Raw genomic sequence first — 70,600 nt, 5'->3', positions numbered from 1 at the left:
GGCTTTTCTCATAGAATCAGAAGATGTGATGATGCATTCAGCTGCACTGTGAAGCTGTAGCACAAACCAACCAGGTGCATGGAGAGGTAACGGTGTGGCAGGGCTGATAAAGTGCTGTGTGTGTGTCGGGGGTTAGCGAAGGGCGCCGAGCAAAGGTGTGTGAGGCGGTGGTGAGAAGCAGCGGGCAGTAATTGACAGTAGAACAGCTCTGTTTCCGAAAGGTCGTACTTACTCTCCGTTTCCTGTTTGAGTGCGCTCTCTTTCCGCGGAAGCGTGGCTGCAGCCAGTTAGAAAGGCGGGGCATCAGAGACAGACACAGGTTAGAGCTCAACACATGCAGCATGGGGGGGGGGCTGGATGTTAAGACGTACACAGTTACATATATGCTGACGTGCACTGCGGTGGCTTAGCTATGCTTAGCAGCTCGGACAAAACCTTTTTGGAAAACAATCTTCTTTTACGTTTGTTTTCAGCAGGAAAAGCTGATACAGAATGCAGGAAGCAGAGTTTCTAGAAGTCTCGACATAGAGTCCTCTCTTCAGACTTTAAATATTCAAAAGAGCAGAGAATTCAGAGCATGTGAGGTCCTTCAAAAGTAAAACAAGAGGCAGGACTCAAGCACCTTACAAGGCACACATTAAGTTGGTCAAAATATGCTTTTGGTAACAGATGTGATGCAGAAAAGAACGTAGAAGATTGAGGTCTCGTTTCCTTCTTTACACACTAATTACTTGACAATAAACAATACTGGACAAAATAATCTGGAGGTGCAAGTGACATCCTCATTGCTGTTGAGTAAACTACATGGTACCGAACAAAAAGAAGCAAGGAGACAAAAACAGTTGTTACTTGAAAATCCTGAAACGCACAATAAGACGGACGTGCTTCGCGTCTTCGCTGCGGCTCTTACCGAACTTGCCCTTGGCCTCCTTGGTGGTACCCGACATCTTTATCTTGGCGACCTCAAAGAAGTCTTTGATTTCTCGTTCGTATAATCTGCTCATATAGTCAACGTAGGTCTAAAAGGAAAAGGGGAGATGACATTTGTTTAGATCTAAAAGTTTTTATAGAAAGCGACTTGTAGAAATGGAGGTTTCTTTTGTTAAGGAAACACAATGCTTCACTTTGCATGGTTGGATCAACCTCATCGCACCACAGACACCGCTGGTGAAGGAGGGAATTCCACGAGCACACGAGCACAACACTAGTGAGGAGATGCAACAGTGACGAACATGGCGACATCCTTCACCCGACCATTGCTTTGTAGGTTATGATGCACGAAAGCTAGAACCTCTTCCACATCAGTATTTATCTTTTCTTCTTCCAGATTCTTTAAAGTTTGGATGCTTATGATAACATGATGATTCTGGGCTAAAACTAGGAGTATGTTTTTGTAGCTAAATCCGAAGTATAATTTGATTGTGTCATCAACTGAAGGCGTAGTGAGCGGCGGCGTCTGTGGTGTGATGAGGCGGATCAAAGTGTAGCAGGGAAAAAAATTAGAAACATTTTTGAAAAAGTATTTTTCTGGCGAATTTATGACTATATATTCTCAGAGAATATTTGTGTTTTACTCGTATAGTTACCACTTTAATCTCGGAAATTCTCTGTTTTTTTCCCTCTGTAATTATTTCACATTTCTATTCCGTCGTGCAGGTGTTTCTCTACCACTCCTTTAACTACGTGGCCAGATAAACAGCACTGACCCTCGACAGGCCCTCGTATTTCTCCCGGTGGGTGTTCTTCAGCCACTCCATGAGCTTGGAGTAGCGCAGCAGGTCCCGGTGGAGGGGGCTGTGTTTGGGGAGGCTCAGCTCGGCCGTGTGCTGCGACAGCGTGGAGCTCTGGTCGTGGCCCTGGACGACAGAGCGACAGCAGACGGTTAGCAATACAATACAATGAAGGCGTTAAGTGTGTAGACTAAACCTAATATTAGTGTCCCATTCCATCCACAAACACACTCAGCACACCAGGAATATTTACTCATCACAAACATCTGGGGGATGTTGCCTCAAACTACCACAAAATAACACTTCAACTCAAACTCTCTTTCTGCCGCACTGACGTTCTCCTCTCTTCCCCCTCATCGTCATGTTCATCGGTATCCACTGACATGCACTCAGAGCAGACAGGCACAGGACTTTATGACATGAGACGGCACCAAAACACAAAGAAGAGCCCTCGGCTGAGAGGAGTGCAGACTGTTGATGGAGGAGGAGGAGGAGGAGGAGGAGGAAGATGAGCGGTGCCCCGTCAGCTTCGACATCAAATGAGAGATGTTAAGTAGTTAGAAAACGTACCCCGTGCAATAAAGAATGGGCTGCGTTAGGCAGATGGAGGGCGGGAGGTCTGGTGTAAGTTGGAGTGAAGGTGTGAGAGGTCAAACACTATGCGGGGGAGGTGGGGGGGGGGGGGGGGGGGGGGGGGGGGGGGGGGGGGGGGGGGGTGGTGCTGTGAGGGTACTCACTGGAAGCGACAGACAGGAGGACCTATAGAACTGAGGGATGGTCATTTGGAAGTGACTGAAGTGGTTGAACTGACACACAGAGACAGAGAGAGATCAGAGTGGGATGATTCAAAGTGAGCACAACACGGAGAGTCAAGGGTAGGAGGGGAGGACACAACCAGGAAGGAAACGACACAAGGAGAGGAAGAGAGTCACAGATAAACGGGAAGTCCGTGACGGGGGTGAGGGAGGGAACAGAGAGAACAGGAGAGAGAGAACAGGAGAGAGAGAACAGGAGGGAGAGAACAGGAGGGAGAGAAAAGGAGAGAGAGAACAGGAGAGAGAGAGAACAGGAGGGAGAGAAAAGGAGAGAGAGAGAACAGGAGGGAGAGAACAGGAGAGAGAGAACAGGAGGGAGAGAACAGGAGAGAGAGAACAGGAGGGAGAGAACAGGAGAGAGAGAGAACAGGAGGGAGAGAAAAGGAGAGAGAGAGAACAGGAGGGAGAGAACAGGAGGGAGAGAAAAGGAGAGAGAGAACAGGAGAGAGAGAGAACAGGAGAGAGAGAACAGGAGAGAGAGAGAGAAAACAGGAGAGAGAGAAAAGGAGAGAGAGAACAGGAGAGAGAGAACAGGAGAGAGACTCTTGAATCTGCTGAAAGTGAAAGAGCTGCTCCCTCTGCTTTGTTGGACAGATTATTGAGTAAAATGTCACCAAATATCTGCTGCTCATTAGCTGATTTAAATCCGCGGGTGCTTTAAGGATCACACGTCTCTTTTTGTCTTATTCGTGCAGGTTTAACGGCCTTGAAAGACACGCAAACCGTTTGTGAATCGAGCAACTAAATGAATCATTTCAACCAAAAACAAACCAGAACAGTTCACAAACAGCCTGTTTGACAGCAAAGCTCAATGCAAGTATTATCACAAAATGTACTTTAAATACCAAAAAGTTAAAAATACTCATTCTGCAGTAAAAGGTCCCTTGTAACCGATATATTATTACATATGACATTCCTATTAATATTAATACTGATGCAACCGTGTGTAAGCAGCATTTTACTGTTGGAGCTGGTCGGGATGGAGCAAAGTTTAACTAATTTAATACTTAACTCGTAAAATATGTAAATGTTTCTCTTGCAGCGGAGTAGAGAAATGTAACCTCCTCATACTCGTTTATTGATGCTCATGTAGATATTTAATGATCCAGGGACATTAAATCAGTCAAATACAGCCTTAAAGGATATCTTCTATGTCGCTGCAAACTTAGAAATCAGAGTAATGCTACACTAAATGCTCTTTAACACGTTATATATAATTAGTAAGCCTGGCGTTGCTGTTACCTGGTGAACAAACACGTTGTTGAGGTGATTGGTGAGGCGGCGGGCGAAGGTGTCCCTCAGCTCGGCGAACAGGAGCTGCTGCTGCGTCACAGCCATCAGCTTCTCGTGGCCTCGGGAAGGAAAAAAAGACATCACTTAATAATCTCACCAAAACGTATCCGCATCTGTAAGAATTTAACGTTCAAATAAACTGTATAAATCTGCTTGTATCCACGCCAGAAGATTTAGTTGATGGACAAGTGCGATGTGTAAACTAACCGGGTCGCAGCGCCACGTTCATGCACTGGGAGAGCGCCTCGGAGGCGTTGATGCAGGCCTCGATGCCTTTAGGGGAGGTCAGGTCTCCCTCCTGTAAGGCTCGGATGTGTCCCTTTGACAGGTCCATGTAGTTCTACAGGAAGACGGACACGACGCAGGCAGCGAGAGAAAGAAAAACAACCCAGCAATTAAATGAGTGTATTGTTAAGGCTTCATATCTGTTATTGTGTCTCACAACAACACAGACACAGTCACAGACGGAGGCAGCAGCAGAACTCGAATGTGCTCCTAACCACGAGGAACTGGATCTCGTCCAGCAGTTTGACGTTGTTGGTGTTGCTGATCTGGATGAGGCGGTTGCTCTGTGAGATCTGGTCCATCTGCTCCTTGACGCTCTGCAGCATCTCCTCGTAGCTGCTCAGCTTCCCCTCGATGGTGTCCACCTCGCCCAGCGCCTCGTCCAGCAGCTGCATCAGGATGTTGACCTGCTTCTCCGACGCCATGATGGACTGGATGTTGGCCTTGAAAAGTGGTCAAAAAAGGGAAAGAGGGTATTAATATGAAATCATTTCTGTCCGTCAGATCGCGACGCCTTTCACTTCACTCACCCCGTCGAGGACCTGCAGCTCCCTGGAGAGCTGCTCGGCGAAACCCTCGGCGTTGGAGACGGCGTACTCGCACATCTCCATCATGCTCTCGATGTCCTGCTCCTCGCGGGTGCTCAGTTCCTGGTAGTCGTCCAGGGCGTCCTCGTCGCCTCCGGCCACGCTCTGACTCTCGCCACTCGGCACGGACTCTAACGCCACAGACAGAGAAGGAAACGCAACGCTGAAGACAGGAAGCCAAGTCAAAGACACATTCTGGTATCTTCCAACACACCGGGGTTTATAAAACACCTCGACTAACAACAACTACAGACCAAAAAAACCATTCGGTGATGGGGAAGAACAACACGTTTTAAAGCAGCTACTCATTTTATGCGAGAGGTGGAAGAAGTATACCTGCAATCTGGAATAACTACCATCAGCTAAATGCACTTCTTATGTTTGTTCTTGATTAAAAAAAGACTGTAAATTAAAGTACAAAAACTTAAAACATCTGCACTTAACTGTACTAAAAATAAGAAATAATATGAGCTCCAAGTTTCGGTCAAAATATACAGAGTACATTAATGCACACGTCAGTGAATAATCATATGAACTGAAGGTGGAATGGACACGTAAAGTGAGGTAAACATGACCTAAATGTGTGTTATGATTATAGAAAAACATGAATCATGCCGTCAGATAATTCACACAGCTGGAGCTTTAAGGAGGTGAGAGTCTCTAATGAGAATGGGGGGGGGGGGGGGGGGGGGGGGTTGAGGTCATGAGATAGATAACAATGGAGAGGAGTGAGGAGGAGGGGGGGAAGTTAAGTCCTACCAACCTTCCGCTTTAGGAAGTTCTGGCCAGAGAAAGTTTCAGAGAGAAAAGCGAGAATAAAGAAGAATTTAACACAGAGAGCCAAACCAACAAGCCAAGATACAGAGAAGAGCTCCAATACTTTTTAAAAAACGTGCGATTAACAAATAAATAAAACAAAAATCCAGCAGAGATTCTCACTCATTAGAACACCTCAAACACGACCGACACACACCATTGGTTTAAGAGGAAGATCATAATCAAATCATGCGCTCACACAGGTGTGGGGGGGGGGGGGGGGGGGGGGTACAGTAAAGACGGAGCGTTTCCACACCTTCCAGCAGCTGAGAACTGACATTCACAAACTCCACCTTCTTCCTCAGGTACCGCTGGTTCAGCTTCCAAATGCAGGAGATGAAGGAGTTCTTCTCGGCCGTGCTGCTGGCCACCCAGCGGTACACCTTCTCGAAGTGGAGGTCGAATTCAGGGTTTTCCTGAACAGTGAGAGTCAGAAGAGGAGAGCATGAGCGGGGGAACGAGGTTCTGAGTGGGGGGCAAGAAAAAGAAGCAGCGAGAGATTTCTCCCGACCTTGCTCGCATCTTTGGCATCTACTTCTGTCAGATCTCGGAGCTCCCACGTCTGCTGTCGTTTGTAAAAGTCCCCTTTGTCGGACTTCTTCACCTTCACCACTTTGACCTGCACAGGCCTCTCTGTGGTAACTGGAGGAAGAAACACAAAGAAAAACACAATATTTCAGAATATATTTCCCTTGTTATCATTACCAGTTCTTCACACTTGTTTTTTCCTCTTACCCGTCGCACACAGGAAGCAGTTCTTCTTTTTCTTTCCCGCCTTGCAGACGTTAACGATGCCGAGGAGACGCTCGTCGTTGGGCGTGAAGATGTCCCTCTGGAGAGCATGCTTGATGGCCGTCATGGCGGATGCTGCCGTACAGAAGGTAGCAGGTGTTTAATATTGTGAAGGTAAGAGACGCACATCCATCAAGCGAGCACAAACACTGGCTTTAGGTTTGATTTACACAGCGTTTAGCCTCAATAGCATGTCCTTCCTCAGTATCAGGACCAAACTGAAGTTAGCGTCTGATTCGTAAGCGATATGTGATATTTTGAACCCTTAACGCTGTCGGAAACTCACTTTAAGAAAGATGAAAGTGAAACATGCAAACAATTGGAGATTTCACAGTTTTTTTTCCCACATCTAGACCACATTAGACCAGGTCCAGATCAAAACCCACGATACCTAGACTGGTGAAATCTGAACCAGATTATCCCAGAGAGGCCAGAGATTCTTTAAAACAAAGTTTTAGATTTGTGAAAACTTAACTCTATTTATGAAAATAAAAGACTTAGACTTAATCTGGACTACATAGGACACGGTCTACATTTGGGAGATCTCATGTTTTTTGAATTTCACAAATAGACTTTAGTTAATAAATCTTTCACAAACTGAGTCTCTGACTTCTCTGGGATACAATTGTACATGGACCAGTCTAGGTCTGGTGGTGTTTGATCTGGACCTGGTCCAATGTGGTCTGGATGTGAAAACAGCGTGAAATCTCTTTGTTTTTGCATTTTAACAAATAGAATACAGTGATTTAAAGAATATTTAGCCTCTCTGGGATAATGTTGTCATCTGTGTCTGTTAGCTAGCTGTATGCTAACGCTCCTGCTAGCTTCGAGAGAGCTACGCTAGCTTCCTGTTAGCATCCATGACGCAGAACAGGCGAAGGTTTGACCACATAATACAATAATCTACTGTGATTTTTAATCGAAATGCACACCGTCAGTATTATAACAGACAGATGTAACGTTATGAATTCATAAGTGTTGCCTACCTTGTTTTATCAGCCCCACAGCCCTCTGCGAAGCACCGCCCTCTCGTTTCCGGGTTCGGACGTCACGTGACAGCGACAGTGTCAACATCCGCCCTGATCCACCCACAGAGGCAGTAATAACCATAGACTGTGGTAATAACACATGTATCAGTGCTGTTCTCAAACACTTCATGATTATAGTGATACAGGTTTGTACTGTAAAAGTCCCTGATATGTAAACGTTGACTCTTATGGATAAAACACATTCTGAATTTAATAAATGACATATTTCCCTAAAGTTCAGATAAAATAACTTCAAAATAATCCATAAGGTTTACCCGGCTACAGAATTTATATTTAAAAGGTAATTGAAGTGTACCTTTTGTCATGTTTTCTCATGCCGTGTTGATTAGATATAAAAATACACTTTAAGGTAAATGACATTTCTGATATTTGAATTTAAACTCATCTATTTCTGACATGTTTGATATGATCATTGTTACGGGTGAATATCATACTCGTTGTGGATACACATTAAGCCCTCCTGTGTTTGTTTTATGAATGATTTTAAGCTATTTTTCTTATCATTTGTAGCAAATGACTCTAATCAAATAGCAACAAAGATTTGTGGGGAAACATCTCGTCTCTCTGTTCTTGTCTATGCGTCACGATGAAGAAATGACTGTTTATTTCTATATTTCTATGAATAATTTCACATAAATCCCCCTTATTTTTTTAATTATATTTTCATTTATTTTGATAACGTTTATATTGTATTAAGTATTCTCTTTGAGATCTTATATGTTCTTTACTGTGTGTTCAATACATTTAATTTAATTTAAAAAACACACAGAGGCAGTACAATGTTGCTGCGCCCAGTTTCCTGAGGTATCTTGATAATTGTATACAAACATATAAAAAGTGTATATATTAGTTATTATTTACATGGATTAAAATGAATGACTGCTTATTTTTCTCGATCTTTAGGCCCTGAGCCCTTGTGTCAAAATCTAGTTTAAGGTGTAGATTTGTGCTTATACTTTTTACATATTCAGTAATTAATTTGTGTTTAATCAAATTACCAGACAGCCAATCTGTAGTCAGGAAGTATTCTAACGCATTAAAACTACATAATACAAGGCATTGGTGTTCACAAAAACCTCATACACACATACACACACACACATACACACATACACACATACACACTTACTGTTATTATTTCAGATTTGATCAAGGCCTCAAATTATGACTTCCATTTTTCATACATTTATCGGTTTATATATATACAGACTGTAGATGGACAGAAGTTATTAGTATATATTATATATGTATTAGTATATAATGTGCAGGTACCTGGTACATAATGATATTTAACACCTTCAAAGTATAACATTAACCATATTTTTCATTGAATAAGGTTACAGATAAACCTTTCAAACAACATTTTAGAGTTTGAATATCTAAGCTATTTGTTTTGTACGCATTTATTTACCTCCTCAATTAATCAATATTGGACTTGGACTTCTGGAGGAATTGATTCAAACAGATGCAAATGTGCAGTGTAAGTAAGGCCGACTTAAATGCAGGCAGACTGTGTCGTCTATTGTCTTTCAGAGTTTTGGAGTTTTTAAATGTATGAGGTTATGCCTGAAAAAGCCATGTTGCATTCATACATGATCTTTTTAGGCCACCAGGTGGCATCGTTAATCCATATTACAGTTATAATTCCACTAATAACTTCCACTTATTGTCAGTTGTTTCAGTGTGTTCATGTTTTCCTGAAACATTAAAAGTGATTAACCAGCTGTGGTTAAAGCCCACAGAGGCTTCTGGAGACGGAACATCAACACAGCGAGGCGGGAAAAAGAAAGTCACGAGTAATCCTCAGGCGACGACTTCGCCTCCAGGTTCTCACTGTCTGCTTGTTGAAGTCATTCTGCAGAGACAGCGCTTGATTTCCCAGCTGGTGGATGAGGCGTTCACTGTCATCCACGGTTACCTTCACGGTTTATTGCTGCCTGTGACGTGTGCGCTCGTGAACTCATGCACAAACAGAGACATCATCCTCTTTAGATGATTAACATCGAGTCCACATCCATGCTGAAGGTCTCTGCGGTGTCTTCTAACGGGGCGCGAAATGACATGAACGTCCCTGAGCATCACTGTCTTTGCTCCAGTAGCGGGAACAGATGTGATTGAAGCTCATTGATCTGTGTCCTCTAAAGTTATCGCTTTAATATGGAAATAAACACACAACGTTATATTTTACGGACAGAGAAAACAGCGGATGAGTGTACAGTGACTCCAGCCGACAGGTTTTATTTTTATGGACATTTTGACAGATTTTAACAGATTTTCACAGACTTTTTTAAAATGGATGTTCACAACAACATGAAGTTACATATTTTTACAAGATTCTGACATGAAAATCATGAATATTTAATGTTTAATCAGCAAGCGTACATTTATTTTTGTTGGATGGATGCACTTTTTTTGCATTTAAAAAAATAATGATTTGGTCTGAAATAATTATTTTCAAGAAACGTATGAGCTCATTTCTGGTCAACACGAGATTTAAAGTGATGCTTTTGTGTGATTCTTTGTGGAGAAACTCAGTTTTACAGATCTGTCGAATAAATCGATTAGTCGGTAAAGTGTTAGTCTTAGTCGACTAAGAACTTCTTTGGTTGAGGACAGCCCTAATAAATAAATATGAATATGAATTAATAAGATATATGTGAACGATAACTGATAAATTCAAGTCATTATAGCAATAAAGAAGAAACTACACATTTGTCTCATTTGTCATCCAACCGGAGGATCATTAGAAATGTTTTTTTCTATATTTATTCAAAGTTATGAACTTGATTTCTGCTTCTCTTGGTTATTTTTTCCATTCCATATATTTCATTTACAAGATTTGGAGTGAATTAAGTTATCATCTTTTAAACAAAATCCCTCGTAATTTGTTTAATTATCACGACATTAGAATCCTGATCTGTGCTGGTATTTTAATAGGATTTGTGATTTTTCTCTCAAGATAAATACCCAAAATATTAGATTTTTGTATTCTTTCCAATAGTTTGAGTCAGGTGTTTCTTGTTCGACGCTCGTGAGTGAAATCTTCATCCATTTCCTGTTCAATGTAATTATTTTACCACTTTTTTCCTTCATTCAAGAAACTAATATTTCTCATGTTCGGGTCATCATGTCCATGAAATGTTTTTGAGCCCGACATGTGTAACATGTAAACACTGCACACATCCCATGCACACACACATCACAAAACAAACACCACCATTATCTTTCCTGTAGTCATGATTCTCCCATTCTGGCACTTACTGTCTACGTATCCTGTGAATGTCAAAGGTCTGCAGTCAGCGCTGACGTTCATCCTCCTCCAACAGACTGATGTCAGCACAAAGACATATAGAACTAAAGGAAACCTGTTTCATGAAACATTAGGATGCAGAGTGTGTGTTGAGGTGAGAATTCATTTTCACCTTCATTTTAAGCATCATGTGCAATTTAACCTCTGCTTTTACTGTTTTTATCAATCGTTAACACACTAAAACGACACATAAAGCAAAACTCAAAGAGCAAAACTCTAAACACGTTTTCATGCTTTAAACCTAATCAGCAATTCAACATGACGCCGTCTGTATCACACTGCACACAGTTCTCTGCAGAAGACACAGGAATCTGACATGAAGTCAAAACACTGCATTCAAAATGCCACACACACACGAGCCAAACACCTGACTGCTCCATGTGTAGACTCACTCATCAGGTTGTGCAACTGAGCAACTGTTGACAACAACAATGGAAGTCAACAGAGCAGCAAGAGGCATGAGGATGAGCAAAAGAAAATAAAACATCGTTCTTGCTTCCTTTTTTGTTTCCACAAATGTTCTTTGCTTCCTTTGTGTCATACATGTTCTATTTAGAACATGTTCTGTCTTGAAGTTTGGTGCAAAATGAAACCTTTTGAAATGCATTGATGTATTGATTGATTTGAATGTGGACAGAAGTAAATATTCTCATCAGTCTGCAGTAAGTTCTGGTCTTGTGTTATATTGTGTTTGTTCAATATATTCATGTTCTTTCCTCGAACAATGTCTCTGAAAAGTGGAAATGTTAAAGTGTTTTATTGAGCGTTGTTTTCACCGTATGGCACACACGGTTCATCAGATCTGATTCTCTATGAACCAGCTCATTAAAACACGTGTAATACTTTTACTTGTCTAATGATGTATAGTCTGGGGTTGGTTTTTCAGAAACATTGTTACTACAAGAATATATTGACCAAAAACACCAGTACTTACTGCACACTGATAAGAATATGTATTCATTTCCACATTGTAAAATGATTCAATACATCAATGCATTTCCAAATGTTGCATTTTGCATCAAAAATCAGGAGACGAAGAAATCTAAATAGAATATAAACAAAGCAAAATCATGACAGGTTCTTTTTCAATCGCCAAAACATTGGTTTGACTTACATTGTTGTTGTAAACAGCTGCTCATCTTTGGTCTTTTTAAAGTGCTTTCATCATTGGCCAAATAATCGATGGGTGTGGCATTATGAATGGCAGCGTTTCAAAATGGCAAACGAGTGACGTCATGGCAGATTCCCTGAAGAGAAGCATGTGCAGCGCGTTACAAAAAACGTGCCCATGTTGAAATTGCAAATTGGAATGCCGAGCAGAAAACGTGTTTAGATCTCCGCAGGCTCGGGCTGAGGTTTTGCTCTCTGAGTCTCAATAATAGCGCTTCACATTTCATTTCAGTGTGTTTGCAAATGAAAGAAAAACTGTAATCAATCGTAAAAAAACAAAAAAACTGTAAAAGGACAAACCAGCTTTTCCCGCTAAGCCGCCCCACATGAACCTGCTGCGCCAGGAGGCCACGGCGGGCGCGAGGAAGCCCTCGGCGGACGACACACAGATGTCACCGGCAAACAAAAGGGGCTTTTGGTGGCGGGTGGGGCGGCGTCGGGGGACGTCGATTACATCTGTGTGATCTACGTTTGACATTAACACAGGTGATTAAAGGCTGATAGCATTTTCTATTTGTGTTTGGAATCAGAAGCGCTTGGGTTGCTATCTGGATGGCATTTAGCGCAGCCCTTTAAGGAGGCATCACCAGTGCTGCTTTAGATTCATGTTTGTTTTACGGTCAGCGTGGCAAAAATAAACAAAGGATTAAGAGCTTCATATGTTCAGACTTATGATATACTGTAACTAATCTTACGATGTGGCTTCCATTATTAGTTCATTACGTATTTTATGCAGGATGATGGTATTTTAGATGCCTGAAATAAGGTCTCGGGTAAAAAGAGCTTAAGAGATCCTGTAATCGCTATAATGACAAACTTTCTAAAAGAATGAGTTAGTATCTCAACATACTTTTAAATCATTGTTTTGAGATATGAAGTCCCTGCTTTTGAGTCATTATTTTAAGAAATTAGTAATTAGTAGCTACTTTGAAAAAATAAGTCATCATTTTGAGATAGTCATTATTTTGAGATACTAACTCATCATTTTGAGATACTAAGTCATTATTTTGAGATACTAAGTCATTATTTTGAGATACTAAGTCATTATTTTGTGATATTAACTCATCATTTTGAGATACTAACTCATCATTTTGAGATACTAATTCATCATTTTGAGATACTAAGTCATTATTTTGTGATACTAACTCATCATTTTGAGATACTAATTCATCATTTTTAGATACTAAGTCATTATTTTGAGATACTAACTCATCATTTTGAGATACTAAGTCATTATTTTGAGATACTAATTCATCATTTTGAGATACTAACATCATTTTGAGATACTAATTCATTATTTCATGATACTGATGGTTTTATCAGAGATCATTTTCCGACATAATCCAAAAGCCGATGGCAGAATTCCATTCGATTTTTGCTCGAGGGAACCAGGGTGCCGTTAACTTCCTGGTTGGCTCATAGACGACCACCTCCCCCCTGCAGCTCTCTATTATTGAGGTAATATCTTTTGCAGTTTGGAGCCCTTTGTGACTTAGAACATAAAACTCTAATAAACCAAAAAAAGACCTCTTCACCTGAACACTGACTCAAGTGTCCTCCTGCCACCGTCGTGGTATTTCCTCTCAACACATGACGGAAATTAGCTGAGAATAAAATCAGATCTGAAGGCGCGGAAGTATAATTGTTGTTGCTGCTGGTGAATTTGGTGATTAGAGGAACTGTTAATCATATTAATCTGCCCTCAACAATATGAGGGAAATGGCTCTTTCATCAGCTGCATCACATTTCTCTTTAAACTGATCTTCATCAGAGAATGTTTACATCTCCTTTAGGTACTTTTACATTTATTTATCGGTCTTTTAACTTCACCAAAAGTCCCTTTTTTCTCTGGTGGGAAACTGATTTCTAAACACCGCTTGTTGACACACACACACTCAAGATGCATTAACAATGTTCCTCTTAAAAGATGTACTTTATGAATAAGCAAACAGTGACTTAATGTACATTTCTGAATGGTTAACCAGGAATGTGATGCACTATATGAGCATATTACACCAGGACTATACATATAACATATACGTTTTATATATATATACATATATCATATTTATCATATACACTTAATTTTGGCTGAGAGTTAGAAAAGAAGATACTCAATATGAAGCGACCATTAGCAACCGGTTAGCTTAGCACAAAGACGGGAAAACCGAGGAAAACTGCTAGCCTCTGTCCACATGTAACAAAACGATCAGTCTACCTCTAAAGCTCACAATTAACACAATATTTATTATTATATATTACAATATCATGTGAAAATGACAATTTACCATTTTACAGGCATTAGATTAGATTAGATGCATTATTCTGTTATGTTCGTTTCTTAGGTACAGCCATGATGTTCACGGGTCAATATGACCCGGTGCATGTTTAATCATCCAAAAGTTGTCAGAAACCAAAAAATCCTAATAAATATAGTTTGTACCTCATCACCAACACCATTACTAACAATTCAATCAGTATTTAGTGGAATGAAGTTATTCACCCCTCCATAGATCAGAGTTCAATGAGGGTAACTCACTCATTTACAAAAATTAACAAGATATGAACACAATGAACGAGGTGTGTGTGTGTGTCTGTGTGTGTGTGTGTGTCTACACAGCACACGAGTGACATATCGTCACGGTGTGCTTTGTGCTGATACATGTTGCCACGGTCTTTATAATATTTTCGGTATACGTGTGTTGGGTGAGGATGAACACTGTATTTCACAATTTTTTGACACAAATGTCTCGCTTGGAGGAACAGGTATATCAGTTTCCTCATCTGATGGTTCATAATCAGTAACATTGTAATCTGAATTGACCTCAAGATGGTCTTCATGTTCAGACACATCCTCCTCTATTTCACTGTTGTGATCAAGGATGTGCTCCAGAGCCTCCAGGCCTGTCATCCTTTTGTTTCTGTTGCTCATGTTGTCCTCCAGTAAGCTACTGTGTTGCATGTATCTGCAGAGTGTAATGTTGGTAGGACTCCCAAGCAACCCTTTCGTATGTTTCTCCCCTCTCCTGCTAAGTGTGGGCGGAGTTTTCCCGCGAGAAAAAAAAAGTTTCCCGCCAAAATAGTATCTTTCTCGCACAAGTGCGGTAGTGAGACCGCACGTGTGTGTGTGTGTGTGTGTGTGTGTGTGTGTGTGTGTGTATGTGTGTGTGTGAAATGCGGTGAAACATGTTGGGAGGAGTAAGAGATACTTTGTCTCACATTTTCAAAGAAAGAAATGGTCTAAACTTGACCCTTCTGACCCCTTATAGCCTCCACTTTCACTGCCGGGTCAAATTGACCCGAACATCATCTCTGTTATATAAACCTGCAGGGGGGGGGTTGCACATACATGATATTTTTTATTTAATTTTTTTCACGTTGATTACCCTAATTAAGGCAAGCAGAAGAAGTTTCATACAGAAAAAGTACTTTAAAATATTTTTCTATTTTCAAACTTTGAAACGGATCAATTTGAGCCGCAACATAACAGGAGGGTTAAGTAAAACGACTCCATGCATTCATCCAGCTCGGCATCGCCTGCACATGAAATTATGAATGTGCCGAGACAGAATGTGATACTCGGTCTAATGATGAAACACAACGATACTTACAGTAAAATATAATACGTCCAAATTGCACAGCTCATGTAATATAAATCTAAGTGGCGTTTAAAGCAGATTGTAAAGTGAAAATGATCCGATTTATAACAACGATCTGCTTTACATTCAGGATACTCAATAGTTCTATGATTGAAGATAATAATCTCTTATTGTTAACATATTAAACCATTCTTGTCTGGTTTAGTTTCCAACCAAATCTAAACGGAGATAATGTAAAGAGAATATTTTCCTATTTTGTATTTCCAGCATATTGAGATTCATGAAGCCACATTTGCAATGAGATTATTTGGGTTTGAACCACATTTAATGAACTCAGAGTCACTGAACATTACGCCAAGGGAGCAACTTCCATTTCATGCACATGATGGAAACTAAATTAAGAAATAAAACGTTTCACTGCAGGATGCTGCCACACGAGCCGAATGCAACGATGATTTCTCTTGATTCCAACAGTTTGGAAATACAATAAAACCAGAGGCTTGTCGTGTTTTACGAGGTTAACTAATTGTCTTTGTAGGAGGATGTGACCTTCTCTGGGCTCATTCTCCTCTTGCTTCCAATCATGAACATCAGTCAAAGTTTACAAATAAACATATTCTACGTAAGAGATGATTCTGTGCTTTAATTCATGATGCATGGGCCCAGTGCTTAAAGCAAAAGTTTGACCTTTTTGGGACATTTTCTAGTAAAAACGTTTGATGAAATAGCTTCGCACAATGACTGTAAACAGGAGGAACACGTTGCTCGGCGTGAACGACTAATTTAGGCCTTTAGAATAAATTAAACAAACAAAATATGTGTTGTTGTGGACATAACAACCCTTTTTCCATCTTTAGATGAAGATATTAAAGCTTCTACAAGAAACATTCAGTTAGTGTTGATTCTGTTGGTCCCTGTGGACAGAAGTGAAAGTGTCTCTGAGCACCAGACTCTCTTTAGAAAACCTCTCATGTTGCTGCAGCCGGTCTGACAGTCTGACCCTCTCAGTCCTGGTTCTGGTTCTCCCGTGCCTCCCTTGCCTCCAGCGGGTCCAGCAATACGTCCTGGGTCTCCAGCAGCGTGGTGTCGGTGCTGGCTCCCAGAGAGGAGAAGCTCTGCTCCTGGAGGAGGAGGAGGAGGAGGAGGAGGAGGAGGAGGAGGGGGAGGAGGAGGAGGAGGAGGAGGAGGAGGAGACGCCGCTGCTGCCGGGAGCCGAGCTCTCCTCCTCCCTCCAGAGCTCCGACTGCAGGTCCAAGGCTGCAGGTTAAGCCGGATCTGGGTCTGTCCACGGTGGACCGGTCTCTGCTGGAGGATCTGGGTCTGTCCACGGTGGACCGGTCTCTGCTGGAGGATCTGGGTCTGTCCACGGTGGACCGGTCTCTGCTGGAGTCTGAGCTGAAGGAGTTTCTGGTGAACCTGCATGACTTCATCTGATTTCACCAGAATCCGAGATTGAAGTGTAACTCATATAAATACCGGAGAGAGTTCCACTTCAGATTTCTTGTATTTATTTCTGACGGTCCTTGAACGTTGCTCAGATTTACAGAGAACAATAAAGACTATAATCTGGCTTCAAGGTGCATCATACACAATAACCTTCCCTCAATACCTTTGGGTTTTTGACTCAAACAAACCAATTAGACCAGCGCATGCAAATGCCAATCACTTGCCAGAAAACTTTTTAAAGGGCACGACATTTCAGGCCTTTTCCAGAACGGTGGACCATTGGGGAGCTTTCTCCAGAGAAAACACATCCGGTCCCGTTAATGAAACGCTACGTCGAATGAACGCTGCTGCAAAACACATCTCTCCGTCCTGTTTCATGTGCTTGCCCGCTGACCTCCACTGTTGAGTCTTAATTCATTATAATATGGAAAAGTGAGGAGATTAAAGAGGACAGAGAGATTAGTGTAGGAGGAGGACAAGGGTGGGGATGAGTGTGATGACTCCCTGGAATTGCTGTAATTATCAATCCACTCGAATTGTTGCTGCCCTCAAACAAAGTTGCATCCGGTTTCAAAAGTCAGACTGTTGTTTTTGGTGAAGTTTCCACAGCAATCCGCCCCAAAGATGATCTTTCATTTGTACAGTGATAGTATGTATTTAATGGCAGGCAATGAAGGAGAAGGAGCAAGTTGTTAAACAAAATGTGTTTGTGCATGGAAGCCAAAAAAATAAGTAAATCCAGGGTCACAAGGCAAACGCGGCGCGTCAGTATTCTGTGTACAAAATCCTAAATGTTACATCTACGTGAATCCAGTTGATCATGTGTCCGTGAGTGATTGTACACCTCTGTGTCTGTCTCCTGCAAATCTCGCATTCTGTTGCCGTAAACTGCGTCATATTTTGGGTGCTCAGTTATGGCGGCATGCTCCAGAGGACATCTGGTGGTTGAGGTGAGTCACACTCCCTCAAAACACCTTTCATTGCCTGTTTTATACTGCCATCGGCTTCCTTCTGACTCCTCACTCTCTACTCTTAAACGGCCCTCGGCCAGTAGGGGTCGCTAGTGATAACAAAGGGTGTGTTCGGCCAACAGCTAACAGCTAACGGGAGTACCAGTAAACACACTGCTGAGTGCATTGCAGCCTCTCAGTCACTGCTCTGCGACCAGAGACACAGTGGCGGAAACAGTTTGCTCACTTTTAGTGTTTCGGTGGGTGTGTTTAGCTAACAGCTAACGGAACGCACACTGCTGAGAGTACCTCACATGTGCTCTGCGGTCAGAGACACAGTGGCGGAAACAGTTTGCTCACTTTTAGTGTTTTGGACTTTGTGTTTGGCTAACAGCTAACGAAACTACCAGCACACACACACTGCTGAGTACCTCTCGGTTGCTACTCTTTGGCCAAAGACACAGTGGAAAGAAGCAGTTTGCCAATTTTTTGTGTTTTGGACTTTGTGTTTGGCTAACAGCTAATGGAACCACTATTACACAAACTGCAGAGTACTTCTCGGTTGCTACTCTGCGGCCGGAGACACAGCGGGGAAAAACAATTTGTCCACTTTTAGTGTTTTGGCCGATGTGTTTAGCTAACAGCTAACAGAACAATACACACACTGCTGTACCTCACCACCACTCAGTGAGTTTAATTTTGTTTTTGGAAAGATTGTATAAATTATCTTACATGAGGACTTCAACCGGATTGCGCGCATGTATCGCTGTTTTTTTTATTTTAGTTTGAATAAAGTGTGTTTCACGACGTCTTACAGCCCTTTGGTGTCTAGATAGTGGGAATGCTAATTGTAGTTTTGTATTCATTCATTCCCACAACACAGCAGTGGTCGTTGCAGACACACCTGGTGGAGAGCTGCACTCCACTGAGAGCAGCTTCCTATAGCTGTATTATGTCTTCTGGTTTATTGTAACAGATCAAAATAAATGATAGCACTGGAGAGAATGTATACTCTCACACAAGCTGCTTCACACGTAGACCAGCGCATTACCTTAAAGGAGAAAAGATCATTCAGTAATGATCCATAATGAGTCATTAGTCAGTAATAGTGTGAATGCATGAAATATGAGACAAAGGTTTACAATGAAGTCATATTTCATACAATCATCCTCATTACATGAACATAATTTGATATACTTTTGATGTGGACTGACCTGTAGTGTCCAAAGCCTTGAGTTGAACACATTTACATAACAATTATGCTTTTTCTTTCTGAAATAAGAGCACCATTTCTTCTTAAAAAATACATTTTCAGCTCCACTGATGTAAAAGTAAATTATTCTTTTATTAATAACACAATTATTGTGTCTCAAAAAAATATGCCACCGTGGCTGAAGACAGTGTAAGAAGTGATAATGATATCATTTAAAAAAATAAGTAATCAATCTGATAATCAGTATTACAGCTTACTGATCATTACAATGTGGCTCAAGCGTGAAATAACATTTTCCATCACAGATATTATGCAGAAATGTTTTCCTGATGACCACCAGGAAAAACAATTCAAGCCTTGTATTTAAAAAAAAAGAAGTATCGTCCTTACAAAGAACAAGAAAGTGTTTCACATCAGTCCGGTTTATAAAGCATTGCTGCTATTATTATTATTATTATTATCATTATTGTTATGAACCGTCCTCAACCATCAGCCATGTTGCATTGACTACAGAACAAACCGTTTAAAAGGTTTGAAAGTGAATCCCCTCCAATCTCTTTGTAATAAATCTCTGACATTCAATAATGTGTGACTTTGTTCTGTCATACAGAAAAAGTGCAGCCTTGTGCATCTTCGATCAGAGAGCTGCAGGGACGACGTGTTTGTGTAGTCAAACTGTTACCTCGACAATGAGACGTTGGGATTCTTTCATTGGGTTTTGGATTATTGCAGAAAATAATCTTTGTGGCAAACAAATGTTTATGATTCTTACAGGTTTTGTTCATCAAGATAATCTTCACAAATAAACTCCACTTTTATGATTTCTGAAGCTTGAATGCGATCAGTAGGAGTAAAAAGCTAACGCTCCACCACGGTCACATGACTCCACCACTCCAACACTGAGCTGAAAGCTACTTTGACTAAAATGATTCTTTTGCCACATTTTTCATTCATGAACAGAAAGTCCTTAAGTTTTGATCTTTTCTCTGTTTTCACTCTCTTCTCAGCTCACTCAGTCTACTGAACAATAACAAGTCAACAATGGCCTCTTCTTCCCTCATACCCCTGATTGACTTTGTTTAATTAAAACTGTGTTTATACTCAATTGTTTGGTTGTTTTCTGCAATGCAATTGTCCTTTAATCGTATTATTTATTATTTTAGTGTGTATGTGTATTATTCTACCTACATCTGTATGTGCTACTAATGTTTTTCTAAATAATTTCTACATGATATTTTGTCAATAAAAAGATAAAGAAAGATAAATAGTGTTCTAGTGATGACACTTAGTCTCATTTAGAAACAAAGACCTATTATATAGAGACAAATTCATTTGAAATATGTATTATTTAAGAGATAAACTGAGGATTTTGAGCATGTTGTAATGTGATCCATTGTGTTTATGTTGTTTTTGTTTTGACTGGAGAAACGTACCAAAGCGACGGAGAAAGAAGTTGTGATGCACAGCAGGATTGACAAAGAAACGTTGGTTCAGGGTTTATGTGGGTTATGTGGAAGGTTGCTGCGCACTTTTGCACTTATGTCATTACAGCACCAACAGAAACATACGGCAGCAGAAAACCTTTCAAAACAACATGCAGCTGCTTTTCTGACATGAAGTTGCTGAAATAGCCTCAAATTACATCCATGCGTTACAATGTAATGAAATCCAGGCAAACAAACTACAGCCACAAAACAATGTTGTAACAATGTAACCATCACGAAGGACGAACGTATCAAAGTACACTTAAATATAAGAAGAGTCATTAGAAACAGATGTTTGAGGTGAACTACTTTCTGAGGTCTTCAGGTGAACAAACCATGTTCATTGCTGACATTCAGACAATTATTCTTTTGTGTTACATGTTTGCTGGAAATGTTATGTTTAAGTATGCAAATGATGCGTTATCTTGTTAAATATGAGCACATTTTCATACGTCTCCTGAACATAAATTGTGAACACTGGATAAAGCTGCAGGTTCAAAATTCTTGTTTCATGTTGTTGACATAAAGGTTTTTACATCACTCCATAAATCAGAAATACTGTCAACAGACATAAAAAACATCTATTTTCTCCATGTTTTATTAATAAATGTCATATAATTGAGTGTGTGAGTGATGTGTGAACCTTCAGCACATAGAGAGGAATGAACGTGTAGAGTTTGGTGTGTGTAAGAGCTGCTGAAGTGGAGATTTATCATCAGAGTCTGAGAACAAACTCATTTAAAACATCCTTTAAAGAGACGTTTAGTTCATTACAGACATTTAGAGACTCTACAGGTGAAGAGGGTCAAACATGAACTCAGAGAGATCACCATGAACCTTCACCACTTCATCACTCACATTAAGAGGATTTATTGTATTACAAGTTTTCTGAAATGTGATGTTTAAATATGCAAAATGAGGCATTATCTAATGCTTTGGTGAATTTAGGAGAAATCTACAGACACAAACAAACAAGTATAAAATAAATATTTTCTTTAATAAAATAGATCAGTTCATGAAAAACAATGTTTTTGCTTGTAGTGTCTCGCCTTAAAAATGTAAATCTCCATCACAGACCCTTTGATGCTGCAGTGTTTATGTTTTATTCGCCATCTTGTTTTGTCTCTTAAATGTTCATTCTGTCTATTTCCTCTTCATTGTAAGCACTCTGTGCTTCATCTCTTGCATTCTATACAAATAAAGCAACTTTTTTTAACATTAAAGCTTCATGTTCTGCTGCTGTTGATCAAATCGAATAACTTTTTTTTTTTTTTCTTGCGCGCGCGGAGCTCCAATGACGCAGCCCCGGTGCGCGCGAGAGAGGGTGTGTGTGCCACGAGCCTTCATATCTCTCTGACGTGAGATGAAAACTCTCAGAAGAGCAAGAAGTCAAGCGGACACTATACCAGCAACAACAACAACAACAACAACAAGCAGATACAACAGAGGTCAGCGCGAGAGAAGGTAAAGAGATAGAGAGAGTAAGAGAAGGAGAGAGAGAAAGAGAGAGAGAGAGAAAGAGAGAAAGAGAGAGAGAGAGAGGGAGATGAGGACCTTCCAGACCCAGAGCCAGGCAGCGCAGCGCGGAGCCTCCAACAGCACCGTGAGTCCCCTCAGCGCGGCCAGCGTCACCCTCACAGCCCTGCTCATCCTCTGCATCCCGGTCTGCAGAGGTAAGTCTCACTCTATTCTACTCTATTCTATGATACCTAACTCATCCTCTCCATCCTGCAGAGGTAAGTCTCACTCTATTCTGTTCTATTCTATTCTATTTGACCCTCAGCGAGCTGAGGAGATGAAACTCTTTACAAAAGTGTTCATAAGAACGTCTGATCTTCTTCAGAGGAACAGAAAGTGTAACTTTTTTATCTTACATTGTTGCTCATGTAAATCTATCTGTCTGTCTGTCTGTTTATCTGTCTGTCTGTCTGTCTGTCTGTCTGTCTGTCCATCTATCTCTCTGTCTGTCTTTCTATCTGTCTGTCTGTGTCTGTCTGTCCATCTATATGTCTGTCTGAATATATATAGTATATATATATATATATATATATATACATACTATATATATATAAACTATATAAACTATTTGAACATATATTGTGTATCAAATATATGTTCAAAATATAGTTTATCTTAAAGCTTACCGTTGAGTAATTGTTTGTATGTGAATAGTTAGACAGACAGATACGTTTTGTAATGATTCGTGTTAAAGGTTTTACATCCGGCCGTCTTCGTCGCTGTAACTGATGCGACTCGTTCCCGTCTTGACCTCTGACCCGATGACGCGTCTCTGACGTGAGGTCACAAATGATTGAGGAGTGACAGTCAGAGTGGTTTCAGAAGCTTCTGAGATTCTACATGTTTGGTGCATAACTCTGTCACTCTGCACACAGGAGGTATGATTACTATGTTATGATGTTAATCCTGTGTTTCTGTGAAACTAAAGGAGCTCCAGCAGAACTTCAGCAGGCCACCGCAGACCAGGGGCAGCTCCTCAGCCAGGTTCGCCTTTTGTCTTCCGTATTTATTCATAATTTCCCCCCGCCCCCCGTGTTAACGTCTCCTCTGTGATGCTCCACAGATAGCCTGCTCGTCCTACCTCTCTGCAGACCGGAAGACTCGGGTGATTTTATTTGGCTTGTTTGTTGTTGTTTTTTTTATAATTTCATCATTTATTATGTTTTTTAACAGCCGCTCTTCTTTCTGGTATCAGGCCTCTGACGTCTTAGGAGAACTCTGTGCCTCGATGCTGGTTCAGAAGTTCAAGGTGTGCTTCACATTTCTACCTCACACTAACAAAAATAGGATTTAGTCAACACTATATTTATTATAAAATATCACAGTGATATTGATCGTCCATCATATTAGAGCAGAGGTAAACAGTGCAACGATTCTCAGAGTGAAATCAACTAAAAGTCTCATTTTTGTTTCATTCTCAGGAGCAGAAAGTGCAAGAAAATAGTAAAAGGGTAAGTGTACCACCCACGTCAGTTCTTTTCTCACTTTTGTTTTTGTTTTTTTTGCTTTACAAAATAAGCCACTGATTAATAAAACAAAACATTCTTTTTAGCATTCAGAAATCAACAACTGAATGAAATCCTATTGTGTGTGACACATCTAGCTTTAAATAAAAATACAGAAAGAGCAGATAAAACTACAGCATTCACAATGGAGGTAGCGTGTTGTACTCTTGTACGTCTGCAGCAAATGTTGCTATTAAATTGTGTGTGTTACACATTTATCCCCCCCCCCCCCCCGTCCTCCCTTCAACTCACATGTCAATAAAGCCGTTTCACCCCGGAGCATCTCTCCTCGCTCTCTGCGCTACATTAGTTGTTCTTTCCCAAGCTGCGAGTAATTATGGTCTGAAATGAGTGCGGCCAAACTTATGTTTCTATAAATCCACAAAGTGGACTCAGGGGAATATTGCGAGTGAGTAACGTGGAGAGAGTTGTTGTTGCTTATGGATGCTGAGTGTTTGAGTTTGTGCTGTTTGATGGCGTTTGCTGTTGGAGGAGAGTTGTAGTAGCAACACGGAGCAAAACACAATGAATGCAAGGTGGTTTTGTTTGTAGAAAGTACATAAAATCTGCCAATGGAGCAAAAACTTCCTTCAGGATTAACTAAATTCCATCTCCTCTTGAAATAACACGTTATATTTAGGCCTTATAAGATGAAATGAGATCTTGAAATAAGCTGAAAACACACTTTGAGCTGCATTTCACTAGTATTAGGAAGTAGTCATAAGATGCATTGTCTGAAAACAACCTGTCAGGGGATTATGTCTTATATAAAGAGATGTTTTGAGGTATTTTGACTTGTAATTAGACGAATAAACTTGTATTTTTTGCAGTAAAATGAGACCTGGTGGGCAAAGGTAAAGTGAAATCCTGTGTTTTGTGTCTGTACAGGCTGAACTCCAGGGACCTGGAGGAATCGAGAGCAGAGGTTACTTCCTCTATCGGGTACGAACACGTTCATGTCAGGAAATAAAAATAAAAGCAATGAATTGCCCTGAATAATGTGATGAACATTCAATCACATTTTTTTTGCACTTTCAGCCACGAAATGGAAGATCCCTAGAATATGAGTAAAATAAAGGTAAAGCTTGTTTTGTTCTTCATCCACAGACACAGTCTGTAAATGACCAGCAGGTTAATTGTTCTTTTGGCTAAATGAAGCTAGTTTGATTTATTTGGGACGATATTATCAAAAAGATCACTTTTATGTGCGCATGGATCATAAATGTGTGATGTTTCATTTAAGGTAAGAGACAAGTTAACTCATAGGTATCACCATGAAACTTCACCACTTCATCACTCACATTAAGATGATTATTTGTTGCATTACAAGTTTTCTGAAATGTTATGTTTAAATATGCAAATGAGGCATTATCTAATGGTAGCTTTTGGGGAATTTAGTAGAAATCTACCGACGTAAACGGACAAAGTAATACAATACATGTTTTATTTCCTCTCATCTGAAAGAAGATATCTCAAAATGGACCAGTGCTTGAATAACAATGTGTCTGCCTGCATTATCTTTTCTAACTGTGCCTGCACATTATTTTTATTTTTCCGATAATTATCAACTTGTAGCCGATGGCTTAAAAGGTCCCTAACTGCCATTATCCCTCATTGTAATTATAAGCAACTAGAAGCATTTATGTGTGGCTACAAAATCACAGAAGAGTGTTTTTCCCACATTATTGTGTATTGATGTGATGTAGAGTCGCCACCTCTGAAGCTGAGTGAGACGACCCCGAGACCCCGAGACCCCGAGACCCCGAGACCCGAGCCGCTGCAGCACCAGCGATCCAGACTTCAGCCCTCACAGCCCTCTGCCGCTGCTGTACAGTGATGTCTGAATGTACCCAAAGAATAAGATCCAAACACTATTCCTTTGTGCAGATTTTATTTTGTGTCATGTGTGTGTGTGTCATTTGCATTAAAACTGCTACAATGTGGTCGTGCGTACGTTTGACTTTGCTGCACGTTATGAATGAGAATCTTTCACTGCGTTTGGATATTTGGAGGAAACTGTATGAATGCAGATAATCGATACAGATACATGCGTATTATACAATGCAGTCAAACACACATCAGGAATATTTCAACCACAACTAAAGCATTTATTTGACATTTACAACATTACACATACTCCTAAACATAAACAGTTTCTATATTTTCAGCTTTAGATCATAATTAATATAAAATAAAAATTCATCTTTTTGCTTTTTTATGTGTACTCAATGTGTCCTTCATAAGAATGCAAATAGGAATCAATACTGAAGGCATAAACTCATGAATATATAAAAGAATATCCGGCATATTTGGGGGTTTTAAAACACATGAGAGATAATTATGATTTGAAAATGACAAACCTAACTACGATAATACCTTATTATTTAAGTAAAAAATGAAAACAGTTGAACGTTCCTGTTAATTAAACTCTAACCAACCTCTTAGATTCATAATAAAACAAAACTCCCAGGAGAAGAAATTAATTAAAAAAGACTACATGATGTGATGAGGAGTCACAATGTGCTAGTTTTAATTTTCAAAATGTTTTAATGTAGAAATTCATTTTCTTTTGGCTTTCTTCTTCTTGTTAAATTAATATTTTCAGGATTAAATTGTTAGTTTCCTGAATATGTACACTGGTAATCACCAGTAGATGTCACCATCTCTACACCAATAGAAAAATAAAAGGCGGTTTCAGTGCTGTTGATGTTTAAAAGAAGATTTGTGCAAACATTTAAACAGAAGAGGTGCTTGAAGCAAAGCAAACCTACAATGATGAGTAACCATCATCTCTAACTGTTACATACTCTAACTGTTTTTACATATCTGCTACTTTTCTAACGTATTTACTTATTTTATTGTTGTATGATAGTGTTTGCTGAAGTATTGTATTGATAATATCATAGGCCACGAGACAGATGAAAATTAGCTCCTGAGCTTCAACTCTGGTTCATTTACAACGAGGAGGAAACTGAAATAAGGTAAATAGATAAATAAATGATCACTTATACCGGTTGTGAAGCACTCTCGCCTAAAAAAACAGGGAAACAGCGCCACTCGCGGGTTGACTCCCTCTGTGTGGTCAAAAGTGGAATTGCAGCTTTCGCTGCTTTTGGCTGCTTTTGGCTGTTGCCATGGTGACGAGATGGGGAGAATGCTAAAATAATGGGATGGCCAATTAATCCAGGAGACACTCTCGTTCAAATAGCAGAGAGACAGACTCTTAATCAGTATTTCACTGTTCTCTTATTCCATTTGTGTTCCCATTGAAAATAAATAACAATAAATTAATTAAAAAATAACAATAAGTTAACACACGTCATAGTTTAGACTAATAAAAGGATAACCATAAAAAGAAGTAGCATAATAAACATATAATGCTTTGAAATATCTTCTGAAGAGATTAAAATAGAAGATGGGATATTTTTCCCCTGTAAAACTGGACGATTTCAAATGAATTCAATAAAATGTAAAACGTGTCATATATGTATATTTAGGCTTTTTGTATTTTATCGTCTTTGACTTGCTGCAAAAAATCCATTACCCTTTGTTGACAAATACAAGTTGAAAGTTGATCTAAAGACATATTTAATAGGCTAAATATTCGAATACATTTCTCATGTGTTATTCTTTGACATAATTACAGAAGTGCAAAAAAAAAAAAAGCTCCGTCAAATTATTCGAAAGGACACACATGAGAGGGTCTATTCATATATTCTCTATCCTGTAAGACAAAACAATATATTTGGGATACATCTTTTATTCGAGGATCATTTATTGTCATCATGCAACACAGGGATGCTCAACGAAATTCAGTTGTAGCCAATTAGTGACACAACAAACACACAACAAACAAAACTAAAACAATAGAGCATTCATGTAGTGTATGTTTTTTATTTGCATCATAAGGAATGTAAACAACAACAACAACAATTCTCTGGGCAGATGATATGATTTTCACGTTGAAAACATCAACATGAGGATAAAAACATTGTTCATCAACTTTGACTGTTTGAGCTGATGGACAATATTTTCCTTAATTTTGAATTTTGAATTCAGACCACAGTAGCCCTCTGCAATGTTTTTCTTTGTTTTGTTTTTATGTAAATAACATGTCTAAAAAAGAGAGAGGGAAGCTAATATTGACTTTTTTTTGTCTTTCCACAAGTGGTTTAGTATAATGTCAACAACAACAACAACAACCAGTACATAACATAGTTACCTGCGCGTGACTATCCAATACAGGTAATCTGACAAAATCTGAATGTCGATCACCTTTCCTTCTAACCAGGCGTGTCTATGTCTTTGTGTGTGTGTGTGTGAGTGTATGTATGTACGTGCGTGTACGCGTGTTTAAGTGTGTGAGTGTGTGTGTGTGTGTATGTATGTGAGTGTGTTTAATCTGGAGCATGGAGCGGTAGGTAGACCGTTTTTGGCTCCAATTCTAACTCCAGTCAGCCCTGCGCAGTCAACCCGTCAGCGGCAGCGGCAGCAGCGCCACTGGGTGCAGGGATATCCCGTTCGGGGGTAAGTGTGTGTTCATCGCTACCGGTTCAACTCTTTAACATCGCTTGATGTCCGCAGCCTGCGTCTGTGTTGCTGTTGACACCACGTAAAAAAGCTGCAAAACGGAGCAGTTGTTGTTGTTTTTTACGTGTGCTTGTTCTGGTGACAAGACTCTGGCCAAAGGCCCGGTGACCCACATTCTTATCTAATGCTTCACGTAGCTTAGCTAACTAGCTAAGCTAACTAGCTTAGCCGCAGCTAGGTTTGACATACATACAGTATGTTGTTGAATTATCGCTACATTTACAGTAAAAAAAAAGTACAACCAGCAGTTAAAATAAACAACAACAACGTCTATCTAATTTGTCCCGGATAACGTAACCGTGACAGTGTGTGTCACACGTCGCAGTTAAGTGTGTCAAACTATATAAAGCTGTTGTTGTTGTTTTGTAGGGGGCTGTAATAACTGACGTTAGCACGCAATGCTAGGTAGCCGTTAGCATGCTAGGCTAGGTAGCTGCTAGCATGCTAGCAATCACTGCCCCGGTTTTTGCCGGCCGGTACCACCGGCAGCAGCAGCAGAGAGACAGGCGGATACACGGATAGGTTTGGTTTTTTTTTAGTTCAGGTGTGATTTCACATACGTGACAACCGGACACGTCTCACCGGCACCGTGTTATCCACGACTACTGCCTCTTTTTTAACGGTATGTCTGGTTTCTCCTTTTCTTTCCACGGTGTGTGAATTATTAGATTTGTAGCAGCTGCGTTTCTCTCGAATCTCCTGTCGTGTTTATCGCTGTTGTGCTGCAGATATGAGATTAATCACATCAATCCGCGGGTCTACCTGTCATCCAGCAGTGACCTAGATTGAGCTGCAATGATTATTATTATTAAATTAAACGGTAAATATTTTAATCTCTTTTTGAGTCATTTTTTATGATTTTAAAAAGTCACAATTCTCTGATTTCGGCTTCTTGAATGTGAATGTTTTTTGGTTCTTTACTCCTCCTGAGAGAGTAATATGAATACATTTGAGTTATGGAAAATAAAAATATATATGAGGACTTCATCTTGGACTTCATTTTGATAATTGATTAATTGGTTTTTCCAAAAATTACTCAAAATGTTCAGATTTTTGCTTCTTAAATGTGAATATTTGTCTGGTTTCTCTTCTCCTCTGAGACAGTAAACTGAATTTATTTGACTTATGGACAAAAGAAAAAGACATATGAGGACTTAATCGTGGGCTTTGGGACCACACAACTAATCGAGAAAATGATCGACAGGTTATTCAACAATAAAAATAATGCAGCATTGTTAATAAGATGTTTTTACCATTTTACAAATTTGAGAGGAGAAGAAATGTGTCCTTTTATTGATGTGACGATTAATGTCTTACTGTGCCATTTAATATGTAATATAGCGCGGGAATAAAACTTGATTAATCGGTTTGGGTAATTTTGTATGGAAAATGTTCTGTTTTAAGCTTCTTAAATGTGTTTTTTTCTGGTTTCTTTACTCCTCTGAGACCGTAAACTAAAATATCTTTGAGCTGTGGACAAAAAAAGATATATAAGGACTTATCCTTAGTAATCAATAAATCATGAAAATAATCAACAAATTAATCAACATTGAAAATAATCATTAATTGCAGCCCTGGATTATATCTGCTCAACATGAACTAGATTTAGAATTAATTGTATTTGAGTATTCGTCGCAGTAATGTTTTGAGAGAAATTAGATTAGTTATTGAATCTCTGAATCAGGTTCATGTTGAATGAAAGCTTAGATGAAAACTATGTATACATAGTTTTTCTCCAGACATGAACTTCATCCTCTCTGAGGAGATTAAAGCAACGACAGCGTGGAACACATTCAGATAAAGCTTCAACTGTCCTCAAAGCACACGTTATGGCGCATTGTGGCAAACTGCATAATGCAATGATGGAATGAAATGAAGTTGTGATGTTAAATTAAACTATTTGACGTCTACTATAGTTGGATGGTTGTTGTATTTCACATTTTAAAGACGGTGGTAACATCCTTTTAGATGATAGTAAAGCTGAACATCAGAATTTATCGAGATCTCTTTCAAAAATTATTTCCCAAGTAATCCGGTCTAGACCCGTGTCTCAAGATAACTTCTTACTCTACATAAATATATTTAAATCGACTTCCTGTTTTAATTCCCGTCTGATTTTGTGAAGAAAAACTAGACAATTTTCAATGTTTATGATTGTGATTGATTGTTAAATATTAATAACTCACCTTACAGGCACTTATAGACCAGGAGGCAGCCTCCGGTTCTGAAGAGTGAAGCTAAAGCTTCGTGTTAAAGCTGCATTCTCTCTAATGTCCACCAGGGGGCGACTCCTCTGGTTGTATAGAAGTCTATGAGAAAATGACTCTACTTCTCTCTTGATTTATTACCTCAGTAAACATTGTAAACATGAGTTTATGGTCTCAATCTCTAGTTTCAAGTCTTCTTCAATACAGCATGCGTTCAACACACACATCGTAGCTTCAGAGAGTGACGACACTTTAGGGTGTGTCGTCTTTCTGACTTCGTATTTTCACACATCTTGTATGTCAACAGTTTTACGACAACAAGTGACTTTCTTGACGTTCAAAATGATCTTTAAAAATGACAAAGTTATTTTTATCTCGCCATTGACTTCCGTACTTTTCCAAATATCACATGTTACAACAACCAAAAGTGGTACGCAATTCAAGTATCAGAGTACCCTTGAAATAGTGTTTTCTAATATGTTTACTACAGTGTGTGTGAGCGCTGCTATCATGAGTGAAACTGTTGTGTTTGGACGCGGGCCTTTTTCTCGGAAGTGACCCTGACTTTGACGTCTTTAGCGGTTGCGTCTTCACTCATCACGCTGAAAGGTGATGATGGGGTTGTCGCACACGTGCGGTTGTTATTGGAAGCAGGGGTTTGATAAGTTGTCTCTCTCTCTCTCTCAGCAGTGACGGTCTTTACTTTAGCCTTCACCTTTATTCGTCCTCTCAGTTTAACTGCATGTGGTAAAAGACGGACGCTGCTCGTTGTCCCAGTGCTTCAGGGTTTGATTTGGCTTTGTGTGTGGAGGATATCAGATGAACTACGTTCAGCATTGTCTTCTTAATGTTGTTCACGTGACTGAGTCATGACTTCCCCGATATAAAGCCTTGTTGTGGCTACAGACTGACGTTTGTCCTGCAGCTCATAATCTCGTGCCGCCAATATTTGGTCTGCAGAACGCCGCTTGTTGAGATTCATCACACAGACAATGATCGATTTGTTGTGAGATAATCTGAAGATATGAAGCGACGTTGTACTTTCCTGCTCTCACTTTTTAACACGGTTGCAGAATATCATTTTTATTTTACCAAAAATGCGTCTCGTGACACCTCCAGACTATCTGACACTGACCATGTTCATTGTAATGAAGGGATATTTCACCCATCGCCCTTTTATGTGTTTTTAATGTGTATTTGGACAACAATGGCCTTAGCTTGTTGAGATATAGTAATTATCCTCGAAATTCCTCCGGGAGTCATATTGTCCAACATTAAAAAAAGAAAGTAAAAATGAACATTTCTAAACATCTATGAAAGGCTAACATGTAGTTTGTTCCTTAGTTCCTAAAAAGAGTAAATAAATGTATTCAATAAATACACATTCTAGAGAGATTTATGATACAATTTCTCTTCACTGTTTGGCTTTTCTGAAGCTCTAAACGGAGGACGCTACTGACTGCAACGTACGCTGCAGAGAAATCCTTTTACACGCAGGATAGTTTCTCTCACAGCTGACAGGTTTGGGCCTCTTCTTCTTACATGTTGTTCCCGTTCGAAATTCACGACGTGTTCTTAAGCCGCAGAGTCGTTCGTACCTGTGTTCTCATGTCCTCGTAAATCAAAAGCATGTCAAGTCGATCTCGACTAGAAAACGCCCCGTCGGTCCACGTGAACGGGCACGAGACTGCAGGGCCGTGTGCACACAGAGACTGAAGAGAAGGGTTGAGAGAATGAAGTACAGAACGGACAAAACCAGAGTCTACAGAGGGTGAAGCACCGGGGCTTTAAAAGAACAATAGATCTGAAGTGGAGGAACTTCTGCAGAGATGAGCTGTCGTATTTATTAGTGTCGGAAAACATTAATATCAGAATCTTCATGAAAACTGCATGAGTGGGTTTTAAGAAGAAATTTCTTCTGAAGAAAGGAACGTGAATGAGGCCAATTCTTCCCGTCAAAGACAAAACTGCTTCTTATTCCGATTAACACTTCCAATGATGAAGGCACAGTGTTTGATTATTACCTCTTCACTTAAGGTTTCATTAAACCTATTGTCTGTCTTCTGACAAAGTGAACCAGAACAATGAGGACGATCTTTGGTAGATAATAATCAGAATAGATATGAAACAAAATGAAGATCACATCCTCTAAACTAGAGAGAAATCTGGTTTGAATTGAAGATATTTAGTCAAAGCTGATCTGAAGAGGAAACCTGTGGACGGATGAGAAAAACAACTCTGAATAGAAACGCTGTTGATTCTTCCAGCCCACCATCGACTGCACTGAACACAAATAAAACAATAGAATCATATCATTAAAGATATATTAAACATGAAATATTGAATTATGATCTATTCATGTTCTGCACTCAAGACAATTAGCACTTAATCATCAAAGTGATGTCCCATTCATTTGATCATCATGAGTAGCTTGTGAACTCGATGTCTTAACGAAAGATATAAATTATCCAAGTCCACACACGCTCACGTGCACACTGTCACGTGCACACTCGCACACCTTGTGTGTTTTGTCGGAGGCTCACGGTGACTCAGATGTTTTGGTTCTGATTCAGACGTGTGAGTTTGATTCTCTTTCTGTTCAACAGGTGAACGATTCAGACGTTAAGGAGTTTGCCGACAGACTCGCGCGTCACGAGGTGAAGCTGTTCTCTGATTAACCATCGACTCAAAAGACAAAAAGGTAAAAGACATCTTGGACTTTTTGGTCTTGATTGCAGCTGTGGACTGTTTTAGGTTCAGATGAACAGGATGGAAAACACGTTTCTAATGAAGTCTTTTGAAGTCTAGTTCAGAGACTTAAGACAGTAACGTGTTTATTTTCTGGTCTGTCGATGTGTCACCTGAATATGATTAATAAGGAAATGAAATGGTTTTGACTGAGTCACCAGAGCAGATGATGCTGCTATGAAAAGGTTTTGGTATTATTCGACTGCATCTGCTGATTAGTTTGTATTGGCATTATTTCTGTGTCTTTTCAAGCTGTTTATGTACTTGTTTATCTAAGTTTCTATTATTCTAGGATTGTGTTCAAGTATAAAACAAAGTCTTTGCAAGAGGTTACTTTTTTTTTTATTATCATTTTTGAGTAGAATTCACTTTTTCAAGGATGATGTATATTTTTTTTGTGATGCTAAATACTTATTTTGATTTGATTAAATCCTGTTTCACACATGAAATATGTAAGATTGATGGTTTCAAGTTACCCTTCAGGGCTTTTCTGCCAGAAAGGGTTTTTACTTTAACCCAAACCAAAATCTTTTCCTAAACTTAAACGAGTGAGTTTGTTGCTTAAACCAAAAGAGATTTCTCTCTGAAAGCCCTGAAGGGAAACGTTCCCCGTGTACGTTAGAGGTGCACTCTGTCCATTTAGCAGTTAGCGCTTTGTTGGAGTCACAATGGACAGTTTAAAATAACAAAACAGAACGGACCAAAACCAGAGATATCATCTTTGATCCGTGTCAAAATGTGGCGCCTACTTTTACCCACAATGCACCACTGCCAGTCGGGTTGAGAGATCGGGGTGTGTTATGTAGGTAGCGGCTAATGTAGCCGCGAGCTGCTAGCTAGCCTCAGAGATGAAGAGACTCACTTCATTCTAACGCCAGGTTGTCAAACATTCAAGACAATTAATCCGACTCACAAGATACTTCATACGACTTGTTTCACACACTCCGTAGCAAAGACCCGTTAACAGACTATGATGTGTACGGGTTTTATGGTTTTACATGCTGATGACTCTGTTCAATGACCGGACCGTTGGAGCCTCGATCCTCACCAGAAAGTTCAGCGTGTGGCTCACGAGACGAGGCCGTGAATGCGTGAGATGTGTTGTGTTGAGAGTTTACTGCTGCTGAGCTCTGATGTTATCTCACCGTTGCTGTCAAAAGGTCAGCAGCTCCAAAGGTGCCTTTTTTACGAGTCATAGTCGCAGCTGGAAAGTTGTTGTAAGTCATAGCGTTAGAAGCTTCAGTTTTCTAATCTCTCAAGATAAAGTTTTTAATGCACACATTTTTAATATGTACTGTACATATCATCTGTTAGTGTCAATATACATCCTCCACGCTGTACATACAGTATATAATCACGTGTACATGCACATACCGTACATGATTATCCAGTTCATGTGTATCCATTCAGACATTTAAATGCACTTTTTGCAGAACCCTTGACCATCTCTTGCTTTATTGCTGGTCATTGTTGCTTTTGATATATATTATTACAATATTTATATATATACTACTTCTGTACATACATTTACTTTTATTTGTCCGGCTTTGTTGTTCTTGTCCCTTGCTGTTGATTCTATTTCTGTGTAAGTACATTAAGAGAAGTACATTTTAAAAGAAATGGAGTCAAAGTCCTTGTATGTGCACTTCTACTAAATACATAAAGGTGTTTCTGATTCAGCAGTAAAAGTCTTTTCCACAGTGCAGCACGTCTAAGCGGATCTTGTGAGGTTCAGCTTGATGAATGGTAGTTTGGAAGGGCTCCCTTTATCTGAGATTAACTGCAGTCAATAAAGGCCCTGACACATTAATCTGTAGAGTGTAATGTATTGTGGTGCAAAGTCTTCTGGGAAACTACAAGAACACACACAGAGCAGAGTAAAGGCATCGGTTATTCAGGTTTCTAACGGTTGAACTCGTATATTGTGGGGACGAAATTGCTGGTTGGTATAAGTAGCGTATATGTTCCAGATGAGGTGTTGGCGGTCACACATTCTGATCGTGGACGGCGGTCCTACAGGACTGTAGGTCTGCAGTCATTCTCGGCTGCTTCTCTGAACTCCAAAATGACCCACTTGGCGTCGGCTACGAGGCCCCTGGCTCAGTTCCTGGTCCTCCGGGACTGGAGGCCGGCAGCGGTCCAGGGGCCCCTGCCAACCGCGGCTGCTCGCGGCCTCTCAAACATTTCCTGTCTGTAGGGCCGTGGAGGGAAAACAAAGACCCATTTTGTGCTGCCGGGCCTGTGCATGTGTGGTACGTCGAGGGGTTTTCGGGTTGGTTACAACGCTGCAGCAGTTTGGTGACACGCTTGGATTTTATTGCTCAATGGTCGTCTTAACAGCGTCTCACGTCTCACAGGAAGCCTCTCCGCCGTGAACCCGCGGGGGGGGAATCGCGTCCTTTGATTGCTAAGTGGATGCAGGTCACCAGGACGTGCGCGCCTTGATGCTGCCTCAGACAGGATGTGTGACGGAGTGACTCACTTATTCATTCTTGTGTTGTTCTTTTGTTGATTTGCGTGACCTGCTTGGCAGTGAGTCTTTTAGAATGACAGCTTATAAACGCTGCACAACATTATTCTAGATATTTCAGCCTCCTCCTCCTCACCTGAGCACCAAGTCTGTTGTGTTGCAGACCGCACTGATGTCCGATAGTACCGGCGAGTTTTAGGTCTTTACTTTGTAATTGCAAGTTCTTGAAATCTATTTTTGAAAAGTCTTTTTTTACTTTATCACATCACCAAAAGGCTAAATTTAAAATTAAAAATGTACCTTAGGAGCTGGTCTCAATCATTTATACTGAATTAACATATATTTTCATTAGTAGTAATTATGGTATTATTATGTATGTTTTGTAGCAGTTCTTCATGACACTTGAAATAGAATATTGTAAACAACCCGAGCATGTGGGAGCTCTGTCTGCAGCGCGCCTTGTATGAGGCGTCAGTGAGACCAGATTACTCGTCGGGGCTCCATTTGTTTGACTGCCAACTATGTGTTTTGTTTATTTTTAGCTGTAACAGCACGGCTGTAGGGATGGCGGTGATGGCGGTGAGCAACACAAAACAACGGCGTGTAGAAACAACTGAAGATTATGAATTCATTTCTTTGCAACGTTGTGTGAGCTTCTGTTCGTATTTTCACCGCGTGGTCGTATCGTACAGTCTCCTGTCGTCCTAATCAGACTACCACATCATAGTAGAAGCTCATGTTAAATGTAAACGCACGTTTGACTTATTTGTGAGCTGTATAAATGTCTTCAGCGTCGTAGAAAAGCTTGATTTTGTAGCATTTTGGTTTTTAGAAGGATGCTTCCTGATATTTCAGTTTTGTGGCAAAACCAGCCGCCTCTGCATGGAGGAGCGCTGCTCCTTTGCATATCAACAGGTCCTCTCTGCCTTCATTAGATGGGTATTCTAATAAGCAGCGATATTGTCCTGTGTGGCGGAGCATAAAAGTACAGAAGCTGTTATCCCGGATGGATATTGATTTTCATCACCGGCTACATTTCCTATTTGAGTTTGTGAGCTCAGGAGCACGCTCTGCTGTATTCTCTCTTTGTTCAGTTTTGCTGTGTCGCCTGGTTTAAAGCCTCTCTCTCTCTCCCGGGTGAGGACGCTTCATAACACAATGAGGACGGGAGGGATGGCTTGTGATTGGATTTCCTCTAAATGTTGCAGGATAAAGAGAACGTGTGTCACTGCAGCGCTTTCCTGCACAGGTCGACCTGTCGCACCGGAGCGCTGTCGTCTGATTCTTCTTCTGTGATGGAGGGAGTGAGTGTGTGTGTGTGTCGGCTGCGGAGGAACTCGGCCAGGCGATTTGTTTTTTCCGCACGGCGAGGCCCGGTTGCCATGGTGTTGTTGCCCGTTGGCACCGTCGACTACGGGTGCGGTGGGGGGGGGGGGCGGGCGGACGGACGGACTCATATGACTCATATCCTCGGAGCTCTGCTGCCCTACATCCCAGTATGCGTCCACACAGACACCCACACACACATACATGCACCCACCCACGCACACACACACACACACACACACACATGCTAAAAATGATGAGGTGATGAGTGTTTTCAGGATGAAACAGATGAGGTGTGTTCATTTGAACTCATCTACATGGTCGACGTTACTAAAATCTGATAATTAACTGTTGAAAATTCATCATCTTTGCACGTCTGCTTAATTTTTCTTTTTTTAATCCTTGACGTCTGTGCCCGCCGAGGCCCAGGAAACACCTTTCAACATATCGTGTGACTAGATGAGGAAACGTGATATCGCACCTTTCGTGATATGTTACTTGCTGTGTAAATGGTGTGTGTTTGTGTGTGTGTGTGCTGACGGGGTGTTATTGGTAGGAACAGGAAGGTGTTGCCTGCGGAGCTGTGATTAAGTTGGATCGGAGAAAGAGGAGGAGGAGGAAAGTAGGTCATTGGGCCAGCGGGTCAGTGAAGCGCAGATGACATCACAGTTATACAACCTCTGCTCTCGCGGTTATACAACGCTCGCTCTGCAGCCGCCGCTGAGACGCTGGCGTCCGTTCTCCTCCTGCTCTCGTGTCGCTCTTTTCTTTTTCTGACATCCAGTGTTTTTGTCTGGGACTGTTTTCAAGATGCTGTAGAGCAGAAATGCGACTTCTCTCTTTTTTTGTGCAGACAAAGCGCTTCAACACAACTCTCCACTCCCTTTTTATAAAGTGTAGTTATTGGCCGCTTGTGTTGCCAAAGCGCTAATCTCAGATAAGGCGCCCCGCTCTTTGTGTTTGTGTGCAGTAAAGTAACACTGCATAGCTGAAAGTCAGTGGCTCTCGGTTAAACCTGCTGCTCCTCCTCTTACTCTCTTTGTGTTCTCCTTGCGTGTCTTCACATGAAGGTGTAAGTTCTCACAGTGCCGACTTCCCCTCCCTGCGTCGATGAACCCGTCTGTAAGTTCATTTATAAATTGTCATAACAAGTGCTGACTAGGGTTTCCCTCTGACACTTGGTTGCTTGTTAAGGAAGTCTGTCTTTAGGTATTGTATCTATTATCTTATCTATTGGTTTGTTATCTCTATGTAGGCAATGATTCATCTTTTTAAAACATATTTTATTGCTTTTAAAAGCAATAAAAAAAAAACAAAGAGTTTGTTTATCCACTCGCCCGGTCGTGTCAAGTGAGTCAGAAATCAACTTGCCTCGACACAAATAGTTTTATCTACGAGCGGTTTATCATGTTAAATCCTGATTCACTTCCTCACTAACGCAGACGCACTAAACTCCCGTTTCCAGGATAATTTAAATGCTCGTTTGCGCTTCAGCTCCTAAACTTTGTCTTTTATTTTTTCTAGATTAATCATCATAAATAGGCCGTCCTGCTGAGAAAACCTCCCACTCAGGTTCTGACGGTATTAGTTCATGAAATAAGTGGGTCAAATATTCAGGCCGGAGCCCCAGCGGGGCCTTCTCACTTTAATCTGACGATCTATTGTGGGCAAAGAGAAGAGTCGAGTCAGGTGATCGGAAGAACACGTCAGCATGAATCCATCACTGGTTTTAAATCAAGATGGATGCTTTAATGGCTCTGCCACATCAGCATTCAGGGTATCAAACATGAGGCTATAACTTCACTTTAAAAGACTTGTATCAGTATTTGCAATGAAACCACAGACTGTATATACATATATCACTCTTTGGTTCGGCGCCATGTTGTTTTTTCCGCAACCAATGAACTGAAGTTATTATATGTGGACTTAGGAGGAGTGACGTAGAGACGCCGTATACGTCTCTGGTAGAGACCTGTCAATCACTGTGTAGCCCCGCCCCTAAAGCATCCCCTGCTTTATGGTCTGTTTGACTCTAAATGGACCATCATTTACTAAATGAACATCATGCTGTATTGAAGAAGACTTGAAACTAGAGATTGAGACCATAAACTCATGTTTACAATGTTTACTGAGGTAATAAATCAAGAGAGAAGTAGAGTCATTTTCTCATAGACTTCTATACAACCAGAGGAGTCGCCCCCTGGTGGACACTAGAGAGAATGCAGCTTTAACACATGAAGCTTTGGCTTCACTCGTCAGATCTGCAGGTTGCCGCCTGAATGAAACCCATAATATGGGACTTCAGTCATTGCTTGTGCGGATACAGTGTCTCAGTTGAGGTGGCTGGAAAATTCTGCATTATTGCCCAACTGCACAGAATAATGGAGGGTATAGATAGGCGAAAATCACAGGTTTTAATAAATCCCATCTTAATGCGTCAATCTTCTCTCTAGCCAACCTCACTTTGTACGCTGCCTTTCATAAGCTGATGAGCTGTTTTTGTATTTAACCAACAAACATCGTGTGTTTCTCACCTCGTACAGACTCAGATGTCGCTGCCATGTGCCAGTCTCACACCCGGAGCAATCGAAAAACTCCGCTCTTTGAAGACCTCTCGTCGACTTTCTCCTCTCTGATTGAGGAAACTTTCGGTGACTCTCCTCCAGGACTCGCGGAGCTCCGCCTCCTCCATCGGCTCAACGTGACCCCCGCCTTCATCCAGCAGCAGCTTCCTCATCCTCTCGCAGGACTGGCTGTGCTGTCAGTAAGGTGAGGTGTGTTTTTGTTTCACCCGTCTGACTCGTGTTTGTCTCCGGTAGGGAAGATGTCTCATGTGGGTTTCTTTCTCGTCAAAGGTTCGTTCACAAATGTCTACCTCACGATTAAAAGACTCGTCTCCAGCACTGCGACCCTGAACAGGAAACAAAATGACCTCGAGCATTGACCGGTGAGTCAAACGCTTTGAGTTACCGGCTTGTTTTCTTATTCATTTCTATTAATCATGTCGTCTATAACGTGTCAAAAACACCGATAATCCCCCCAAAATGCTTTGTTTTAGATGATGATATAAAACAGTTGTTTCTCACAAGTGCCATGGATTGATTCTTGATCAAATTGACTAAAGTCTCTTTCCCAGGAGACAAAAAACCAACTAAGATCTGGCTTCTGTCTTCCGTGGGAACAGTTACAAATGACTCTGAGTCATGAGTTTTTATCGGCTCCAGCTCCGACTGGCAGTGATGGAAACGTGTGACGCGCGTTGAAGTGAATACATATTAAATTAAAGCTGCAAGCAGCATTGACCGGGCCCTCGCACATTCACGCACGTCGAGGGTACTGGCAGGACTCTGGAGGACGCTGCCGTGCGTTTCTTTGACCATCAAACACTGCGTGCATGAGTTAGATGATATTTCCTGCGTCGACCAGCAGCGTAACAAGATCGCGTTGACAGGTCTTAGGCCTCAAATGTGTTGAGGGTACCTCCAATACAATCATAAATGAAAGCCTGTTAAGATCATCAAGAAAATGAATGTGCGTGAATGCGCTTCAGTGTTAGTAACATAACAGACTGTCAGTTTACTGGGATGGGGTTCAACTCCCTGCAGTGTCCTGATTTTATTTGGACTTACATGAAAGTTAAGAAAACAGTAGTATCATTTGCTTTTACTTGAACACTTTAATTTAACACCGTTTTCTTTTTAAGCTCTTCTGTAACTTTAGACTGTTTTGTGAAGCATTCATTGTGACATTTAACCTGATTCTCGTGTAGAAGCTCTGGACAGATCATTTATACTAATGTCGACTGATATGGTTTGGATAACCTACTGTTATCTAACTTTTGCTCTCCAAGCATCTTAGTTTGCACATATTTAGATCAGAGAAGTCTTTTTCTCATGGTGTGCCCACAAACCCTTCTAATCAGTTCAGTTTGGGCCGCTGTATTTATAGAATCCTGCTTACGTCCGTGCTTATCAGTAGGTGGCGCTATGACTATAAGTTAATATTGGCATGCAGAAGTCCTAAAGTCATGACAGTCAACAACCATGTCAAGTTTGGGACAGTTTTGACAAAGTACAGTAGAGTTACAACAGCTTGATGGATGATGGTGAACCATGTAAAATGGCTGCCACACCAAATCCACGTCGTTTGATGAAACCTAAAGCTTTTAGTAACTTTTAATCACTAAGGTCTTGAGATAGTTCCGACCAAATTCTAAGTTGATCTGATTAATTCCCTAGGAGGAGTTCGTTAAAGTAGAGCGCCTGGAAATTGCACAAACGACACTATAAATTCATACAAAATTCAAAATGGCTGACTTCTGGTTGGGTTTAGAGCTTAGACCCCTAAGACCTTTTTTTAAGTCTATATGTGATACACCTACTTCCCAAATTTTATACATCTAGGTGAGACGTACTGCGAGGGCTGCATCGGCGAAATATTGTAGGGGGCGCTATTGAGCCGACTTGCCACTCTGACACATTAAAGTCACATCAGATAACTACATTCATGATTTTAAATGTGTTTGACAAGTTTTGTTATGTTTTGAGCATTTTTAGCCCCTCAAAAACACCTTCATTTTTCATGGCGAAGAATGCGTTGCCACGGCAACAGCTTTTCACGAAATAACAAGTTTTGAGTAACTTTTCATCACAAAGGTCTTTAGATTGTACTGACCAATTTTGAAGTTGATTCGATTATTTCCCTAGGAGGAGTTTGTTAAAGTGCAGCGCCTGGAAATGACAAAAACGACACTAGAAATTCAAAAGAAATTCAAAATGGGTGACTTCCGGTTGGGTTTAGAGCATGGTCCCAAGAGACTTTTATTTAAGTCCACATGTGATACATGTGCCCACCAAATTTTGTAAATCTATGTGAAACGTAGTGCGAGGGCTGCTTCGTCGAAATGTTGTAGGGGGCGCTATTGAGCCGATTTGCCACTCTGAATGAATAAAAGCATTTTATATCACTACATTTTGGGATTGTAATCTGCGTGCAGAGTTTGCTTATGTTTCGAGCTTTTTTAGCCTCTCAAAATGACCTTCGTTTTTCACAGCGAAGACTGCGTCGCCACGGCAACGGCGTTTGACGAAACATCAAAAGCTTCATGAACTGGCATTATGAACTTCTTACATTTGTGTGGAAGTAGTTTGATGTTGATCTGATTTACCTACTAAGAGAAACAAGGCAAAGTATAAAGTCTTTAACTTACTGTTACCAGTAGGTGGCGCTATGACTATGATTAAAAATTGGCCTGCAGATGTCTTCAGGCCTGGAGTCTAATCAAACATGTGAAATCTGGTAAAGATCTGATGATGTGGAGTCGAGTTACATCAGTTTATTCGTTCATGGCGAAGGATCGAAATTCGCCGAGCCGCCACGTCGCCGCCCTTCGACAACTTCTTACAATCTTCACAATGAAGCATGATCAAGGTCTTAAGGCTTTCCTGGCAACATTTGAGAGGGATCTGATTAATCTGTGAGGAGCAGGATGTCAAAGTACAAAACGTACAACTTCCAGTTGCCAATAGGTGGCGCTCTTACTATGATTCTACATTTTCATATAGATGTGTTCTGAGTCAGGATGATATGACATATGAGAGATTTGGAGCAGATTAGACAATGTACGGCCGAGTTACAACTACTTCCTTTTTCATGGCGAATGGTGTTTTTTTGACGCCACGCCACGGATACATAGTACGATAACTTTTTGATCTTTGAGTAACATTTCACTGCCAAGGTCTCAAGAGCATACTGACCAAGTCTGAAGTCGATCGGGTTCAATCTCTAGGAGGAGTTCATTAAAGTATGATGCCTTGAAACGGTCCAAAAACGTCATACACTTCAAAATGGCCGACTTCCTGTTTGGTTTAGTGAAAAATTCCAAGAGGATTTTTTGTACGCCCCATCACGTTCCACATACCTACCAAATTTCATACAGCTAGGTGAAACCCAATGTTGGGGCTACTCAATAGGGGGCGCTAGCGAGCCAATATTTCAAAACGCAGCTGGACACCCCAATCAGACTGCAATTTTCAAAAATTCTGGCTTGCGTGCAAAATTTCAAAATGTTGCCAGAATCCCAAGCACCTCCTTTTTGCGACGAAACATGAAAAATAATCGGAAGAATAATAATAATAATAAACATTACGATTACAATAGGTCCTCCGCTCCGACTACGTCGGTGCTCGGGCCCTAATAAACACATTAGGGATTTGGACAGTTATTATAATGTATTTACGTACAAAGCATAGAGTTAATATTCTCTCTTCAAAGCCACCAGACCAACAGTCACTTTACCTTCGCTGACCATCGAACGCACAACGCATTGAAACTCGACAGAAACAAAATAAAACTGGATAAAGCCGCCGTAGTTCATCTTTCTACTGTTCCAACAATCACCGACTCTGGTTTGAGAGATTGAAAGAGAAACTGAATAAGTAATAACAGATATAAATTGTACCGGAAGCAAAAAAAAGAACGGCTCCTCGTTTACTGGCAATGGAAAAGGCGTCGATCGTACATTTAGCAGGTTTTCCTGTGTTTAAAAATAAAACTAAAACCTGCATCTACGCTCTTAACTGTTGGTGGAAAACGGTGAATAACTGTCTCAGCAGCATTGGACGTAGGTCACGTTGAGGTTACAGCGTTCAAGTTCTTTGTGTTCAGCTTTATTCTTTAATGCTTTTACTTCGAAATCAAGATGTAGGATTAGCAGAGAGACTCTCTTCATAAAAGATGATAGGAGAACGAACATGAGGAGGATCTTAACTGTTGCTGTCTGTTCTGCAGGGATGACAGCAGCATCTTTGATGGGTTAATGGAAGGAGATGAAAAGGACAAAGCCAAACGGTACGCCCCCCCCCCCCCCCCCCCCCCCCCCCCCCCCCGAGATCAACCGTCATCCTCCGTGATTTTACAACTTTAGTTTTTACGAGACTTCATTTGATAATAAAGCTCCCCGTTCAAAGACACAGCTACCTCACCGAACTGTAGGCCAGCATCAGATGCTCCTGATGTTTTCATAGCCCCTAAAATGAATGCACTCGCGAGCACTCACGATTTTTGCAGCACTGCTAAAGTAGCTGTAACTAAACTGCTGCACGATACCCGTTGTCTGAACCCACAGAGAGTCCCGCAACAAGTCCGAGAAGAAGCGCAGAGACCAGTTCAATGTCCTCATCAAGGAGCTGGGCACCATGTTACCGGGCAACACCCGCAAAATGGACAAGTCCACTATTTTGCAGAAGAGCATCGACTTTCTGCACAAACACAAGGGTGAGGAGCGCTCGCCTGTCTCCGTCCGTGAGTCTCGTACTTCGGCTGAACCCGTTTTGTTGACGTGTTGTTTTATCTTCTTCATCAGAAATCGCGACTCAGTCCGAGTCGACCGAGATCAGACAAGACTGGAAGCCTCCTTTTCTCAGTAACGAAGAGTTCACTCAGCTGATGCTGGAGGTGAGCTAAGAGCACTTTCCAGCAGCATCGAGTGCACTACGGCTGACATTCGAACACTGCACGGCTTCTTCATTTTTAAATTCTATTCCTTCAGTTTGAACCCAGTATTTGGGCTCAGTCGCAGATAAAGATTATGATCCACTTATCAGTGTTTCAACCGCCGCTGCAGGATTATGAGCGCCGGTGCTAAATGTTTCCCACGGTCGTCCTCCGCTCTGGTGTTTCAGGCCTTACTCCTGGATTCCACCAGATAGCGTGTTTCATTAGCAGCTCTCTGCTCCAATAAAAAGAAAACATCTGCGTCTGGTATGTTTTTGACGGAGCAGCACTTCTCTGCTCAGAGCAGATTGAGGAAGCGTAATCGCTAGAACAACTTGTCAATTCTCCCAAATAAACTCCTTTTCCGAAACGTATGAAATCACTACAACCACAAGTCTGTGATCCATGTCGCTCAGAACTGGACTTTAAATATTATTCACCTTGTCTGTAGGCTACAGCACCACAAAGTAGGAAAGAAATACAACAAAGATCATTTAAGAGGAGGTGAAGTGAAGATCCAAACAAAGTTTTTGATCAAACAAAATATTCTTTATTAATCCATACTTGTTGGCGTTCAGCCTTTCAAAAACACCCTTTATTTATTTATTTATTTATATTCAATAAAGAAAGGTTATTTGAGAAAAGAAGACAACTTCATTTAATCCAATGTATCACTTTTCAAATGGAGGATTTAGTTTAATGATTTATTTTGGGGTGAGACGTCAGACATTCAAAGCTTCATTCAAAAACCTCAATAGAAGCTTTGAGAGTAAAGAGAACACGGAGCCGCGCTGCAGTCGGCCTTTTGTTTACAGACTTTTTGTTCTGAGTGAATTTAAAGAGTGACTTTTGTTTCCGTCAGGCGTTGGATGGATTTTTTCTTGCCATTATGACTGATGGGAACATAATCTACGCCTCTGAGAGTGTGACGTCCCTACTGGAGCACTTACCCGTGAGTACGACGTGAACTAATCACGTGGAGTCAGAAACCACATTAGAACAACGCCCCGCGTGTCAGCAGCGCCCCCTGTTGGACGCGGGGCGTACGTGCACATTGCTCAGAGATGCATTCACGGATGTTTTTGTGTGTTTTCAGTCTGATCTCGTGGATCAGAACCTGTTGAACTTCCTGCCCGTGGGGGAGCATTCAGACGTGTACAAGGCTCTGTCCTCTCACATCGTGGAAGGAGAGACACTGACACCCGAATATCTGAAAAGTCAGCGGAATGTTTTATCTGCATCATTTCCATTTGTTTTAAATATGCTATTGTGTTATTTTACTGCCAATTCTAACTCTTAATACCTGTCATTTCTTTTTTTTTCTTCAGCAAAAAATCAGCTAGAGTTCTGTTGCCACATGCTCCGAGGGACCATCGACCCCAAAGAGCCCCCCGTGTACGAACACGTCAAGTTCATTGGCAACTTCAAGTCCCTGAATAACGGTGAGTTTCGCTCCGCTGATCGTCTTGAGCCTCAAGGTTCGCGGCCGTGAAGTCTTATTAAACTCTTCTGTTGTGCCGTTTGTCACCAAGTGCCTAAATGTACCCGGAACGGTTTCGACGGAGTGATCCAGCGATCGCTTCACTCTGCCTTTGAGGACGGAGTGTGTCTCGTGGCGACTGTGAGGCTCGCCAAACCACAGTTCATCAAGGTGAGAAGCTTCTCCGCTGGTGGTTCTGTGTCTGCGTCCCAGCTGAGTGTAGAAGCTACAGTTGATTTTACTTTTTCTCTGTGGAAACAGAACCATGACGGCTAGAAGCAGAGGGAACTAAAACATGTCTTTTGTGCAGAATAACACAGTTACAATGCCATAAATCATAAAAAAAAGAACAAAAACGCAAGTTAAATTCTTTGATAATTTGTTTTTTTTAAATTAGAAAACAATAGAATCTATATATCCAACATTTTCCCAAGTGTTCCCAATGTTAGATAAAACTATTTATGCTCCATGTGCTATATTTATTGAACATTGAGCTCAGAATGTAATGTTTTCTACAGGATCTGGTTAAAGCAAACGGTTTATTTGTGTCGACATTTAGAATTAATTTATTGTTTTTGATGAAATATCACAATGTTAAGCTTCGCTTTGGCTTCTTTTTTTCTCATGGAAGGCTTCGTCACACATGATGTGTTCAAAGACCGTCGGAAAGATGATAATCCGACGATAATAATAAAAAAATGTTTACAGTAAAGAAAACATGCTTTTCAATCCCGCCAGTGGGTTTTTGGGGTTCAGAGGATTGAAAATGAAATGATAGCCCATCAGCATGATGGATCAGCAGAACCCTGATCATGGGCTCGGATCATTTAGCATTAAGTAAATGTGTTTTTAAGATAAATATAGATAATCTCTAAATGCATTCTGCACTTTCACCTCTTATGTATTCACAGGAGATGTGCACTGTAGAGGAGCCTAATGAGGAATTCACCTCCAGACATAGTTTAGAGTGGAAATTTCTCTTCTTGGACCACAGGTAACATTTATATATATATATATTAATAAATATAAATATATATATATATATATATATATTTATTTTTTTTAGTGAAAATTAGCACCAGACACCCGGCAAATGCTGGTAAAATTTGGAAGCTGCTAGATTTGCTTCACTCACCAGTGAAAGACTGAACGCTTTCGTACTTTCGTAAGAAAACACACGAAAAATGTGGACTAACTTCTCATATGGTGTTATGATATATTTATATTTATATATATTGTATGAGGATACGATGATTTATGAGATACGAGATCCAGTTGCAATCCTGACTGTTTCTGCATCGGTCACAGGACCGTATGTGTAGTTGAACGACAGAAGGTGAAGGAGGACGACTCGTCTCAATGACCTGTTCTCCGTCTGTCCAGAGCTCCTCCCATTATAGGCTACCTCCCGTTTGAGGTGCTGGGTACTTCAGGGTACGACTACTACCACGTAGATGACCTGGAGACGCTGGCCAAATGCCACGAACACTGTAAGTACATCTCAAAGTTCATCCACAGTCGTCGGCTTTCTTTATTGAGCTTTCAGAAGTCAGTCGGCTCCCTCTCCTCGTGTGTCCGCAGTAATGCAATACGGCAAAGGAAAGTCCTGCTACTACCGATTCCTCACCAAAGGGCAGCAGTGGATTTGGCTTCAGACCCATTACTACATCACCTACCACCAGTGGAACTCCAGGCCAGAGTTCATAGTCTGCACACACACTGTTGTGAGGTACGTGGAAGATTTTAAAAGCAGCTTTTAAAGCAGCTTCTCACCGGCTGAGATGCGACAATGCGGTGCGGGAATACGGACAATCTGAAACTAGTTGGACCCCAAATTTGGTGCTAACGTTAGCTGTCGTGGCTATCATAGACTGTCTATAAGAAGTGGACTTCGTCATCGTGACGTCACCCATTGGTTTGTGGACTGATGTTTTGAAGCGTTGAGTTTGGCGATTTTGCCGTCGCCATCTTGGCTTTTTTCGCAAACCGATGAACGGAAGTGACCATATTCAGAGACGGCGTATACGTCTCTGGTAGCAGCAGCGACCTGTCAATGACAGTAAGCCCCGCTCCTAAAGCATCCCCTGCTTTATGGTCTGTGTGACTCTAAATGGACCATCATTTACTAAATGAACATCATGCTGTATTGAAGAAGACTTGAAACTAGAGATTGAGACCATAAACTCATGTTTACAATGTTTACTGAGGTAATAAATCAAGAGAGAAGTAGAGTCATTTTCTCATAGACTTCTATACAACCAGAGGAGTCGCCCCCTGGTGGACACTAGAGAGAATGCAGCTTTAACACATGAAGCTTTGGATTTTCTCGGCAGAACTGGAAGTTACCCTCCTGTGACCAACACATAACGTTAGCAAGTGTATATCAGCTACGTTACCATCTTCATTGTATCTCAGCTACTCTCGAGATGAAGCCCCCCCCCCCAGCCAGAAAAAAAGATGAAATGTGGACACAGGCTCTTATTCTGAAACACCAATAGTAGAAAACGCACTCTCTCCCTGCAACAAACAGAAGCACATGGCTGCTTATTATGCAGAATGACGGGCTGCTTTTTTCATCCACAGTTACGCTGAAGTGAGAGCAGAACAGCGCCGAGAGCTCGGGATTGAAGAATCACAACCTGAGATCACAGCAGACAAGGTGAGACTCCTGCTCAACAGCAGCTTCTTTGTTTTAAAATCAATGAATTGAATATAGGATGATGGATCAGTAATCTGTGACGGAGACCCCGGCTGACTTTTCTTCCCTCGACCCTCGCAGCAGTCCCAGGACTCCGGCTCCGAGTCTCAGCTCAACACGTCGAGCATGAAGGAGGCTCTGGAGCGCTTCAACCACAGCCGGACGCCGTCGGCTTCGTCTCGCAGCTCACGCAAATCCTCTCACACCGCCGCGTCTGACCCGGCCTGTAAGCAGCAATCTCTACACGACTCGCACGGTTTCATGCATTAGGTGGTCTCTTGAGCTGAAGCTGCATTAAAACAACCGGGTTTTATTAAAAGAGACACGTATGAACACTCGAGGACTCGAAAAGTGTATTAGGTTAGAATCACAGACTCTGCCTTTAAATGATCCTCTCTCCCATGTCTTGTGTTATAATTACACATTTTAAATGACAGGTAATCCTAGATTATGACTGAATGTTTTTTACAACCCTGTCCGACAACGAGGAAGTCTTTGACGCAGCCGCGTGTTTCTGTTTCCCTCTCAGCGTCTCAGATGAAGCTCCAGGCGGACAGCAGGAGTACTCCGGGTCGCCAGTCTGTGTCCGCTGTGGAGATGACGTCCCAACGGAGGTCGTCTGTCAGCAGTCAGGTCGGTGGAGGAGCTTTAATTAGGGAGACATTGTTTTAATTAATTAATGATGACTGAAATAATTTGAAGTGATTTTGTTCTGAACTGTTCTTCATCCTTTTTGGTTTGTTTGGTGTTGATGTTGGTCTGTGTTAAACTCTTTCAGCAGTCGATGAGCTCCCAAAATACAGGACAGAACATGGCACCATCCATGGTTTCACAACAACAACAACAACAACAACAACAACAACAGCCTCAACAGCAACAAGTTCAGATCAGCAGCCAAGTAAGATATTCATCTGGTTTCTAAAAGCTTAATTCATATCTTATCCTAGGAGACAGACACACAGTCAGTGGAGCCTCATTATTGGATTAATTCACTACGACAAACGGCTAAAAACAAGACTCAGCTAGTCTGTTGTCGTGGCTCAAAGAAAACTGACATCCGAAGAAATTCTGAACTGGAGAATCTACAGATTATTTCAATCCAAAATAACTTTACTTACACCGTTTATTTTATGGTTTACTATTTTTGTTTTGCACATCATGCATCATAAAGACCGATGAGTATATTTCATAGTCTAAATGTGATTACAAGAATCTAAAATTAAATGTATTTCAGGCGTTTGCAGGAGGCTTTTCTCCTCTTCCTATTAAGATCATGTGCATCTGCTCGAGATATGAACCTGAACCACAGTTTCAGTTGCACCTGAATCACCGAATCAGTCTTTCGATTGAATCACTCGTACCGCCATTTAACTCCCCGGCGGTGTCCCCAATGTTCCTTGTTCCCCTGACAGTCGATGGTGCAGTTCTCCAGCCAGCTGGAAGTCATGCACAGCCTGAAGGAGCAGCTGGAGCAGCGGACCAGGCTGATCGAGGCCAACATTCAGCGGCAGCAGGGCGAGCTGCGGCAGATCCAGGACGAGCTGCAGAGAGTTCAGGGACAGAACCTGCAGGTGAGCGTGCTCAGGAAATGTACGACATCACGTAAAAGCCATCGCTTCTTGTGACGCCAATGCAGAAGTTTCTTAAAGCTACATTCTCTCTAGTGACCACCAGGGGGCGACTCCTCTGGTTGTATAGAAGTCTATGAGAAAATGACTCTACTTCTCTCTTGATTTATTACCTCAGTAAACATTGTAAACATGAGTTTATGGTCTCAATCTCTAGTTTCAAGTCTTCTTCAATACAGCATGATGTTCATTTAGTAAATGATGGTTCATTTAGAGTCAAACAGACCATAAAGCAGGGGACGCTTTAGGGGCGGGGCTACACGGCGATTGACAGGTCTCTACCAGAGACGTATACGGCGTCTTGCCAAAAAAACAACTTGACAACCCAAGAATTCATTCTGCTTATTATGACCGTTATACACAAACGCCAAACAGGATGAAGTGATGACATTTTGGACAGACGTGGATGTAAAGTGCTACTTGACTGGTTGACTTGAGTTGGTTGGTCGGTAGTTGTTTCACGAGCATCCGTGCTGAATGTTTCAGATGTTCTTGCCGAAAGGAGCCGGAGGACTCAGTCTGGGCTCTGTTCAGATGGCCCAGGGGAACATGGTGCAGCAGGGAGGAACCCTCAGCATGCAGGGCCAGGTGGTCTCTGCAGGACCTCTGCAGAACAGCATCCAGCAACAACACGTCATCCAGCCCCAGCAGCAGCAAACACTCCTACGGGATCAGAGCACAGCGCTCTCACAGGTCTGACGAACACCCCCCCTCCTCCTCCTCCAGTGCTGATCATTAAACACATCTTAGTCTCTAACTCCGGTCCTGTTTGGTTTCAGTCTCAGCGGTCGTCTCTCACTCTGCAGCCTCAGCAGAATCCACTGCCCGCGTCTCTCTACAACGCCATGATGATCCCTCAGCAGAGCCCGGCCAACGTGGTCCAGATCGCCACCAGCCTGGCTCAGAACACCGGACCCGGCGCTCCGGCCGTGGCCACGTTCGCACAGGACCGTTCGGCTCAGATTAGGTTTGTCATCATTTTATTATCATGGTTACATTTCACACATCGGTCTATGCTAAAGCGCCCTTTCCCGGCTGAAATGGGGCCCGTGTTTCTATGATGATCCCTATAACCACCGTTGTGTGGTAGTCTAGCATCCCTTCTTTCCTTTGTCTTATCTATTTGGGCTTCTCTCTATCCCAGGTTTCCCGCCAGTCCTCAGCTGCTCACCAAGCTGGTGACGGGACAGATGGCCTGCGGCGCCGTCATGGTCCCCACCACCATGTTCATGGGCCAAGTGGTGACGGCCTTCGCTCCTCAGCAGGGCCAGACCCAGACCATCAGCATCTCCCAGCAGCCACCACAGCAGCAGGAGCAGCAGCAGGTACAGCAGCAGTCACCGGTCACAGCCATGCAGCACGGCCAGGCTCACCTGACTCAGCAGCAAACACAGTTCCTACAGGTAAACCACGTTTCTGTGACTTTAGTGGGGCCAAATGTGTTCTGTGTACGTAGCTAGTGGAGAACCGGACGGATCCTTCCTCACGGCTCTCGTGTGAAGCGCGGATCAATTTCATAGTTTAACCACAAAATAAAGTTTTATTATGTTCAGTAATACTATGCCGATCTTTTATAATGTTCTATTGTGAACGACACATCCGTGTTGAATTCAGCGGCAGGAGAGCGAGTAACGTTAGCAACACTGGAGCTAGCCGCTAACGTACCGAGGTTCCATTCAGTTACAGTACGATGTGTTCAGGCTCTGTTCTGTGAATATGAGTATTAGAGGAAGGTGAATTATAACGTTGTCATGATGTGTTCAAATGTAATAAAACTCCAGTTGTTTGAAGAAGTTTTCACATCAACAACATAGATATTAGAGATGAATTATGAGTTGTTTAACTTCCTAACACGAGCTCTGAACAGATTAAAATACATAATTAAAACTACTAATGACAAGATGTTTCATTAAAAAATGCTGTTTTACATTTTCCTAATCCTTTGAATTGTGTTGTAATGTGTTTCAGAACCAGATAAAAGTTGCTCACGCTAACTTTAAACCTTGACTCGGCTCGACAGGTTAACTTCCGTCCTCTCATCGTCCCGCTAATCAAACTTTCTCTCCACTCAAAGGCTCCTCGGCTTCTTCACGGAAGCCAGTCCGCCCAGTTGATCCTGCAGGCGGCGTTCCCTCTGCAGCAGCAGGGCGCCTTCACCCAACAGCAGCAGCAACAGCTGCAACAGTTACATCAACATCAACAACAACAACAACAACAACAACAACAACAACAGAAGCAGCAGCAGCAGCAGCAGCAGAAGCAGCAGCAGCTGGCCCCTCACAGGGCGGACAGTCTGTCTGACCGCTCGGCCACGCAGCCTCAGTAGCCGGCTGAGTGGGAGTCAAACCCAGACGTGGGGGAGGAGTCAACGTGCAGCTCTGAGACGTGATTGGACGAGCGGGCTCTGGCTTCAGAGGGATCTTTAGCTGTTTGCACTTCACTCCTGCTGCAGAGAACACAGCGCCGTGTCTCTCTGCAGCAGGAGACTTTGGCTCTGGAGCCCTTTTCTCCCAGAAAACATGGAGCCAACACCCTATAATGGACTCCCTCACACCCTCCCCCGGTGTGTTCAGTGTGTGTGTGTGTGGGTGTGTGTGTGTGTGCTCCTCCGGTCACCCTCACAGGATTATTTTACGCCGAGCTCTCCGGTTAACTCACTTTAATGCAGCCGAAGCTTCCATCAAAGCTCCGAGGACGTCCTGCAGAAACAAACCTCCAGAGGCTCGTTTGTTTGTTTTTGTTTTTTTTCATGTAAAAATAGAAAATATTTTTTACGACTGTGGTGTAGATTGAACTTTTACTGTACAGAACATCGTGTGTAATATATTATGTAAATATACCGAAAAAGAAAACTACTATTTTATATGATGCATGAACAGAAATGCGTAATCTGTGATTTGAAGCTTTGAATATTTTTTTTTTATTCTAGAACTCTAAAGAAAAGCAAAGCTGTTAAAATGCTGAGTGGCTGATATAGTTTGACGACGCTGCTGGTTGTGTCACAGTTTGTTTAATCCTTCAGTCCATATTTTCACTGAATTTAAAAAAAAATGTTTTAAAGTATTTTTAAAAAAAACTTTTAAAAATGTGCTTAAAATCTGCACACGCATTTTTAACTTCAGTCAAATATTAATATTTAATACCAACGTTAAGATAATTGTTTGCAACAATGAGAACATCATGTTTTATTTCTTCATCTTTAGCTCAGAGATAAAACGTCTTTAAGGCTTTATTCAATCTAAAGATGTTTATCCCATAAAATATATTAAAAAATGTCAAATTTGACCCCAAAGAGACCTCGTTTATGTCTGCAGCTTCATTCTCGTAGCTGCTAGCCGGTGTTTCGTTTTGTTTTCGTGAGAACGTTGCTTCCTGGTTCTCTGTCTCTTTGATGTTTTCATGAAGCAAATTCAACTGCAGCTCATTAAACTTCTAGCGATTCTCCGCATGTTCACTCACTTTACACCTGCTGTAACTGTTTTGGCCACTCGGTGGCAGCAGAAACCAGCAATGAACCCAACTGACATTCAGTGCGTTCAAATACCCACACGACCATTAATACCGGTCTATTCAGTACGCCATTCTGGCCGTTCTGACCCACAATCCTTTGTGCTGCAGATATGAGTAAGTAAGGAAGTAGTGTGTCCCAAATTGAATGCATACTGCACGCAACAGTACGTACTTTGTAAGAAAGTGAAAGTATGCGATTTGGAATGTAGCTTGTATCACATTTTTAAGTTAAAAGTGGCAACCAGGCGACAACCTCTGACCAAAGCTTCACGTGTTAAAGCTGCATTCTCTCTAATGTCCACCAGGGGGCGACTCCTCTGGTTGTATAGAAGTCTATGAGAAAATGACTCTACTTCTCTCTTGATTTATTACCTCAGTAAACATTGTAAACATGAGTTTATGGTCTCAATCTCTAGTTTCAAGTCTTCTTCAATACAGCATGATGTTCATTTAGTAAATGATGGTCCATTTAGAGTCAAACAGACCATAAAGCAGGGGATGCTTTAGGGCGGGGCTACACAGTGATTGACAGGTCTCTACCAGAGACGTATACGGCGTCTCTACGTCACTCCTCCTCAGTCCAGATATGGTCACTTCCTGTTCATTTGTCGCCAAAAAAACAACATGGCGAAGGCCGTAATCCAAGATGGCGAAGGCGAAATTGCCGAACTGAAGGCTTCATATCATCAGTCCACAAACCAATGAGTGACATCACGATGACTACGTCTACTTCTTATATACAGTCTGTGGTTTGAACATGTGGAAAAGATCTTTTAACCCGAATTACTTTGACATTATGATGCTTCAGCATCTGTTTCAAATGTTCAATAAGTAGAATTGTCCCTTTATTTGGAGATAATGTCCCCATATTTAAAGTTCTAATCCCTCATTTCAGAGTACGTTTGGCTTCCGTCGTATTTATGTAAACGATCTTTTTTTAAAAGTGGTTGTCCTGTGTTTTCATATTTAACTGGTTATTTTATGGTTGTGTAGTCGTTCAGACTTCATTATAGTCGGTCACGTGATATAAAGTCAGCGTTGCATCGTGTTCAAATAGATACTTTGGCTCGTCTGAAATGTTCAATATAATCATCTGATGACTAAAAGTTTTCACGGATTAAAACCTTATTTAAATAGTAACGTTTAAAACGTTTTGTCAACTAAAACTTAACTACAGTCGACTAAATATGATTTAAAAAAACAAGGACATTTGACACATGACTAAATAAATAATAATAATAAAAAGGGATAATATCCCACGAGGTGTCCGTTATCAGTAATTAATGCACAACGTACTGTGACTTTTTAATGACTCGTTGACCCAATAATTCCTAATAATGGACAACTCAAAAGACTTTATGCCTCTTATACCATCGTCACATGCCAAAGCAACAAAAAAAGTAAAATAAATGAAATGATCCATAACCCTCCTCATAACCCTCCTCACTAGTCCTCTTCATACAGACTCTTTATACCTAAAGACGCCATCAAGTCACAGTGAAGGCCTTTTAATCTGGTGCAACACTTTTAATATTTATATATAAGAAGTTCTCTGCTGAACACTTACCAACCTGTGGAGACCTGTGCTCCATGCAAACAGCCCTCTGGAGTGTGATATATATATACATATATATATATATATATGTATATATATATGTGTGTGTGTATATATATATATATATATACACCTACAACACAGTGAGAGACTTTGCACAATGTCAGATGCAGTAAAGGATTATTTTTCTATTATCTGAATACACATCAAACCTCAGCGACTGCTTTTAAATGTGCAAACATGAAAGAACCTGAAGGATCTAAATGAACTGTGACACACACACACCTACACACACACACACACACAGACTGTTGAACTTCTTTCTCACCCAACAAAGAGCTGGTTTTACCTGTGAGTTGATGCTTTATTTTATTTTTTAAGTTGTTTTAACCAGCCAGTCGTTTGTTTTCCTTCATGCTGGAAGAAGTTGTAAAAATGACACAAGCTTTTTAAAAAGAGTTGGTTGCCAAGTCACTAAAAAAACAAACAAATGAGAAAATGTTTTTCTATCCAAAGATCCCCGAAATAAAAAGGACTCGTCGTGTTGAATGTGTCGTTCTGACGTACGCTCTAGAAACGGGTTTCAGTTCTGGTTTGGCTCGTGAAGTTCACTGCCGCGCTTCACTCAACGACACTTTGAACGTTCATACAACCGAACTATTCAGTGTTCCAGAACAAGTTTTAATACGTCCTCCCCGTAGAAATAGATTAGTAGAACAGACATCCAAATCAACGTAGCTGGACGGTCAGAGCGGCGGCCATTTTTATGTGTAACCTTGCCGTTGTGACCGTCGATGCTGTATTCCACTTAGCAGGGAACGACGTCGCACCCGAGTTGACCGTAGCATGATGTCGGACAGGAGTCGGACAGTACTGCGTGTATGATTTGGGTTAATGAGAAACAAGGGTTATAAACAGCTTATTACTATAGTTCACTGTTCATACGCGGAGCAGCCATCTTGGATTCTAAGGTCGGGGGTTTTCTCCAACTTTCAGAGTCGGAAATCTGACCTCAGGTGGCTTTTCCAGTTTAAATTCTGACATGTAAATCAGAAATGTCGATTTCCAAGTTCAAATGCAGCGTAAACCGTATAAAATAAACCGACTTACGCTGAGCTGTGGAGTCACTGAAGGGAGGTTTTAAAAGCAACGACTAAAACCATCAGTGGAGTAATAACGTGTTGAGTGTAGAGAGAAAATGAGTAAAATGTAATAACTCAAAGCTTGGCTGATGGCTGGCTAGTTAACTAACGTTAGCTGTGTGTGTGTATATGTACATATACACACATATATATATCCTTTATTTAACTAGGAAGTCACTTTGAGATTAAAACTTCTTTCACAAGCGAGACCTCAAAGTATATTAAATTATTACACCAGGAAGTCCTCCTGCATTCAGCCAGCATGCTCTTCTGACCCACAATCCTTTGCTGTAGATTTATCCCTAACATGTTAATGTTTATATCGTGACGCTGAGGCACAAAGATGAACACTTCACGTCCTCTACTGCCACCTGCTGGTCAGCTTGATGTTCTCACGTCCCTCACTGCGTTTAAATTATAAACTAAAAGCACTTCAGCAATTTCTTGAGCCAAACCAGCTCCATAAATGATCATTTACTCCCCATCAATCTGAAAATAAAACGAATAAAACATTCTGCTGTTGGTGTTTATTTGATCCCTTCAGCGACACACAGAATCACACACATGAAACATTTTTATTGAGCTTCTTTTCGTTCTCTTTTTTTTAGAGTTATAGACATTTCAACCGACCAGTATCACAAACAAAGTATTTCACAGCCTGTCAAATATTGACGATGCAGCTTCAATCTGTCCACCTTTTAAAAAATATATTTCCATTCTTCGTTTGTGGCGACCTCTCTCCCTCTCTCTCTGTTTCTACAGTACATTAGCTTGAGAAGGGAATGAAGCTAAATAAATAGGAAATAAAAAGGTGAAACGCAGCAGCCGTGTTCAGGTGTCGCTACCTCGTGGCAAACAGGAGTGACTTCTACTGCAAGTTATCAGTTAGCGTCGTCTATTCTGTACCTGGTGTAATCGTTGATTTAGTGACTAACGATGGCTTTAATCACTGAGGGAGGATCTGTGGAGCTGGAATTATGAACCGGGCACGATGAGCTGTGGCGTTGCTCTCCGGTAGCTGCACCTTTAAAGGATGGCGACACCCGGACTCAGAGGTAATCTAGTGGTTCAGGTCTCCGTCTCTTCTGAGGCTGCTCTGATGTGAAACAAAAGGATTCATCGTTTCCCGAAGAGAGACTTTGGGTTTTATTTAAAGTGTGTTTTATGAGTCAGAGGCAGCAAGACGTGTCTGAGACACCAAAATAAAAAGAATCTATTTCAGTTTAAGGGAACGCTGCATTTAGAATGTCTTCACCGCTTTACAACAGGGAACTGAAACACTTGTATCCATCTTCAAAGCCACCAGACTTCATTGACAAATGCAGTGATTTTACATCACAACAGGAACATTTGAATAGATTTTCATATTTGATGAGGTTTTCTTGAAGAAACGTGATTCTACTACTGACGCTACCAACAGGATTCACATGTGAAACCACGTTGTTATCCAGGGAAATGTTATATTTGACTATATGTGTGACTTTAGTGTTTTAAAGAGTTCATTCAGATTCACTCAACAACACTAACTCACTACCATCTGTTAGCAGCAGCAGAGCAGCAGCTCCTGTGTTGTGAGGTAGAATCAGTGTCTCAGTGAATGAGTCTGGTGTCTTTGTAGAGATCATAGAGAACAGCTTCAGTTCCCTCAGAAAGGTCTGTCTGACAGCAAGGTGAAGAGGTGAACACATTCTAAATACAGCGTTCACTTCCACTGATAGACATTCTGTTAGAGTCTAACATACGTCCACAGCAGAACATAAACTCATCTGCTGCAGTAGAACCCTGACTGTGGGGGAGAACCTCACACACACACTACAGAACATCAGTGCTGTCTGATGGTTCTGTTCTCACAATGTGAAAATCAAGATGTTTAGTAGAGTAGAACCTTATTATGGGATTTTAATGCATTGTGGTAAAAAAAAAGAAATGTCCCCCAGAGTGAAAGCTGGAATAAACAAATGAATTCAATATTTAAAAACAAAAAAAGGCAAAAGCTGTTTGAATGGACTCTGACTCACTGAGGACCACAGAGAGGCTCCGGGGTTCATGAGCATCACTCATTACAGCATTATTTATAATGATCACAAAAACAAGTGTTCAACCTCCACCCGGGGGGGGGGGGGCAGTCTAAACAACGCTCTCTACACAACTGAACCAAACGTCACACGTATGTACAGACGACACCTGAAAGTCTGTCGTCCAATTAAAATCCAGCGTCCGGCTTGATGAAGAGGGCGGAGAAGGCGAAGGCCAGAAAAACGATCCCGCCGATGATTGTAACTGTGGAAACAAGAACATTTCATTTATTATGGGATGGATCATAAGACAAAACTACTCATGTGTTCTTCTCAAGAGATCAAAGGAAGATAAACTAGTGTTAGAAAGTAGAGATGCACAGATTACAATTATTAAAAGTAAGACCAACTGATTTTCTTTCTATGAATTATAATAAATAAAGTAACAACAAACACACAATGAGAGAATGGTGCGTTTTAAGGATGTATTGTAATAATAATGAAAGATAATCAGAGTAATATAACGGTCTCACCGGTTCTGACGGATATTTTCTGGGCGATCATTCGTCCTCCGACCACAGCCAGACCTGTACACAAGCAGTGGCCGAGAGTTCCTCCCACTGCGACTCCAAAGGGATCCTGGGAATTATTCAAAACAAAGAACGTGCCCGTCACGGTGATGCTGAAGAAAACCATGCACGTCCTCTCCTAAATATTTACTGTTTGTGGTTCGACTCAAACAGACAAAAGATTCCAAAGATGAAAATTCAGACGAGCTACAGACTGTAAACAGCATTTACACACACACACACACACACACACACACACACACACACACACACACACACACACACACACACACACACACACACACACACACACACACACACACACACACACACACACACACACACACACACACACACACACGATGGGTTGATGACTTTAGTTGTGGTGAGAAAGCTCAGAATAATCCCCCCCCCCCCCCCCCCCCCCCCTCTAATGTGAATTAATCGCTCGGGAACATAAAAAGGCGTGAAATGTAACAAACCTCCCGAGCAGCCAGGATGATGGTGGTGAGCTGCGAGCGGTCCCCCCACTCTGCCAGGAAGGTGAGGGTGAGGGCCTGGATGAAGATGGGGGAGATGATGCTGTGCCACTTCCCCTGAGGCATGGAGGTCCCAGATCCAGCCTCCACATCTGGAGTCCCATTAACCAGCTTAGACCGCTGGAGCTGCACAGACACAGACACAGACACGTTTACTAGAACACAGCGTTAAACGCTCTTAGTCATTGTCACTTTACGCAGAACAAGAAGTCAGGATTCTCCTCCTTTACTGGACAGTTTTAGATTTCACTAAAGATGTGGCCTATGCAATCAAAATATTAGTTTCTTCACAGAATGTAAGGTTAAGTGATTCCTGTACGTCTAAATGCCACTTTAAGAGTTAAACATTTTTGTTAATCGCAATTTTTTCCCTCAGGATAACGCCGACTGTCCCGTTCCTGATCTACAGTTAGTGAAGTCTTCAACAGATGAACTTCTAACAGTAAGCACAGGTTCAGAGATACAGACATTTATTCAGTTGTCAACTATCAGATTAATCTGCAAGTATTTTGAGAATCGATTAATCGGTTTGAGTCATTTTTAAAGAGGAAAAAAGCTTCTTAAATGTGAAGATCTGGTTTCTTTACTCTTCTGTGGCGTTAAACTGAATATCTTTAGAGTTGTGAAGAAAACGAGACATTTGAAATCGTAATCCTGGATCCTTTTTCTCCGTTTATAGAACAAACTCATCGATCACAGTGAAGATAAAGGATTTCAGCCCTCGTTGAAACGGTAAAAACCACCTTAGAGCCAAACGGCTTCTAACACAATTACAACCTTTTAAGTAATTTGGATAAGAGCAGTAAAAATGAGTTAATACATTAACTTCACATTTAAATGTTGACGCTCACGCATGAACATGAACACCATGATGACGTCATGTGTGAGTAGAGGAACAGGACCCACGCTGGAGGTGTTGTATAAATGATGCATGCTTAAATTATTAATATTGACTCGTCGCCGGGGTTCAGAGTCGACTCACCTCTTCATCCTTCTTCTTGATCTCCGCCTGCACCTCCTCCAGCTCCTCCTGGCCTTCGTCTGGACTCATCCTCAGCCCCTCCCTCAGCATGCGCACGCCGAAGATGGCGAACAGAGCGGTGGACACGTAGTACGTGTAGATTCTTGGTATGATGGTGGTGGCATAGCCAAACAGTACTGGAGGTGAGGGGGGGGGGGGGGTAGGAGAAAATAGACAAAATTATCACCCAGCAGAAGATGGAGGAGCAGCTCCACGTTACACTTGAACATGAAAACCCAGAAATGAACGCTCCTACTAACCCGAGAGACAAGTCATGAGTCCCAGAGCCAGCATGGCGCCCGTCAGCACCGTGAGACGGTTGTAACGCATCGCCATGATGGCCGCGATGAAAAACGTCTTGTCCCCCAGCTCGGAGACGATGATGACGGAGATGGAGGCCACGAAGGCGTGGATGAAGCCCAGACTCGCTTTGCTGGAGGAGCCATCTTCAGAGACCACCGGGCCGATGGGGTGAGGACTCGAGGCTTTCTGTCGGAAAGAAAAGCAACGCGGTGACAGTCAGATAAGTTTACACACGGTTCATGAGAAGAGTCCAGGGTTTGCATGTCTGTCCCCGGACCTCCATGCTTTAAAGTGGTGATATCAAAAGGTTTGTATTTGAATAAATGACCCTGAGACCTTAGGTTAAGGTCTAGTCCATCGTCTCCTAAGACCTTAGGTTAAGGTCTAGTCTATCGTCTCCTAAGACCTTAGGTTAAGGTCTAATCTATCGTCTCCTAAGACCTTAGGTTAAGGTCTAGTCCATCGTCTCCTAAGACCTTAGGTTAAGGTCTAGTCTATCGTCTCCTAAGACCTTAGGTTAAGGTCTAATCTATCGTCTCCAAAGACCTTAGGTTAAGGTCTAATCTATCGTCTCCTTAGGTTAACACCTTAGATTAAGGTCTAATCTATCATCTCCTTAGGTTAAAGACTAATCTATCGTCTCCTTAGGTTAACACCTTAGATTAAGGTCTAATCTATCATCTCCTTAGGTTAAAGACTAATCTATCGTCTCCTTAGGTTAAAGACTAATCTATCGTCTCCTTAGGTTAAGGTCTCAGGTCGAGGTCTCAGGGTGATCGAGCGTTTTCCGTTCTGGCACCTCAGCTCTGGAACAGTCTTCCAGTTAGTCTCCGATCTGCTGACACTGTTTCCACTTTTAAATCCTGTTTTATGACACATTTTATACTGACATTGCCTTTTCACCTGACAATTCATATAATTTATTTATACATGTTTAAATATAGCCCTGTTGTGCAACCACTTGATATTAAGATTATTGTTAGTAGTTTTACCTGTCCTACCTTCTACGCTTTGGAATGATTCATCTGTAAATGTATGCTTTTATTTTGATGTCTTTATTTTATTGATCTGCTTGTCTATGGAAAGCACTTTGTGCTCCCAGCTTAAACAAATAAAAAAGATTATTATTGCTGTAGGAGGTAACACAATGGTGATTGAGACTATGGCCTTCTGATAACTGTATTGCAATATTTAATATATTTGCAGTTTCTGTGGTGACATTCCTGCTGTTTTACAGTTTTTTAAATTCAAATTATCTTATGCACATACATTCTGAAAATGTGCATGTAAATATGAAATGTCTCATTTAAGCACAATTGTTTAGATTTTAATCTCAAATTCTAAATCAACCAGAACTGACATCTAAAGGGTTTCCACATTTTAAGACTATAATTGAAAAATGTAAACATCCCATGCGTCCGTCAGCTCATCTTAACTTTCCTTATTTAACTTTCCCCGGAACACAACGAGTATCTGCAGGTATCTCTGTTAGCATGTAGCATGCTAGCTCGGGGCTGCTAGCTAGCAAGCACTGAAGCAAAAACACCGGCGTCGAAAATAACAACTCCCCCCGTTCCCTAGTTTAATTGATAAATAATAAACGTATAATAAAAAAACGTTTACTTCTTGCGGTGGTTGCTCTTGTGCTGGTTTGTTCTCATCCGGAACGGACGCGACTCCGACCGACAACAACAACACGGCGGAGAGCAGAAAGAAGAAGACTCGCGTCACATTTATATTAGCCCGTCGGTCTCCTCCGCCGAGCGCGAGACGCATCATGGCGGCCAAAATAACCGACAAAGGGACGGTTTCCGGCTTTTATTGTGTCGTCCCTGAATCACTTAATATCATCGGCAACAAAACTGGCTAACTTCATATTAGCCACCTAGCTTTGCAATTTCAGGAAGTCTTCGGTGATACACGTCACGAACACACCGACTCCGAGCGCCGAGGAAACTCAGAGGCGGGGGGTGGAGTTAGAGTCTTGCTGCTGCCGCGTTCGGAGAGATGATTGGACCGTAAGCAATGGTGACGTGACATTGTGGGTGGGTAACGTACGCACAGGGCAGCTCAGTGATTGGACACAATGCATGTTGGTTATGTAAACGTGGTTAAAAAAAAAAAAAGAGTTCAATGACAGACAAGGGAGGGAAAGGCAATCAAGCTATCATGATAGGTTGAGTGTCACTACAAGTCATAAAATATATATAATAATACACTCATTAATTTTTTTTGCATCATATTATATTTTATATTTAGTGTATATTTATATTCAATATCACGCTGCTATTAATCAAACCGTGACTTTAACTTTTCATCAATTTTTGTCTCCAACTGTTCTTGAGGTTTTATTTTTTAAATAGTTTCCTTATTATATTCTTCATTTTATTTTTTTATATACTACTTATTTATTTTTTAATATTTATTTATTCTCCATTTATTTGTACTGTTGCTGTCTTCAACCACAGAATTTCCATCTGAATAAAGGTTTATCTGATCTTAAACAGACTTAAAATATGTTAATAACCTTTAAAAGGCAAATTTACTAACCTGTTATATTAATCACTTCATGTTTATTCAGCACTTGGTATTTCATGTTATATCGTATATTTTTAAATATCAGTTATGTTCTTGTTCACACATTTAGTCAATAAAGCTGGTTCTGATACTTCTTCAGTGGTTGCAAGAACCCCTTACCTGTCTGAACAATCTATAATGAAATATTTAAATACATATATTCTGCGCACTTCTACAATTACAGTAATATTAATCAGTTTTTCGGCAGAAGGTTAATTTACAATCAATTAATTCCATCGCCATCTAGTGGATTCCTCCAATACTACCGCAAATATACACTTAATGATTAAAATAAATAAGCATACAGAAAGTACCTAAACATGAAACAGATTCCACTCCCGTGATAGGTTTTCCTTTTTATCGGGTAGAAGTGAAGTATTTCATTACAACGAAGATGATTTCATGTTGTAGTTCTTCATCATATGTATCAAAAAACAACTTCCTAATATTTGAACAGGATATTGTTGTTCTCAGACATGAGAAAAGAAGCCCAGTTTCTCACATTGATTGAAGTTTATGGTATAATATACTTATATTTATCTCATTATTGTGACAAACCACTTCTTTTAACAACACCTGCTCGTTATACAAGATAAGCCGGTACGTTGTGCTGAAGAGAACATTCTGTATGTTGCTGTAACACGAAAAATATTCAGTCAAAACCTCAATTTCTCAACAAAACAACCTGCCTCATTTTATCAACATAACAATGTCTCTTGTGTGTTATAACAAGATAAGTTAGCGTGTCATAATAGAGAAAGTTTGTCAGTATTATTGCATAAATGTACCTCATTATAACAAAAACTAGGTTTTGCAGTCAGCGCGTGATTTGTGACGTTCGTCATTTGTTCACATCAGTTTCTAGAAGCAGCTCAGAGAGACTTTAGCTGGACGATTGTTTCTGCAGCACTGCGACGCCTCACGATCACCTCGTCAGCTACAGACATCGCTGTCCGGTCGGCTGGTGGTCCAGAGCATCTTATCAATCGATGCTGACAGTGAGGTGAGTTTTACTGCAACACCTTCAGATCCTCAGATGTCTCTGGACACTTCTTGTTTTCCTTGGATTTTACAGTTCCGTCACTCACAGCACAAATGGTATGAATGCCTTTCTGTGCCTCGGGTACGACTCGTATTTGCTGACGTAAAGGTCGTGACAGAGCTGCGCCGCCAGCGCCTGGTTGAACAGCACATAGAGGACCACGAGCCACCAGGTGAGAGACACGCCTCCGAAAACCAGGCTCAGGGAGACGTAGATCAGCAGCTCAGCGAAGTAATGCGGGCAGGAGACCAGCTCGAACCAGCCTCCCTGTGGCACCCTGTGAGCCAGCGTCTCCACCGATCCTACAACACAAACCAGGTTTACACTATTCACCAGGGCCGTCCTCCACCACAAAGAGTCTTTCATTCGTTTATGTTGTTGTTATTTTTTGTGTTTCACTTGTTTAGGTGAAGGGATGTAGGCAGTAGGTGTGTCAGTGTCAGGTGATGCACTAGGAAGGGAGAGAGAGACTGCACAGAGAATAAACAGTCTGTGGGAGTCCTGATGAGTGTGAAGTGTATGAAATAGTGTTTTAAAAGTTAAAACAAGTTTTGAGTACCTGATAAATAAATGGTCATTTTGTGGGTGAAGTATTCCTTAAAGTTTACATCATTTGTAGTAAAAGGCCCAAAACACCCAGCTACTGGTTTTCAGCGGAGACAGCTGCTTACCTAACTTTCCGGTGCGAAGCCCGGCCAGCAGCACCGTGGACTGATGCTGCATCAGAGAGGCCCAAATGAAAAGTGCACTTCCAGCCACATGAAACCAGTCCAGCTGAGAGAGGAGGGTTCCAGTCCCTAAAAAAAAGAGCGGCACAAAACATCAAAACCCCCACACACAGCAGAACCAGCGGATAGCGGATGCAGAGAGGACTGATTTCACGTTCACCTTCTCCCAGACGATCGGAGCCGAGCACCGTCAGCCCCAGTATGACGTAATAGCACACGCCGAACACATACTGCACCACGTGAAGGGCTCCGTCAGAGAAGACGCTGACGAACAGGCACTCCAGCAGCCTCCTGAGGGAGTGGACGCACAGCAGCAGCTGCGCCAGCAGAGCGGACAGCTGTGGGACTACAGACGGCAATCAGTACCAGAGACAGAGTGGACCACACAGGAAAACACCAGGAGGAGCCTACCGTGACTGTCGGTGTTCACTGCATCCGTCAAAATGTCTAATATTCCAGTCAGCCATGACGGGTAGGACCGATGCTGAAATATGGAGTTCAGGTACAAAGCCAGAAGAAAACCATTCCAGACCACAGAGATGAAGTAGAAGTGCCAGAACCATCTGAAAGGAGAAATAAGACACACAACTTTATTCAAGGAAAAACAAGTACACAATAGAGGAGAGCTGGTATAACAACAAAGTATACTATTAAAATACAAGGGGGGGGGGGGGGGGGGGGGGGGGGGTTTAAACAATGCAATGACAGACAAATAAATGTTCTAAATAAGTTGAAAATGTAACTATTATAATAATACAAAAATAATTGAAAATCTTAAAATAAATGAACAAACACAGACATAGAAAAGAGCAAATCATTTGACTTCAGGGAGTTTCATTAGATTAGTATTATGCAAATAACCCGTTTTTATTGTTTGTAAGAGCAAGAGAGTTAATCATTGAATTAAATTAAATTTGAATAAACACTTGTGTTTATGAGAAAATAATTTCCCCAATAAAATAGAAAAGTTAAGAACATAGTGTAGAGATTTGTACTATTAACAAATTATATGTTTAATAGTAAAATAGTGAGTAACATTGGTGGTATCAAATACATTTAAATTATTTAATTTAAATTTCACACTGAAAGAATAAACTGATTGTTGTGTGTTTAACTAAATTAGCAGAAACATATTTAAGTTTTTTATGTTTTAAACAATGAAACGAACCCCTAAAACCTCATATATTTAATATATATTGCATTATATCACATTTATTCACGTTGTTTAAACATGCATTATATCACATTTATTCACGTTGTTTAAACATGCATTATATCACATTTATTCACGTTATCGTTACCTTTTCGGGACGTCTAACGCACGCAGCCAGTCGTCCCGTTGGATGTTTTGTTTGGTCTTTCCGTACCGAATCAGATCCTGAAATAAAACGTAGAGACGACACGTTTCATATTTCCTCGGCAGGTGTGTTGATATTTTGTGAGCACAGAAAGCTAAAAGGAAACATGTCGCCAGAAGAGACCATAACACATCCGTATAGCTCGCGCTAAACGAGCTCCGCGTCATTTTCCAGCTCCGCCGGGTTGAGTGCAATGTTTTGTGCAACGCTGAAAAGAGTCCGTTGGGAAACGGTCACAATAGTTCCGGATGAAACTTAACAAAAATATACAAAACAGGAAAGGGCATTAATATACAAAGATGAAGTGTAGAGCTAACTCAACAATGGTGGAAATAATGCTTGAACACAGTCGAACACAATAGAGGTAATATTAGACTGTACGGAAGAAGATTACGGCCACACGAGAAGGAAAAAGAGAAAGTTTAAAGTCATAACTCATATATTTGTTTCCACATGTGGGCTTAATCCTCTTCCGTAATACTGAAAATCAAGAAAAAAAAAAAATGTTTAATGTTAAAAAGCAAACAAAAGAGAGAAACAATCACGTGAACAGACGTTAAAGACATTAACAAAAAACATAGACCGAGTTATAGATTTAAACAATTCTTCTGCCTTTCTATTAATTTTTACTGACCACTTTAAGTTGTTGGAAAAAGTATACATGACCACAGTGAAAGAGCTGCCTTTCCACCTACAATATGACTATGATATGTAATCACTCCATTAACATTATCGTAAATGTTTGCATCCAAGTTGTCCATACAATAAATGATAGGCCTGTCATTATAAGTAAATGATGCTAAGTTATGCATTTTAAATCAATATCACTACATCAGACCAAAATAAATCATCGCATGAATATTCGGAAAATAAATGATCAATGGTTTAAGCTTCTGGAGAAAAAAAGGTACAAAGATCTACTTCAAATGTCTTGTGTACAAAATCACAAATTCAGCGTTCACGAGAAGAGCTTTTATTGTTTCATCCAGCAGAGGGCAGCACCGGGTTCCGACCACTTAACAGCACGAGAGCATGGACCGTCCGGTCAGATGATGTACAGTTCTACAGATAAGGGTAATACTCTTTAACGTATTGTTTTACTATTTCATTTAACAAAACGTTTGTGTCCACGTGTCAATCCTCTCAAAGCTTTAATCAGTTTGTCTTTGAACATAGAAAGTTAAATGCAGCGGTGGAATGAGTTCTCATATTGTGACGCATGCATGGTTATATTTCACCGGGCAATCCTGTTTTATATAACGACAAGAATGAATCCTTGAAGTAATGATTATTTTCATCGTCAAATTAATTTATTGGTCAATAAAATGTCCCCAAAACAACATAAAAATACACACACAAAAAAAAATACCCATCAGAGTTTCTCAAAGCCCAAGTTGACAAATTGAAAATGTTCGTTTTGTCCAAAAACCAAAGACATTAAGTCTAATATCATAAGAGACCAATAAAAGCTGAAAACATTTACATTTAAGAAGCTGGAATAAGATCAATTAATGACATAAATGATCATTTCATTATCAAATTGGCTGCAGGTTAATTTTCAAATAACCAACTAATCAATGAATTAAGTCATAATTTCAGCTGTAATTAAGATAGTACAGTTACATAGTAGTTACAAGTAAAATGTCTGATTAGATACTTTTTATTATATAAAGTACACAAGTAATAACATTTCTAAATAACATTATATAATTATTACTACTGAATTAACATAAAAAGCTGCATTTAATGGATAGAAGTGGACCTATGTTAACTACTTTACTACTGTTAGGTTGTTAAAGTAAAGTATTGTCATAAGTTCATCATATGTTAAATATTTAAGGTGTATCTTGTTAACAGAAACATGCAGAGTAAGAACAATATTCCCCTCTGAGCTGTAGCGCAGTGTGTATGTATGTATAAGGTGCATGTGTGAGCGCTGGTGTTTTATGTGTTAAGTGATCATTCAAAGTTCATCTCACTTTGATTTGATGTCGACCGACCTCGCGGCCTCGGTTCTTCGCTCATGCTCAGTTTATTCTTTTGCTGAGCTTTTCTTCTCACAGCTCTCGCTCCTGTGAGTTCCTCCTCTCCACAACGCAGCGACGTGTCAAAAGAAAAGCAGCGTGTTTGTGGGAAACACTTGGTAGAAAAGCCTTTGAGGCCTTAGATTCCAGGATGCCTTCTCTTAAGAGGAGCTCAGCATCCTGTCTGAGGAAGCGTGCTCTGTTTCCTGCTCCCCTCCCTTCTCTGTCCTCAGTGTCCTCTTTCCTTAATGCTGCGCCAAGAGCGGGCCCCCCTTCAGGCCCCCGGGGGGGGGGGGTTCTAATTTGCAATTTCATACATGCTGTTCGGCTATAGTTTCTACACGAGTCATGTAAATGCTGCATGCTGTCCTTCTCTGTTGTATACTTGTACTGTGCCGTCCTTTCTGCATCAGTCACCACAGTGTAGAGTAGATACACAAACACTCAGCCCCTCCCAGCTCCTCTCCATCGCTACGCACGAGTGCTCCATGCCCCATTCTTTCTGCATTGAATTGTGGGACACTGACCTTTTGAAATCCCTCTTGTGATCTCAGAGCACAATCACAAACAGTGCTGAAAACAATTCACAGCGTCTTTTGATTATTTCTTTTAAATGGCTGTTTTCACAAACATTGTTTTTGAATTCAGTTCTATTGAGAGCAACTTCTGCAGCTCTCTCCAGTGAAACAAAAATCCATATAATGGTCTTTATGCTTTGTTTTTATCAGAGAAATAACAAAACACTGTATTTAAAGTGCGTCACAGATATCACTCATGTTATGACCCAAATATACAAATATCTTATGAATATAAAGTGATATGTCCCACGCAACTTTGAACATTTTTCTTCTCGTGTGTTCCCCCCAAGATTCTTCTGAAACCTTTGTTTCTCTTCAGCTTTGCGTGAGCCGGAGTTCAAAACAATCACCTCACGTTGAATGTGGAAAATAATAAGAGCGAAAAATGGAAAGTGTTTCTGTTTCCAGCTCTTCCAAAGGTGCAGTCGGTGTGGAGCCGTCCAGGGAGTGTTGGCTGGGAGGGGGCACTGAGTTTCTGTAGAAGTGACCAATCCAGGACACGTGGACTCAGCACACAACCCCATCATCTGCCTACTACACCCTGCTGAATCCACGCCAACATCAAGACACGCACCTCCGTCTCCTCGTCAGGTGAAATGCTGCTCCATTTGTTTCCTGAGCTCTAACATCCAAACCTTGATAGACATCTTTTGGCAGGCGATGAAACTGAATCTATTGGGGTTTTTTGTGCCGCCTGAAGAAGACTTTGTCTCAAATATTTTTTATTGTGAAACATCATTTTCAATTAAAGCTGCACGCAGCATTGATCGGGCCCTCGCACCTTCGTCGTTGGTACTGGCAGGACTCTGGTTGCATGTCTGTGACCATCAGACACTGCGTGCACGAGTTCCGTGAATATTGAAGGGGATTCTGTAGCTTTTAGTAGGGTTAAAGGGTTAAAGATGGAATAAATAAAAAACAAATCTGAAATCTGAGGATATTTATTTATGTATTAAGTCCTTGAGGGTTCAGAGTTTGAGGCTTTAGATTGGGATTGGGCCTTGGAGAGAAGAAATTATTGGCAGAATAATCCAAGAGGATTTTTTGTACGTCCCATCACGTTAAATATACCAAATTTCATACAACTAGGTGAAACCCAATGTTGGGGCTACTCAAAAGGTGGCGCTATCGAGATCATTTTTCACACCGCAGCTCGACACCCCAAAAAGCTATCAGTGTCACTTTCACTTTAAATATCAGTCCTGTAGTTTAAGAATCCGTTCAGACTTTATGACAGCGACTCATAGTATAATAACAGAGTAAACTTTATAACTAAAGAAGAAGAAGAAGCAGCAGATTAGACTCATCGTTTAAAGTTACACAGACTACAAGTTGGCGATTGAGGAGTCGGAGACCACTGCTGTGTCTATAGAGGTGGAGGAAGTTCATACTGAACTTGAGGAGTTTCAGGACATCACTGTCCCCACCTTTGAGAC

General features: G+C 41.1%; 5 protein-coding genes across 7 annotated transcripts in view; 2 read left to right on the top strand and 3 right to left on the bottom strand.

Moving 5' to 3' along the window:
- exoc1 (exocyst complex component 1) overlaps positions 1–7,357 on the bottom strand; it is an 11,092-nt gene extending 3,735 nt beyond the window's left edge. The window contains exons 1-11 of one of the 2 annotated variants that reach the window (XM_079157457.1): positions 7,305–7,357; positions 6,262–6,393; positions 6,038–6,168; positions 5,783–5,942; positions 4,654–4,841; positions 4,339–4,566; positions 4,046–4,178; positions 3,788–3,897; positions 1,707–1,856; positions 911–1,019; positions 233–277 (exon numbers count right to left, since the gene is read on the bottom strand). In XM_079157457.1, the coding sequence (XP_079013583.1) occupies positions 233–277; positions 911–1,019; positions 1,707–1,856; positions 3,788–3,897; positions 4,046–4,178; positions 4,339–4,566; positions 4,654–4,841; positions 5,783–5,942; positions 6,038–6,168; positions 6,262–6,385 (1,378 nt within the window). In that variant the 5' untranslated portion in view covers positions 6,386–6,393; positions 7,305–7,357. The remainder of the gene's footprint in view (positions 1–232; positions 278–910; positions 1,020–1,706; positions 1,857–3,787; positions 3,898–4,045; positions 4,179–4,338; positions 4,567–4,653; positions 4,842–5,782; positions 5,943–6,037; positions 6,169–6,261; positions 6,394–7,304) is intronic. The other variant, XM_079157458.1, reaches the window with a different exon arrangement.
- A 14,571-nt stretch (positions 7,358–21,928) lies between these two features.
- On the top strand, positions 21,929–25,453 carry nmu (neuromedin U). Of its 2 annotated transcripts, none has more exons than XM_079157581.1 (8): positions 21,929–22,212; positions 22,986–23,041; positions 23,121–23,162; positions 23,253–23,306; positions 23,485–23,508; positions 24,451–24,504; positions 24,601–24,640; positions 25,269–25,453. In XM_079157581.1, exons 1-7 carry the CDS (start codon positions 22,086–22,088, stop codon positions 24,631–24,633), a joined length of 390 nt encoding a protein of 129 aa, XP_079013707.1. In that variant the 5' UTR covers positions 21,929–22,085; the 3' UTR covers positions 24,634–24,640; positions 25,269–25,453. The 2 variants fall into 2 exon arrangements, with proteins under 2 accessions (XP_079013707.1, XP_079013706.1); XM_079157580.1 differs by having other exon boundaries at positions 23,479–23,508.
- Positions 25,454–27,948: 2,495 nt separating this feature from the next.
- clocka (clock circadian regulator a) lies at positions 27,949–57,599 on the top strand. Its single transcript, XM_079158173.1, has 23 exons — positions 27,949–28,089; positions 32,966–33,060; positions 39,447–39,672; positions 39,759–39,850; positions 43,693–43,752; positions 44,030–44,178; positions 44,267–44,358; positions 45,260–45,349; positions 45,494–45,614; positions 45,726–45,839; positions 45,930–46,048; positions 46,789–46,871; positions 47,261–47,367; positions 47,459–47,606; positions 48,461–48,536; positions 48,657–48,801; positions 49,105–49,208; positions 49,354–49,473; positions 49,988–50,146; positions 50,690–50,896; positions 50,983–51,170; positions 51,348–51,606; positions 52,278–57,599. Exons 4-23 carry the CDS (start codon positions 39,831–39,833, stop codon positions 52,527–52,529), a joined length of 2,613 nt encoding a protein of 870 aa, XP_079014299.1. The 5' UTR covers positions 27,949–28,089; positions 32,966–33,060; positions 39,447–39,672; positions 39,759–39,830; the 3' UTR covers positions 52,530–57,599.
- On the bottom strand, positions 56,923–62,788 carry tmem165 (transmembrane protein 165). Its single transcript, XM_079158174.1, has 6 exons — positions 62,481–62,788; positions 60,815–61,043; positions 60,516–60,691; positions 59,477–59,659; positions 58,959–59,064; positions 56,923–58,690 (listed from the first exon to the last, which is right to left on the bottom strand). The coding sequence occupies exons 1-6, from the start codon at positions 62,634–62,636 to the stop codon at positions 58,614–58,616; spliced, it is 927 nt and encodes a 308-aa protein (XP_079014300.1). The 5' UTR covers positions 62,637–62,788; the 3' UTR covers positions 56,923–58,613.
- Positions 62,789–63,802: 1,014 nt separating this feature from the next.
- Positions 63,803–66,730, bottom strand: srd5a3 (steroid 5 alpha-reductase 3). The gene is made up of 5 exons (XM_079158548.1): positions 66,506–66,730; positions 65,616–65,767; positions 65,365–65,550; positions 65,148–65,273; positions 63,803–64,778 (listed from the first exon to the last, which is right to left on the bottom strand). The coding sequence occupies exons 1-5, from the start codon at positions 66,727–66,729 to the stop codon at positions 64,519–64,521; spliced, it is 948 nt and encodes a 315-aa protein (XP_079014674.1). The 5' UTR covers position 66,730; the 3' UTR covers positions 63,803–64,518.
- Between the last annotated feature and the right edge of the window lie 3,870 nt (positions 66,731–70,600).

This window comes from Pholis gunnellus, assembly GCF_910591455.1.
Source record: "Pholis gunnellus genome assembly, chromosome: 4".
In the NCBI taxonomy this organism is placed as follows: domain Eukaryota; kingdom Metazoa; phylum Chordata; class Actinopteri; order Perciformes; family Pholidae; genus Pholis; species Pholis gunnellus.
The sequence above is the reverse complement of the archived record's forward strand: the minus strand, read 5'-3'. Positions and strand labels throughout refer to the sequence as shown.

Coding starts and splice junctions, on each gene's coding strand:
- nmu (XM_079157580.1), top strand. CDS start 22,086: ATGAGGACCTTCCAGACCCAGAGCCAGGCAGCGCAGCGCGGAGCCTCC. Junction 22,213..22,985: donor CTGCATCCCGGTCTGCAGAG/GTAAGTCTCACT, acceptor GTGAAACTAAAG/GAGCTCCAGCAGAACTTCAG. Junction 24,505..24,600: donor GAGGTTACTTCCTCTATCGG/GTACGAACACGT, acceptor TTGCACTTTCAG/CCACGAAATGGAAGATCCCT.
- clocka (XM_079158173.1), top strand. CDS start 39,831: ATGACCTCGAGCATTGACCG. Junction 44,179..44,266: donor CTTTCTGCACAAACACAAGG/GTGAGGAGCGCT, acceptor CTTCTTCATCAG/AAATCGCGACTCAGTCCGAG. Junction 44,359..45,259: donor TCACTCAGCTGATGCTGGAG/GTGAGCTAAGAG, acceptor TGTTTCCGTCAG/GCGTTGGATGGATTTTTTCT.
- tmem165 (XM_079158174.1), bottom strand. CDS start 62,636: ATGATGCGTCTCGCGCTCGGCGGAGGAGACCGACGGGCTAATATAAAT. Junction 61,044..62,480: donor AAGAGCAACCACCGCAAGAA/GTAAACGTTTTT, acceptor TCTTTCCGACAG/AAAGCCTCGAGTCCTCACCC. Junction 59,065..59,476: donor TCATCCTGGCTGCTCGGGAG/GTTTGTTACATT, acceptor AATAATTCCCAG/GATCCCTTTGGAGTCGCAGT.
- srd5a3 (XM_079158548.1), bottom strand. CDS start 66,729: ATGACGCGGAGCTCGTTTAGCGCGAGCTATACGGATGTGTTATGGTCT. Junction 65,551..65,615: donor AGTGAACACCGACAGTCACG/GTAGGCTCCTCC, acceptor TGCCGTCTGTAG/TCCCACAGCTGTCCGCTCTG. Junction 64,779..65,147: donor GCTTCGCACCGGAAAGTTAG/GTAAGCAGCTGT, acceptor TTTGTGTTGTAG/GATCGGTGGAGACGCTGGCT.